Source organism: Dipteris shenzhenensis, chromosome 15, assembly GCF_047967505.1.
Source record: "Dipteris shenzhenensis isolate YYH24624 ecotype China chromosome 15, Dip_SZ_1.0, whole genome shotgun sequence".
NCBI classification, from domain to species: domain Eukaryota; kingdom Viridiplantae; phylum Streptophyta; class Polypodiopsida; order Gleicheniales; family Dipteridaceae; genus Dipteris; species Dipteris shenzhenensis.
The window spans coordinates 18,902,732-18,963,679 of record NC_141610.1 but is presented as its reverse complement, the minus strand read 5'-3'; the positions used below and the strand labels follow the sequence as shown (position 1 = coordinate 18,963,679).

The window sequence follows — 60,948 nt, the reverse complement described above, 5'->3', positions numbered from 1 at the left end:
AATCATCATGCTCGGAGACACTGGCAAAAAATAGCAAGCACGCCAAATATTCTCAGAAGCACTCTCCAACAAGCAACATGCACTCAAATAATCAACAAACCAGTAGCAGTTTACCAATCAGCTCCGGACCACATTTGGACCAACATGGAGGACCAATGGAGACTCTGAGGAACGAATCACTGCTACTACTGGTGGTCATACCATTGCAACACTTACATCGTCCTCCAAAAGAAAGGAAAAATAGAACAACTCCTCGAGTACGTACCAACAGAGAACCAATTGCTTGGACTTACCCGTTCAACGACACATCCCTCAAACCGTTTGGCATGGGTGGTGAAAATTTCACCTTGTAACCCCTCGTGTTTGTGCGTTCTTGAATGGTTTCCTTAAAGACTTGTTAATTAATCCGGGTTGTACTGTGTAGTTTAAGTTAATGAGGATGATAATTACAACGGGTTTTCTGCCACCCTCACTCAGTAGTCCTCACACTACACAGTGTACTCTCATCAAGACGCGTAGGCTATGGCGGACTGATGTCCTGCTTCCCAAGATCACCACAATCGAGGCGATGGTCATCTTTTCAGAACGCTTGGCAATAGTCATTGCAGGCAATTTCTTGGTGAAGCCTTGACGCCCGGCTTAACGACGTCGAAGACGGATTGAACGGAGAAGGAGGAGACGGCGACGGCAACGGTTACAGAGGACTGTGACGTGACCAGGTACTTGAAGGCTTGCAGCTGAGCAGAACGGAGGGCGAAGGCAAAGGATGAGGAGATTCTTCGGACTGAAGAAGAAGGAGAAACAGCCTACGGTTGAAGAGGTCGCGGAACGCGTACGTTGCTTTCTTCCTACAACAAGTTGAATTCTTCTATCGAGCTACTGCATGCATGCCTGAAGAAACGAATCAAGATTGCAAGAGTTCTCAATCTTGCGATGTATCATGTAATCGAAGGCGATTTCAGTTTCTTAGGACCTGCCCGCTACAACTTTGACTTTGGCTTCATTATGTAACTGTGCAGATAAACAGGCGAGGAGACATTGTGGATGAGAAGATAAAAAAATTTAATGCCGAACTTTTGAGCTACAGGGAGAAAATCAGGAAGACTCGACCCGGACCTGCCCAGGATGCTTTCAAAGCTCATGCCATTCGCATATTAAAGCATAAGAAAATGTAAAGCTATAATCTGTTACATGTTTTCATAGGTTTATCTGAGTCGCCTTTGAATTAGCAAGGTCACACCGTTTGGAACGATTCTATTCTTGTGATAGCAGGTATGAAGGTCAAAGGGACATGCTGTATAATCGGAGTTTCAAGTTGGAGCGGGCTACGTTTGCAACGGAAGGTATAAAGAATGCTTACATGACATGGGCTTTTGTCCCTGTTCTTCTTATCGGCAGTGTGTTTTGTATCGACCGTGTCCCAAAAGGATTACACACTGTATGCAGAGTAGAAGCAAGCTTAATTTTGCAAAACGGATTGCTAAAAAAAGTAGTCGTTGAGATCTTTTCTCGTTTGAGTCTTTCACTGTTGGAATGTGACGATTGTGGATTCCTTGTAGTCTTGTGTCGTTAGTCGTCAAATTTATATAAGTTGTGCGTTCCTCATTATCTCAAATTAAGTATGAAGCAGACTGCTCTGTTGGTTTACAGCTAAACCGTCGGAGTTTCTACTTAAAATTCCTTGGATAAGCTTTGATTTGGTATACATTTTCCTTGTACGCCTCTCAACTTTATTCTGGAATCTTTACAGACGGCAGCAATGAAAGCAGGGAACAAGGATTTACGGGGCACCTTGAAGGTTTTGAATATTGACTGTGTGGATATGAGCAATTCGGACCGCCAAACTTTTGCTCAGTTCTATATTCATGGGTTTCTCCCTGGAGAGAACAAAAAATCCATGTTCCTAATGCAGACATTACAAGATGAGTTAACACATTTTGAGGACGTTAGCAATCAGATGAAAAAGTTGTTGCTGCAAAGTTACCACTGCTTCGCCGGATGGGAGCAGCTGCTTTGAGGTAACATTACCTTCATGGGTGACAGAAAAAAGTTCCCTGTCTTGTCTTTGTGTCTGATTGTTGGAATGTCTTGATGTAAGAGCTGGAGGGAATGAGGCAGAGAGGCAGACTGATGTGCGCCAGCACCTTCAGCCTGAGAATGAAGTAGATTTGAAAAAAAGGAGTTTTCTTTTATCACCTAATGAGACACACAGCTGGTCTGAGTCTGCACCATTTATTAAAGGTCTCTCTCTCTCTCTCTCTCTCTCTCTCTCTCTCTCTCTGTCCTCCCCTTGTCATCCATCACATACCAGCACCTTGGACGTATGTTATCTATGCAAGTGCAAACCCATGGGAACTCACATGTATACATTAGAGATACACACAATTCCATGCAGACCCAGGAGGGAGAAGCTTCTTGGTTCAGCCCATTTCAGAAAAAAGGAAGGCAGGTTTTCGAATGCGTTTGGCATAGGAAGCATCCATGATGTAGTGCCCTGCGGCAACATGCTAATGATAAGAGCTGGTCCCCATGAACCGGCAACAGGGGTCTGCCGGCCAAGAAAGGTGGCGCCGGAAATAGAGGGACTGAGGCCTCATGGATACCCCCGCCTTTGACCTGCAGTTAGGTTGGCTGGTCGACGAGTAGGAGGTGGAAGGGGGCGGAGTGGCCGGGGCATGCATGAATGCATGCCCAAAAATAGTCCTGAAACCCCAGAGTGGGAGTCTCTGGGTGCTGGGGAGTGCCCTAGGCCACCCCCCGAAATGCCTAAAAATAGTCCTGAAACTCCAAAGTGGGAGTTTCTGGTTGCTTGGGGGTGCCCTTGGCCAACCCCTGAAATAGATGTGAATAGCTGCTGGGCTGGTCCTGAGAAATCTGCAGCAGGTTGCATCGGGACTCAATAAATAGTCGAGATCGTCATCGAGTGGAGTCCTCCGGTCCATGGGGACCGGCTCTAATATTATAATCCTAGAGCTGCTGTCTGTCAGACGTGCATGGCATTTGGTTGGGTCCCTCATTTCATTGTTATTAATCCTGACATTGCAACTACACATGGCCAGGCAGAATTAAGCCATATTTGGCACTGGTGCATCTTAGGCAGGAGTTTATCAGCAAAACAGCTCAATGATAGTGGATGTTGCTTTGCTGCATTTAAGGCCAAATATCTGTGAAAGTCCAAGGGCTGGTTATGATGCTGCGTGCCACAACAGCCAAGTTGCATATAAGGTAGACATCTAAAAGAGCCCTGTGCATGAGCTGTTGAAACTGCTCTTCTGCCTCCATGAGATGTATGTAATGACCTAGCTCATCCATCATGAAAGGATATTCTTGCTTTTTTGTCTTAAGCCTTAAGTGCTCTCTCTCTCTCTCTCTCTCTCTCTCTCTCTCTCTGACTGTAAGTACCTTTAGTAGCTCTCATCCTTCAGCTTATTTATTTTGTTGTTCTCTTTGATGAGACAACACTAGGAGATGTATCAACTGTTTTAGTCTCATAGGCCGTTTGGCTTTTTAGAGACGTTAATATATATCTATCTCTCTCTCTCTCTCTCTCTCTCTCTCTCTCTCTCTCTCCCCCCTCTTCTCACTCTGATCGCATTCTAGCTTGCTCAATACCTGGCTGACTTTTCCTTGCAAGGTCCGGCTGACTTTTCCTCCCTACTTTGGAAATTTAAGGTGCCTGCATTCCTGGCTGACAGCCTATTTGATGCAGCCCTGAGGCATCCACATCATCCTCAACTCACTCAAGACTCATTCCTGCTGACTGCCCTGTGCATAAAATGGATGATACGATGCAGGCTTGCGGAGATATGCATTAGAGAGTATCCTAATGGCGGGAGATGCGGTCTCCTCGATCCCTGAACCTGCTGATCTATGTCCAAAGTGACCTTTCGTCTCTGTTGGTCACTCCTAAAGAGAGGAACTTTAATCCCCATCTTATCAGCCATTCTATGAACTTTCAGAGGAGACTGCTTCCCAAGAATAAGTGTGCATGAAAGCTCTCTACAACATGGTAAGTATCTTTTGTCAAAGCAGTGGGCTTACCACATTCAAGTATTCCAATTTCTAGGAAACCATGTTTTGAAGCTTTTGACCCAAAAAAGGAGACGTGCATAGTAATTTCTTCACCTCATGCATGGCCTTCCAAGCCATGCCACTTGACATCTAGCTAGGAGTCATATTTTATGCCCTTCATGAATGCGATACTCCTACTTAGACTAAGCACATCACAATTTACAATTGACATAATGGCTATAAATATGAAAATCTCTCAAGAGACAAGCTGAATGGAAAATCAAATGTCCAACATGCTTGGTTCCATGTCAATGGAAGGTTTTGATGCCTTGATGCAGATATTCATGCATGTATCCTCTTCAGACCTCTAGTAAATTCTTCCCAGCCTATGCATTGCATTCTACCAACTCATGCTCAAGAGCAAGGGAGCTATCTTTGCATACCTTTTTCTACATGCTTTTATGCAGAGGTAGTCTTGATGATTGGATGTCACCGCCCATGGACATGTATGAAGATAATACAAAAAGTAGAAAACTTTACATCATGTTCCTTCAAGCATACAAAATTAATGAGTAGAATCTTGTGGACTACACAGAGAAATGTCAACTCTGTCCTCTACTGTTTCCAGCACGCTATCAAAGCTTCTTCAGCAAAGCACACTGTTGGGAAGTGGCTGCCATCTATTGTATGATTTTTAGTAGTACAATTTTATTCTTCATACACTCTCTCTCGTCTACAAAGATCCTGTTTCCTGTATTACACATGAAGTTGCATTTTCTTACATGTTTTATTAAAAGGGAAAAGTTGAAGAGGGGGTTTGCATGTGTGTGATTTGTATATTAAGAGGGCGATGTAAGGAGTGAGTGCAGTGGTGTGGTTGCTGCTGCATGCTTTATATCAATGCCTATCACTGTGTCAGGGTGTGGCTCCAAGAGCGATTGAGCGTGGAAGGATTTTTGACAAGGACCAAACTAGTAAATACCAGGACCAAATTAATTGGGGCAGGTCACGTTTTCTTGGAGGTACTTTGAAAACCAGGATCGAAGATGGAGGCATTTATGATTCCCGTCTTTTTGATCCTGGCTCCCAAGGTATCTTCCAAGGAAACTTGACCTGTCCAAGTAATGTGGTCCAAGTCCTTCACTTAAGAGTTTGGTCTTCTCTGTTTAGCTTCCTTGCTATTCCTCTCTTCTAGGCTGCCTTGCTTTGTTTCCAGGCCTACCTTGCTCTTTCCTAGGTTGCATCTCCGCTTGCTACGCCTCTCTTTCCTCCTACACCTCTCTTCAGGCTCTCTCTTCTAGGCTGCCAGCGTCTTTCAGGCTACCTCTCTCTTTATTACACCTCTCTTCCATGCTACGCTTATCTTCCAGGCTGAATCTCTCACTTGGCTGCCCCTCTCTTGGGATTGCTCTCTATCAAGCTGCCTCTCTTCCTGCTATATCTCTCTGCCCTACTACACCTCTCTTCCCTACCTTACTCTCTTCCAAGCTGAACATCTCAGGCTTTGCTTCCGGGATATGAATATGTCCAAGGTATAAATCGTTCCCGACAATTCTAGGCTATGAAAATCTCATGCTTGGCCTCTTCTAGGCTATGAATATGTCGAGGCCGAGTATCTCAAGCTTTGCTTCTATGGCATCAGCAAACTGAATACCTAAGGCTTTTTTTCTAGGCTACAAATATTTCTAGGCTATAAATCATACTAATGTTTTTGTCTGTAAGCCATATGCATTTTTTTGAGGGATAATGTATCGCCAAACATGCTAGACATGCCCCTCAATAGTGAAGGACTTTTTTATTTTTTTTGCAAACCACACTTTACCTTGACGGAATTACTTTGTCAAGATAAGAGTGATCCTTGACTTAGTCTTCACAAACTCACTGTGTCAAGCGTGCATGAATCAGATAGACAATGATCTATGTAGAGCTCATGTTAGAGAAATCCCTAATTTGTATCTAATCTTCATGAGCTTGGTCCATCAAGATGTCATAGCATACAATATTTTTTTTTTCCTAGAGAAAAGAAAATTCTTTTAATGCTTGAAAAACATACACCCATGCTTTAGCCTCCAAAAGAGGAGCTAAAGGCAGTGAATACAGGGCTGTCAGCAGAAAAACAGCCTATTCCCAGAGTGCCGGCTCAATGTCAAGATGGCTCTGAAACATGGGCTAACTGCCATGGTGGCGGTCTATACATCCAGCGAATACCTCTTGCGGAAAGAGTGTAAAAGATCCCTGCAGGCCAAGCCTTGCAGAAGTGTTCTCGCCTTTCGGTGGTACCTCTCGAACTCGGGGTGCTACGCTACTACGGTAGCTGCCGGAGTCGTCACCTGGCTCCCCATCACTTGGCTGCACCGAGCTACCCAGATGTTCAAGGTGGTAATTACTAATGCTGGCCACCGTCTCCCAGACATTGTCCTCTGGTGAAACAACTAGACGTGTTCTAGTAGGTGGTACTGCGTCAAAACTCTCTATCATGGAGATCTGCTGGTCATGGATCCTGTAGGCCGGTGACACTAAGTCAATGGAAAAAGCATGTCCCCCATCCGTGAGCCACGCGACCATTCCCCAAGTGAAATCCCTTTGCATTCGCTGTGTGCTGGCCATAATCGTGAATGCGGTAAGCCAAATCCTCTGAGCAACAATGCAGCCCCACAAGCAATGGGGGATCATGTCCATCACACCCTCTGCGCAACAAAGGCATTTGCCATCGACTCTCATCTGCTCCAGCCATGGACCAATAGGCAGCCCGCCATGAGCCACCAACCAAAAGAAGTAAGAAATCTTCCGTGGTCTCAAACTGGTTCAAAGGCGGGGCCAAAAGCGCCTGGCGCCCTATGCGAGTCGTCTAAGAGAAGATCGGCACCTCCTCTACTCTGTCCGTCTGCCTGACTCTCGCCGGCCAGAACCACTCCCCCGGGGTCCCACTGCAAGGCGACCCTCCTAGAGCCACAATCACCACACTGCTCCCATCGGTCCTGAAAGAACAGTGTCGGGGTCGATATGCGAAGCCTTGCCTAACCGGCCCACTATCTTGATCCTCTGCCACTGTAGGCCCCCTAGGTCTGCCAAATCCTCGTTGTCACTCTCTATCTCTGCTTGCAAGAGGTCCCCTGAGCCCACCTAAAGTAGCAACGGCGGAAAGAGAGAAGAGTGTCCTGGTAGAAACGGATCCTGAGGGGAACCGTTGTCCTCGAGAATTGACCATCCCAACAGTGCGGCGTCCAAGGAGTGTTGAGCCCCTCCACCATGAGGTGGGTATCGCTGCCTCGATCTCTGCCTCTTGGGTGCCTGCCCCTCTCAAATGAGAAAGTGCATGTGCTCTGGTTGCTGCCACCCGTGCAAGCCGTCTCTAGGCCCCAAAGGACCTCGCTGGTCCACTGTCCCACTGTGCCCACTCGATGTATGTCCACTGTCCTAGCATCCGCCCATCAGGATCTCGGACCTCTGGGTGCCCAAATAAGCGGTTGGCGCTCAAACTCCTCTCTACAAGACGGGCTGGAGAGAATGAAACCTGTTGGAGAGGGCCTGCTAGACTCTGAAGAGGCTCTGCATCAGCCGGGAGCCCTTTCCTGTCAAGGGGGCCTTTGCCAAAATCCATCTGTGTGACTGCTACCTTTGCCCTCTTGTGCGGGGGGGTCCCAAGAAGCCCTCACTGAAGGAGGAGCTTCCAAGGCTCTGCCCCTGGGGTGAGACCTCACATGACCAGCTTGCTCAAAAGGGCTCTGCTCTGCATCTCCGGATCGATGATATCCAAGCCTCCCCGTGATTGAGGCATGATCAGTGTTTGCCATGCAACTCTGGCTCTAGTGTTTCGTGTGCCGTCCGAGCCTGCCCACAAAAAATTCCGCACCAGTTATCGCAGCTGCCCCATGCATCCTCGGTGGAAGCACCAACAAGAGGCTATGAACCAGGCTGTAGCAAGAAGGACCTGTGTATGCAGATGCTTGTGGTAAGAATGGTATTGGAGCCTTCTGACACAGGATGGGCACCCTGTGGCTTATGAGAGTTGCATATTACAGCCGGTTGAAAAGCATTTACAGATTTATGAGAAGGAGATGTTGGCTGTACTTCATGCCTTATTTACTTGGAAACATTATCTTTTGGGAGCTGATTTTACAGTCCAGACGGACCATCAGTGCTTGCGCTACTTTTTGATGCAATCCAAGCTGTCCGAAAAACGCGAACTTCTTGTCTATGTTTCATTTTCATATTGTACATGTTGAAGGCAAGAAGAATGTGGTTGCAGATGCCTTGTCTCCAAAGTCACAAGCTTTAGCTGTGATAATTGTCTATCATAATGAGCATCATGTCATGAAAGATCAGTATGCAGATGATCAATTTGTTGGAATTTATGATCAGCTTGTGAATGGGTAGAGACATGAGCATTATGTGGTTAAGGATGGTTATATGATGATCTATGGCAGGCTGTGTGTTACTAAGCAGTTAAGGTAGAAGGTCACGAGTGAATGTCATGATCCACCGTATGTAGGCCATCGTGGTATTGGTGTACTACAATTAAGGTAGTAGAGCATTTCTTTTATTGACCTACGATGCGTCGTGATGTTGATGAGTATATGCGTACATGCATGACATGCCAGGAGGTGAAGTATGATCGTTGGAAGACGTCCGGATTGTTGCATCCTTTGCCCTTTCCAAATGGACATTGAAAAGCATAGCCATTGACCTCATTTTTTAATTTGCCTAGGATCCGTACAGATAATGATAGAATATGGACGATCATTGATTGATTTTAGCAAGCAAGTACATTTTACTCATGTACGTAAGAAGATTAGGACAGATCATATGGCGAAGTTGTTTATGCATAATATTTTCAACTATCATGGCATGACTAAGTCTATCATGAGTGATAGAGACTGTCGCATGACTAGCTTGTTTCGGCAGGAACTTTTTAAGAATATGGGCACTAGTCTTCAATTTTCTTCTGCTTTTCATCCTGAGACAGATGGGCAATCGGAGGAGGCTAAAACCACAGTATTGAATTTATTGAAATGTTATGTTTCGGAGCATCAGTCACAGTGGGATAAATTTTTACCGTTGGTTAAGTATGCATATAATAACATGGTACATTTTTCTACAGGTAAAGCTCCATTTAAGATAGTGGAATGCAGCCGTAAGATTCCACCCGTCTTACAGACGAAAGATAAAATTTTTGAGGTTGATAGGTGTGTGGAAAGCTTAGATATAGCCTACCAAAAGGTGAAGCAAGCACTTCAAAGGTCTCAGGATAAGCAAAAGAGAGTAGCAAACAAACACCGTCGTGAAGTTCATATAAAGAAAGTGATTACGTCTTGTTGCGTTTTCAGAAAGCGGGGTTGAAAAAGTACACGGGGTCGTACTCAACTTCTTCCTAAGTTGAGTATAAGGTATTATGGATCTTTTAAGGTACTGAGAGGATCAATGATGTAGCATTCCGGCTACAATTGCTTGATCATTGGAGGATTCACAATGCTTGAAATCCATGTGAGTCTTCTTAAGCCTTTTCAAGAAGAGGTGTCTTCGGATCTACCTTGGAAGGTACAGTCAGAGTTGGATGAAATTCTCGGCTGCAGTTGCTTGATCATTGGAGGATTCACAATGCTTTCCATGTGAGTCTTCTTAAGCCTTTTCAAGAAGAGGTGTCTTCAAAGCTGCCTTGGAAGGTACAGCCAGAGGTGAAAGAGTTGGATGAAATTCTTGTGTTCGAGCAGATTCTAGCACATAAAGAAAGAAAAGTAAAAGGTAAAGTTATCCGATGCTATTTTGTAAAATTTTATAATTAATCATTGCATGCGAAGTGGTTGGAGGAGGAGGAACTGGTAGATACTCCTCAGGTGTTGCAGCTTTACCTTGAGGCTTTCTAGTTGGAGCCAACTTTAGTTGTCACTCATTCAGGTTCAACAAAGTGACAGGTGTCTAGAGCATTGCCTGATGCTCAAGGGAGGGTAGCACCTCCACTCCCTCTGTACAGACAGGATCGAGTATCCAAAGGTCGATTGGGACCTCTATGATTGGTGTTCTAGACACTTGGTTATGATGCATCCGATGTGCAATGTAATATGTATTTGTTATCCATGGCTCTATAAATATGTATACATTGTTGGTTGATATGTTGGCGGCTGTCCTTTCAGATTTGGTTAGTTTGTTGGTTGGCTATCCTTTCAAACTTGGTTGATCTGATGGCGGCATGGTTGGTTGTTCTTTCAGATTTGGTTGAAACTTGGTCTGTTGGTTGGCTATCCTTTCAGACGGTTGATTTGTTGGCGGTATTGTTGATTGTCCTTTCAAATTTGGCTTTTTATTTTTGTTATTTATTCTTTTCTTTTATTTTCTTTGTTTTGTCTGTTGTTTTTTTTTTTTTTGCAAGCAATGAAAAAATATGAAGAGGGGAGAGGAGAAGAGTGGAGATGAGGAGAGAGGACACAGCTAGGGAGCACACTGCAAATGACTAACTGTACACTAGATTTAGTTGAAAATGTAGAATATATGCAAACCCATTTAGGGTTAGGGTTAGGGCATCTAACCCTTTCCTTAAGAGCACTCTATAAGTGTTAGTGCTATTTACATGTAATCACATGGATTGAACATTACATTTCATCATATCTTTTTAATAGGAATGTCTTTCCTTTGCGTCAAACCAAGAGCTTGTCGGTGTTTCTCAAAATTTTTTTTACCGAGTAGTTTGGTAAAGATGTTTACAACATTCTCTTTATTATCACAATGTTGCAGTGTGACGTCACCAAGTAACACTCTTTCTAAGAATCAAAGAAGGACTGAACATTACATTCCATCACATCTTTTTAATAGGAATGTCTTTCCTTTGCGTCAAACCAAGAGCTTGTCAGTGTTTTTCAAATTTTTTTTTACCGAGTGGTTTGGTAAAGATGTTTGCAACATTCTCTTTATTATCACAATGCTGCAGTGTGACGTCACTAAGTAACACTTTTTCTTTAATGAAGTGCTCTCTAACACTCTTCCTTTACGTCAAACCAAGAGCTTGTCGATGTTTCTCGAAAAGCTCTTTACCGAGTGATTTGGTAAAGATGTTTGCAACATTCTCTTTGCTATCACAATGCTGCAATGTGATGTCACCAAGTAACACTCTTTCTCTGATGAAGTGCTCTCTGACATCAATGTGCTTTGTCTTGGAGTGATACTGGATTCTTGGCCAATGCTTGAGCTGATTGATTATCACAGTATATTGGTGTTGGCTTTGATTTATCAAAGTAGTCTGTTTTTGATAATAGTCTTCTGAGCCATATAGCCTCACATGCACCTGTACTGAGTGCTTTATTTTCTACTTCAATTGAAGAGCAAGAGCTTGTCGATGTTTCTCGAAAAGCTCTTTACCGAGTGGTTTGGTAAAGATGTTTGCAACATTCTCTTTGCTATCACAATGTTGTAGTGTGATGTCACCAGGTAACACTCTTTCTCTGATGAAGTGCTCTCTGACATCAATGTGCTTTATCCTGGAGTGATACTGGATTCTTGGCCAATGCTTGAGCCGATTGATTATCACAGTATATTGGTGTTGACTTTGATTTATCAAAGTAGTTTTTTTCTGACAGTAGTCTTCTGAGCCATATAGCCTCACATGCACCTGTACTGAGTGCTTTATACTTTGCTTCAGTAAAAGACAAAGAAACAGTTGGCTATTTGTTTGATAACCATGATATAGTACCTTGACCAAGGAAAAATCCATATCCCTATGTGGATCTCTTGGTCTTATGATCTCGGGCATAGTCATTGTCACAGTATCCATGCAACCTTGGATAACTCTCTATATTCTATTCCAAATTGTCTTGTACCTCTGATGTATCTCAAGACTCTTTTGATTGCAATCCAGTGAGATTGTTTTGGATTTGTCATAAATTATGCTAGTGAACTTACTGCATAATAAATATATGGCCATGTGATAGTCCGATATATAAGAGATCCGATGAGCTGCGTGTAGTACCTATCATTGACTGTAGGCTTTTCTAAATCTTAAGTAAGTTTCAAACTCTGTTCCATGGCAGTGGCTGCAATCTTGTAGTTTGCCATATGAAACTTCTTCAGGAGACTTTCAACATACTTGAGCTGACTCATAAAGGTGCTGTTTGAATCTCTCCAGAACTCAATTTCATGAGTCCAAGATCTTTCATGTCGAACTTTGCAGATAAGTCTTGTTTTAGTTTTTTGATGAAGCTATTCTTGCTTCTTGTCACAATCAGATCATCTTCGTGTGATAGTCAGATATAGAAGAGATCCGATGAGCTGCGTGTAGTACCTATCAATGACTGTAGGCTTTTTTGAATCTTTAGTAAGTTTCAAACTCTATTCCATGGGAGTGGCTGCAATCTTGCAATTTGCCATATGAAACTTCTTCAGGACACTGTCAACATACTTGAGTTGACTCATAAAGGTGTTGTTGGAATCTCTCCAGAACTCAATTCCAAGATAATAGTGCATAAGTCCAAGATCTTTCATGTCGAACTCTGGAGATAAGTCTTATTTTAGTTTTCTGATGAAGCTATTCTTGCTTTCTGTCACAATCAGATCATCTATGTACAAAAGTGCAATAGTAATTTCTTCCCCTTGAACTTTGTAGTAGAGAGTATGATTTGCATTGGATTTCATGTATCCCAGATCGGCAAAATACTTGTTAATTCTACTATACCAACTTCTGGATGCTTGCTTTATCAACTTCTGGGTGCTTTCTTTAAGCCGTAGAGATTTTTTTTTAGATGGTAAACCTGATTCTCCTTTCCTAGTTCAACATAACTTGCAAGTTGTTGCATGTAGACTTCCTCGTCTAGATAACCATTGAGAAATGCATTCTTGACATCGAGCTGGTACACATTTCATCTTTTGAGTGTCGCTAGTGATATCAAGAACCGTATGGAATCCATCTTTGCTATTAGAGCATAAGTCTCATCATAATCTTGACCATATTGCTGTGCAAGTCCTTTTGCAACTAGTCTGGCTTTGTATCTTTGAATGCTTCCATCTGGATTGTACTTTACTTCGTATACCAATTTGTTTGCTATTGCCTTCTTTCTTGGTGGAAGGTCACATAATTCTCAAGTATTATTCTTGTACAAAGCATCAATTTCTTCATTCATAGCAGTTTGCTATTTTGGCTTGTCTATCACATCTTCGAAGTACAGTGGTTCTTCTGTAGTCATGATGATAGTCATAAGAGCATAGTTGGTGGTTTCAACCTGAATTGCTTTGCCTTTTTGAGCATATGTCACTCTGACTGGAGGCTACTTTCCCTAGTAGACCATCTAAGTTGCTGTGATTCTTTTCGGGGTGTTTCTGGCAATTCTTGCTCTTCTTCATCAATCTTTTCTGTACATGACTAAGTAATCGGTGCGTCTATCTCCTGTGTATTTGAGGTTTTTCATTCTGATTTCTCATCGAAGATTACATCTCTGGATATAATGACCTTTTGGTTGATGGAATCATACAACTTATATGTTATGCTTTCTTCACTGCAGCCAACCATGATGCATATGCGTGACTTCACATCCAATTTTCTACGATGATCGTTATGTATGTGGGCATATGCTATGCAATCAAATATGCGGAGATGTCCAATGCGTGGCTTGTGTCCAGTGAATGCTTCATAAGATGTCATACCCTGAATCGGTTCAGTAGGAAGCTAATTAAGCCCAATGATCGTTATGTATGTGGGCATATGCTATGGCATCCAATTTTTTGCGATGATCGTTATGTATGTGGGTATATGCTATGCAATCAAATATGCGGAGATGCCCAATGCGTAGCTTGCGTCCAGTGAATGCTTCATAAGGTGTCATACCCTGAATCGGTTCGGTAGGAAGCTGATTAAGCAAGTAGTTTGCAGTGGCTATTGCTTCTATTTAATATTAATTCGAAAGATGCTTCTCACAAGCATTGCTCTAGCACTGTGTGCTAAAGTACGCAAAAGTTTATGAATATTGAAGACATGTATTTACCTCCTGTATTTGATCTCATGACTTTGATCTCTCTGTCTGTCTAGTTTTTTATCATGGCTTTGAATTCTTGAAATCTGAAAAAAACCTCAGATTTCTCTTTCAGAAAGTAGACCCAACAATATCTATTGTAGTCGTCAATGAAAGTCAAGTAGTAAAGTGAACCATTGATGTTGCGGGTCTGAGCAAGAATACCTTGTGCTCGAGAGGTGCTTCTTCTAAACTTGGTTCGCTTTTGTTTGCGGAAGCAACATGCTCTTCTTAAACTTTTTCAAGAAACTGTAGCTTAGGAATCCCAATTATCATATTCTAATTCCTGAGATCTAACAAGCTCTTGAAATCGATATGACCATATCTCTTGTGCCATTTTGTAGATAGTGGCATCTGTTGCGGTTGAGTTGACATGGCATGCAAATCTGGTACTATAGCTAGCATTCTGTATAATCGTCCTTCCTTGACTCCTTTTTCTACTAGTTGAAATCTTCTGGATTTGTAACTGATAGTGCATTCATCTCCGTCAAAGATGACTCAGTAGTTGTGTTCCGTTATTTGACTTACTAACAAGAGGTTCTTGCTGAGTTTCGAAACGTAGAGTACACCTTTCACCAATCCTTTTGTACCAGTGAAATTGTCCATAGGGATGATGCATATCCCTTGAACTGGATTTGGTGTATTATCTGCCGTGTGGATGACATTTTTCTGACCTTCTAATGGTTTCATCTCTATGAACCATTCCTGATGATTTGTCGTATGAGATAATATACCGTTATTTTGATGTACCAAGGATCCTGATCTGCTTGGTTGACTTGATAGCTGAAATCCTCTTTTGTATTGAAATTAGTATCTAGATACAATGTATCAGTCTTCTGCATTTTCTTATTGACAAGAAACATATTCCCATGTTCATTTACATAATGATTGTGACTATAATGTCCACCACGATGATTTCCTCTATCGTGAAAATTTTCTCGATTGCTACTAGATTGATCGCCTTGGTCGTACTGCTTCTTGCGGCAATCTCTTTTATAGTGTCCAAACTTATGGCAGTAGTTGCATTGAATGTTGGACACATTGGTGGATGTATTCTCTCGCTCTTAGAATCTTCCTTGGTTGAAATGATTTCCTCTTTGTTGCTGATGTTGCTGAGAACTTTGCTGATGATTTTGTTGCTGATGATGACCACTTCGTTGGAATGATCTACCTTTGCCTCTGCCTCTGTCTGAAGCTGTGAATGCGTGATCATTAGAATGACCTTTGTGTACATGAATGGCTTGCGTCTTGAGTTCTTCACCAAGTAAGACTGACTGAAGTTCTTCAAGTGTTAGAATTTGCCTTTGAATGACAATACTCTGGACTAGATTCTCGTATCCCTTCTAGTCTATTATGGATGACTTGAATCATTTATGTTGGATTCATGGTCTCTCCTGCTGCTGCGAGTTGATTGTTGTAGTCTTTGATTCTGAGTACGTAAGCATGACCGGTTTCGCTACTGTTGCGAAAACTCTGGTTGATTTGGTTTCTCAGAGTGAGAATCTTGAAAGTGTTCTTGGACTCGTGGAGAGTTGCAAACATATCCTATGCTTCTTTTGATGTCTTGATGGTATTGAGTTGTCATAGCATGACATCTTGCACATTCTGCTTGATCAAATGATATCTTTCTTATCCCATTTTGCCTGTGCTCGGACAATGACAGGATCTGCTGCATGTGCGAAAGCTACTGGTGTAGCTATAGATCTCGCTGCTGGTCCTGTGACAACAGGTGGAGTAGAGCTACTGCTGGTTAGACCGTCCAATGGTCTAGGTGTAGATCCATTGACATACTTCCATTTGTCGTGAAGTACAAGAATAGTCTCCATTCGGTATTTTCATATGCCGTAATTGGAGTCGTCTAGCTTAGCAGATGCCTCCAAATTGAGGTTGTTAGTCGTAGACATGGTGCAAGAAATGTACTCAAAGTGTCGTGAAAAGAACTGTCTGAATCAACTACAAAACACTAACTGTGGTAAGTGAAATTTGAACTATCGGTGAAGGTAGAACTGCAATATATAATCCGATTTGAATTACAAGACTTGTAACAAATGATGCCGGGAATAGCCAAGAGCCTTTACAAGGCTGAAATAAAGTGCATAATGTCGTGAAATAGCCAAATAGGCTTTATTATGATGGCATGTTTGCGTGAAATCAAATCATGTGCTATCTGCCCACTGATCAATCGACAATATCTTTGAACAGTCTGAAGTTTGCTCATTGAATTGATGAACGTCAGGTTTCAAATAATGTAATGATGTGAAACCGTATGTGAGCGTAGTAAGAACTAGTCGAGAATTTTGAGCATCGCTTAGATTGGAAACTTGAAAAAATTCAAAGCATCTCCTCTATGGTGATCTAGTCTACTTTGATCTATAGTCTATACCAACCATCGATCGATGAAAGAACAGCAAATAATTTCTTTTCTTTGGTTTTTTTATATGCTAGGTCAGATGCATCGATGTAGAGGCTGATGTACGTATAGGAAGTGGATATATCGACGAGGCTCAAAAGTGAGTAATACTTGCGTCGAAATGTATGCGTGATGTGACGAGCGCGTAGAGCACGAAAAATCAAGTGATTTTTCTTTTTATGGGACGTTCTCAAATTCTTCTTGGATCAAGAGATACGATTGATCTAGGTGGAGGGACAAAAAAAGGGTGCAAAGTGCTTAATGATGATGTGGCACTTAGGGGTCACATGCAGGGGTGTGCTTGTCAAGGGATGTGCCAATGGAGCAGTGATGATGTGGCAACTGTGTGCACATGCAGTGCACAGTGTGCTTGCAAGAGATTGCGTTGATTGGACAACTGAGATGGATAGTCCACGTGGCAATTTGATTGGTTAAAGGATGATGAGGATGATGATATGGTAGACTATTGAGGTCAGTTGATGATGTGGATGACGTGTCAATCGTGATGATGTGGCAGATGACCTATATGATGATGTGGCACTTGCTGAGGTATTGTTGACACATGGCACTGATGAAATAATAGCTCTTGGGTCTGTTGATGTGATAGTCGAGATACAGTTAAATATACCCAGGGTTAGGTAATCCTAGGTGACGTGGCAGATAAGGTTACCACGTGGCAACCTTTTAACCACTCTGTGGTCAACCAGGATAACTCCCTTATCTGCCACGTGCCGCTCTTTTGGAGATCAAAATTTTGAATATGCCGACGGAATCTTTGGAGATTTTGTTCGTGCGTGGAGTCCGTTGGTGTGTCCTGTGAGTCGCTCTATCGGTGAAGGAGCTGCTGGAGCTCTATGTGTGGTGTAGCTTGGAGCTTGTCACTTGTGAAAGGCTGTTGTGTTGGACAGAGCTGTAGACTCAGGTGCTGAATGGAGCTATCGGGTTGTAGAGCCGTTCAATTGTTGTTGTCGAAGGCCGTGAGCGGTCTGTGGTTCACAGGCATACGAGGCTTCTCGTAGAAGGTGTCATGTTCCCCAAATCCCAAGCCCGAATTTTGAAACGATGCTCACAAGTAGAAGTGGAACAACGGGCAGCCTAAGTCTGTTGATGGCCGTCAGGGCAATGATCGTTTGTGGCATAGACGCTCGTTGATGACGGTTGGCAAAGGAGTTCATTGATGACGCTCGTTGATGACGGGTTGCCCGACTATCTATTAGAGTTGCATGTGAGAGCAGGAGCTTGGACATTGGAGGTGTTGCTGCTGGTCAGGTGAGCGTTGTTGGTGAGGAGGCTTGGTGTTGAAGGAGTCTTTTGCTCATCTGCATGCGGGTCTGTTGTCGGAGGGTCGCTCATGGATGGTGCTTAGCGTTCGTCGGAGGTCCGCGGCCATCTGTTGTGCGCTTGTGCACGGTGGCAGTGAGGCGGCTTAGCTTGCTTAGCTTACTTGGGAGTGCTGGTTGTGCACGGAGGCAGTGAGGCGGCTTAGCTTGCTTGGGAGTGCTGGTCGCTGGAGTATGGAGCTGCATAGAAGCCAAGATCTGTGGCGGAAGGGCTCGTTGAAGAGGCCATGGCAAAAGATCGCCCAGCTGCTCTGAGGTCGTCAGTTGTGCCCAGTCATGGGATTTGGAGAAGATGCTGTTCCGCTTGTGGATAGCGCAGCTAGAGTAGAAGCATGAGCCTTGTCTTTTGGAGCTGTTTGGAGCTGTGGTAGAAGCTAAGGCTTATATGAGGCCTTTGAGTGCTTGGTGAAGAGATCCACACCAAAAAATACTCCTCATGAACAACAACCGAGAACTACAAAAGCAGAGAACTGACAAATTTCTCTCAATCAAATGAACCTCTATCTCTCTCTCACTGGAATGAATATCTAAGCGCGCGCGCTCTCTCTCTCTCTCTCTCTCTATCTATCTATCTATCTATCTCTCAACCAAATACGTCTTTTCTCTCACTCGAACAAGGAAGAATTCTCTCACCGGAAGAGATAGAATGAACGGAATTCGCTATCACTCAATAAAAGAAAATGAATGGAAATTTTCTTTCAAGAAAGCGGAAATCCTTTACTCAATGGAAGTGAATGGAGTAAGTTTGCAATCACTCAATCTCTCGATCGGATCTCTCTCACTCTCACAAAAGATGGCACCTTAGCGGAAGGCAGAGCCATGCTCCGATACCATGACAAAATACGAAGAGATGAGAGGAGAAGAGTGGAGATGAGGAGAGAGGGCATAGCTAGAGAGCACACCACAAATGACTAACTGTACACTAGATGAAGTTGAAAATGTAGAATATATACAAATCAATTTAGGGTTAGGGTTAGGGTTAGGATATCTAACCCTTTCCTTTATAGCACTCTATAAGTGTTAGTGCTATTCACATGTAATCACATGATGTTGAGCGTGGTCTCTCAAGAGGCAATCGAGGATGTTTGCCTTCTTTCTAGAGGGGGGTATGTCACGAGGACGTAAATTTATGAAGATTTTGATTTGTGACTTCCATAATTTACATGTGACTGCGTGTGTGGGACTTGGGGGATTAAAATCCCTAGTGGGCCCTTGGAAATTATGAATATGCAGACCAATTACTAGGCAATTAATTCCTGGGACCAGTGTGTGTAACAGGGGGCTAAAAGAGTGGTGCAACTTAAATTGCTAATTTGAGCATTGAACTCTAGAAAGGGAAGAGGGCCTTGCTTTTGGGAACAGGAGGTCAAATTCAGGGGTTGAAGAGAGAGAACAAGGATTCGCCACTTGTTAGGAGCTACTGGAGCTGTCAGAGTCAAATCTAAGAGGTTTTAGAATTGCCAGAAGAAATCGCCGCTTGCCAGGAGTTGACGGGTGTTGCCAGGGACCTGTAGGAGGAATTGTGAGATGCCCAGAAGTCTGCTGGGAGATTCGATGTGGTCCATGAGCTGTCTAGGTTGTTGCGATTTGCCTTCAAGCTAACCAGGAGCTACAGCAGGTGTTGCGGGTCGTTTTTTGGCTGAGCAGGAGCTGCCACAAGAATTACGACCTATTTTCTTGTTGCTTTTTGGGTTGTTACTGTTGATTTTGGAGCTTTCCAGGCTTGAGTGTCTCCACGTGAGCTAGCTTTGGGTTGTACCAGGGAAGGATTAACTATTCTTTGTAGGATCTAGGGTTTTCCAACCTAGTGACCTGGTCTCTATGGTGGATTCTGGGTAGAGGAAGGTTGCTAGTTGGATATTGCATTTGGGGTTTGTTTCCTCGCCAAGGAAGGTTGATTTATTCTATTGGGCAGTGTGGTCCGAAAGGCTACAGATAGAGACGACTTGTTTGGAAGGGTTTTGGCTGGTTAAGTTAGTTGTCTTTGGCTTTTTTGCAATTGTTCGGTCATCTCTAGATGGGCACTTGGTCGTGTAGGTGCAGAGGGTGCACAGATAGTTCATGCTTTTGGGGTTCTGTTGCACACTTGGTCGGTGGGAAGAATGCTTGATTGCCTAGTAAGTGGATGCCTATTCGCCATATAAAGTTGAGCAGGAATTGCAGGATGTGTAGGATATTGAAAGTCTGTGGGAAGTGGGTTGCATGTGGTGCAGCTTATAGGAGACCTTGTAATCAACCTCTTGGCTTTATTTGAATATTAAAGAAATACCGCAAGGGGCTCCAGTGTTTGGGACCAATCGGTATCCTTGTCTCTTAGTAGGAGCGCTCTAGCTCCGTGTGATTTAATTTATGGTGATTGATAATTTTTGCTATTTACTATGTATGCTGTGGTTAAAGTGGATCCTACCACCCTTTAATTAGTGAAGGCTGGTTTCAGTAGAGGCAGGGTGGAGGGGAGCTGAGGAGAGTCTGTCAAGAGTTCATGAAGCACATAGATAATGATCTACTTAGGATCCATGGATTAGATAGATTGTATGAGACCAATCCTCGACTCTTTTCACTCTACGTTCATGGCCTCAGTTCGACCAAAGTCGATGAAGCACAGACAAAGCTATGCATATAGCTATGGATTAGATAGATAGAATGAGACCAATCCCTAACGTCTCTTCTCTACCTTAATGGACTCAATCCATTATGAGGTCATAGCGTAAAATGTGTCTATCAATAGCCCATGGATTACAAACAATTTGAGAGCAATCCCACACTGAAGGTTAATATATTGGGTTATGTTCTTTCAAGTTCAACAACAAATAACACGCTCCCTTGATAAAGTTGTTTCTTTTTTCTTTTTTTTTTGGCAAATAAGAGTTTGATTATATTATGATCATAAGCTTTATACACAGAAGTTCCATAAGAATAAAAGACCCCTGTTTAGAGAGGAATAACCAGTATGTAAACAAAATATTTTTTGCTAAGAGGAAAAAGGTCAAAATCTGCTTCTCATAGTAACACAACAGCTTGCTAATAACTCTTGGGTAGAAGGAAAAAGTGAACAATAAGCTTGCAGGTTCATCCTTGACAAGGAATAAAGAAGGTAAGAGATGGGGGCTTGTAGGTCCATGTTGGAGTTGGTACATCTCCCAGTATCTTTGACGTGATCATCCAATTCAACCTGTAATTGAGATATCTGCTCATTAAAGTTATGAATTTTTTGATCCAGCAAAAAATTTGGCCTGGACCACAAAAGGTAGTAATCAGTTAGTAGGAATAGCAGCATTCTTTCCATGTCAATTCAAAAATAACTATTCAACACAAACGAACTCATCATTAAATTGATATGCATTCCTGGCAATCCATATAAACCACAGTGCATGTACTCTGATGTTGATCCATGTGGCATAAGGTAGCTTGAGTGCATCTCCCAGAAGAAGTGATTTTCAGTTGATTGGTTCTCCTAGCATTAGCTGAATCACCTTCCAAACTTTTCTTGCCCTGGGGTTGAATATGTCTTCTTTCATTCCCTAAACATGCCAATCCTCAAGCTTCTGCAGTTGGTCCAGACAGCTTTATAAAGAATTGGCCACATAAGAGGGCATATTTTTGGGTATCTTTCTGTCCTAAATCAATGAGAACCTAATATCCCATTTCCTTTTAGTATCAGATAGTTTCCAACTAGCATTGAGGATGAAAACCACCTCTTTTATGCCCTCAGAAGGAGGAGGTGTGAGTAAAGAAGATGAGTTGCCAACCCAACTAAATTCTTTGGTAATGTTTAAGACCCTGCCACCTTTCCAAGTAATGTCTCCCTCCCACAATTGTATTCTACTCATGACCAACTCTTGATCTACATTATTGAGTCTAAATTCTCTTCTGATATCCAATTATGTCTTTCATTTAAAATTGGTCTTCTCACAAATCTCCCCAAGTGACTAGCCCTTTCTTTGATAGTTGCCAGGCTTTTACGAACATCACTTAGCTGTTGTTTAGTAAAGAGAACAGATACTCAAATTGAGTCCAAAGTCCTGAAACTCCCTTTATCAGAGAGGACAATGTGGCTCTTGATTTGTTCAAAAGCTCCCAATAGAGTTTTCCATAGTTGACTCCTCTTAGTCATATAGGGCTCAAGGTTGCCAATAGCAGAGAGGAGAGAAAAATCTTTTCATTTAGGAGCCCTGTAAGGTTTGACAAATTTAAAATTCTAACCAAAAGGTTGGCCAAGTCATTGTAATAGCTTTTATAATCTAAGTGGCAGCAAGTTTGTAGGCAGCCAACTGGATATTGACTACTGCAAAGGGACCATTTAATCTTTGAAATTCTCCTTTTTGTATCACTTCCCCCCATAAGAAAGATTTACAGATTTTGATGAATTTTTTCAAGCTTGTTTTAGAGGGGCACCAACAAGAGAGAGAAAAAATAGCATATAGGTAAATGCAATGGTTTAAGACAACTCTTCTCCCTGCAAGATTGGCATGTAGCCCTTTGAGTCTATCTAGCAACTACTCTCCTCTGTCCTTCATTTTAACATTAAAGCCTATAGGAGTACCCAACAGCCTGAAAATTTGACCATGTGGTATTTTTTTGCATCCCATCTGATCCAGAAGCATTTGAGAGCCACCTGAGAGCAGAGCATGCCCTGTTTCAGTGTGGTTTATCTTATATTCTGATGCCATACAAAAAATATTCATACATTTTATTGCCCCTTGAATGTCTGCATCTATATTTCTGATAGTGAGTGTTGTGTCATCTGCAAATTGTTGATTTACTAAATGCTTTCCTGACGGGAGCTCAATACCTCTAATTGCACTCATGGACACTTGGTTTTTATTAACCACCCCAAAGCATCAGCAACTATAACAAATAATAGAGGGGCCAAAGGACGCCCTTGTCTTATTGATCTCTTCAAAAAGAAACTTTGAGACATTTCTCCATTTACACATACCTTTGCTGATGCATTGGAAAGTAGTAAAGCAACAAATGATGTGAACTTTGTCCCTAGTCCCAGACTCTCGAGGGATTGTAAAAGAAAATCCCAATTAAGTCTCTCATAAGCTTTATCAAAAGTTTTTTTTTATAAAGAAAATAAAATGGGAGTATATTCATGGAGCAACCATTAGTGTACAAGAATTTACCTAATTCTTGTTTCCTTTGTGGGTTATTTACCCATATTGTAAAACACTGTCTCTTGAAAAGAAATAAACCCAAGATCCCATAGGAACATCCTCGGCAACATGCTAACCAACCCTCCAAACCCAAGTGGACTGTAAAGGACAAACAAAAACAAAAGAAAAAACCCAAGGAATTTCAGATAAAAGAATTAGCAATGCACCAATCAAAGAGGCAAAAGGTGTGAAGAATACTGAGGTACACTTAGGGGAGGATTGTCACTTTTCCTTTGGCTACTAACAATGCTTATAAAGCCTTGATAGAGCATGAAACTGAGCAATGGATCCAGGAAGCCAAAATAGAAGAGGATGAGGTCAAGCCTAGATGGTCAAAGAAATTTGAAGATGATGTCAACCAGTAGGATGCAAGTATGAGTGAGTCTGAGTTAGATGACTCAGAGGAGGAACTTCCTTTGGTTCAAAAGCAGGAAAAAGTATTGTGGTGCCAGCTAAACCTAAAGCCACAGTTCAGAATAAGAGAAGGAATTCTCAGGCCAAAGGTCAAAGTGTCCCTCCTTAAAGCCCTATCCCCAAGGCAAAAAAGGAAAAGAACAAGAATGGTAAGTAGCCCTTTTTCATTCCTCACATTAAATGTGTATGGATTGACAGACCCTTTGAGGAGTGAGAAATTAGCCAATTGGTTGAGAGGGAACTCTCTTTCCCCAACCTTTCTTGCAGTGCAAGGACCCAAAGTTATCAATGATGTCTTCTTAAATAGACTCAAAAGCATTGATAGCAGAAGAGTTTGGTTTCTTACCTTTCATGAAGAGAGTAAAGATGGGACTGCATAAGGGTCTTATCTCACTATTGTAACTTTCAGCAAGATGTAAATCACAGATGAATTTTCATCAAGTGCAAGTTGAAAAGGATAGCTTTTACTATGGTTTCAGTCTATGCCCCAATTGGAACTATGACTAGAAGAGCCACATGGGATATATATTGATGGACATTTGTAGTGATTGTGTGATATTAGGGAACTTTAATATGGTTGAGGGGCCAAATCTTTGGAAGTCAAACAAAAGACCTCCTCCTCCCTCATATAATCAAACCATAAACCTGTCTTTGTTTGGCTAGATATGGGGAATGGTAGGAAAGGCAACTCCTGGTTTAAAGCTAACTCCTCCTCATTCAAACTTAAGACTGTATAGAAACAGGTGATTGAAAAATGAAACATTGCCTTCTCCTCTGCAAATTCTTGCTCTTAAGGATGGTGAAATGCTGTGCTAAGTGTTAAAATAATTTTAAAAGAAGCCTGGAAAAAGCAGAGTTGCCATCAAGGCTAGGAGATTGGATAAGTTGAAGGAGGAATTGAAACTAGAGAAAAAAGCAAGGTTATAGGACAATAATGCCCAAAAATAACTTCTAGACAGAAAGAAATTCAAAATTCCAAGAACAAATCAAAATACAGAATGCTAAGATTTACTTCAGAGATTGGTAGGCTGAAAAAGTGGACAGGCCAACTAAAGAAAATTTTAAGAGGATTAGAAAAAAGAGAAACTAGGAAGAAATCCCTCTTTTGCAAAAGGAGAATGGCTCTTTTATCAAAACAGAGGAAGAGAATATGGAAGCCATTGTTGGTCATTTCAAGGAAGTGCTCAGTACAGTAGACTCAAATGATGAACATGTTAAAGATGCCAGCACAGGCATTGTATGGTGTCTAATTTGGATAGGTTACACCGAGAAAATGATTTTTCCATTCAAAAACTTAAAAAGGTTGCTTTCTCTTTGGCTGCCGGTAAAACTCAAGGGGAGAATGGGCTTCCAATAGAGTTTTACAAGTCTTTCTGGGATACAATTGGCCCTATGCTAATGGCAATGTGGAAAGAGAGCTCTAACCAGGGCTTCTTACCCCAACACTTAAATGGAGGGGCTATCAAACTCATCCCAAAAGAAGAGGATAGGACAGTGTTAAAGAATTGGAGGGTTAAAAGATTTTTGCCAAAGCCTTGGCTTTAAGGATGAGGAACAAGATGGACAATTGGATTCTTCAGGAACAAAAAGGGTTTATCAAGGGCAGACATCTGTTAGAGGCAATTATAAATCTTTGGCAGGGGTGTACACATGCAAAAGAAACCCAGCAAGATGTATGCTTTATAAAAATTAATTTTGATAAGGCTTATGACAAGTCGAACTGGGATATTCTTCTGCAATCCCTCAAGAATTTGGGTCTAGGTGAAAAGTTTACCTCTATTTGAAGAGATCAATAACACAAGTGTGCCCTTTGATCCCTTTGTTATTTGCTATTGCACAGCTGATGCTTTGGGGTGGCTGATAAAAGACCAAGTATCCGTGAACTTAGCTAGAGGAATTGAGCTCCCCTCAGGACAATTGTAAGTTAATCAACAATTTGGACATGACACAACATTAACTATTAGAAACACAAATGTGGACATTCAAGGAGCAATGGAGTATATAGATCAATTTTGCTTGGCCTCAGGATCTAAGATAAATCATACTAAAATAGGTTTTGTCCTGCTCTAAGGTGGCTCTCATATACTTTTGGACCAGTTGGGATGCAAAAAAATCCAACATGGACAAATTTTCAGATTGCTAGGCATTCCTATGGGATTCAAAGTTAAAATGAAGGACAGATAGAAGCAGTCTTTAGAAAGGTTCAGGAAGGGAATAGAAAGACTTAGAGGTCTCCAAGACAACCTAGCAGGAAGAAGAGTTGGCTTAAATCATTGTATCTATCTAATTTAAATTTTCTACCTCTCTTGTTGGTGCCTTCTAAAACAGGTTTAGGAAGCTCATCAGGATTTGCAATCTTTCCTTTGGGAGGGAAGTGACATAAAAAAGGAGAATTTCCAAGGTCAGATAGTCTTTTTGTACTAGGCTAAGAAAGGAAGTGGGATTGGGAGTGGTCAATATTCAATTGGTTGCTTATAGGCTTGCTGCCATTAAAAGCTATCACTTCTCCAGACAGTAACTGGGCCAACCTTTTTCTTAGAAATTTTAAATTTGTTAGGCCTTACAGAGCCCCCAGGTGGAAGAAATTCCCTCTTCTCTCTGCTATTGGCAATCTTGAGCCTTGTATGACTAAGAAAAGTCAGCTTTGGAAAACTTTATGGGGTGCTTTTGAATAGATCAAGAGCCACATAGTTCGTTCTGGCAAAGGGAGCTTCATGGCTTTGGATTTAATCTTGGTGTCAATATTTTTCACTAAGCATTAGTTATGTGATGAGGATTTCCTAAGAGTCTGGCAATTACCAAAGAAAGGATTAAACAATTGAGGGGATATGTGGGACAAGAACAACTTTAAATGACTCCATATGATGGCATAAAAGAGGTGGTATCCATTCTCAATTTCAGATGGAAGATCTCTGGTAATGAGAGAAAATGGGATGTCATATTCTCTTTGATCTGGGAAAAAAATATTTCAGAAAAAATGTCTACTCTCTTGTGGTTAATTCTCCATAAAGCTGTCTAGACCAATTGTAGGAGCTTGAGTATTGGTTAGGGAGATGGAACTTGCAAAGCTTGTCTTGGGATAAAAGAATATATTTTTCACTTATTCATTACATGCCCCCGAGCTAGGAAGGTTTGGAAGGTGATCCAGTTAGTTCTAGGGGAACCAATCAATTGGAAATCACTTTTATTGGGAGATGCACTAACGATATCTTATGCCATATGGGTCAACATCAGAGCAAATGCACTTTGGTTCATTTGGATTGCCAGAAATGCCTTTCAGTTTAATGAATGAGTACTTAAGTGCTGAACAGTTATTCATAAATTGGTATGGAAAGAATGCAATTGTACTTGCTAACTAATGCTCATCTTCTGTGGACCAAGCTAAATACTTGTTGGATCAAGACATCCATAACTTTAATGACCAGATTTCTCGGTTACATGTTGAATTGGAAGAGCACATCAGAGCTATTGAAAGTTGCACCAACTCTAGCCAGGACCTGCAAACCCAGATCATTCCTTCTCTTTTTCCAGTTAAGGAGGAACCAGAAAGTTGACTGCAGTACACTGAGCTTTTCTCTCTCTATCCAAGTGATGCAAGAAACTTTTCTTGCCAACAAGTGGAGCAGAGCCTATCAAAGCACGACTGATCTGATCAAATCAGTGAATTTGAGATTTTATTTCTTGCCTCTAAGTAATGGAAGTTTTGTCTTCAGGCTAGATCTTCCTCCTTAGAGAAGAATATTTTCTTCAGCTGGGACTTCATTGTACAAATCATATGATTATAATGTAATCAAATATTTCTTTGAAAAAAAAAAACATTCCTTGTCCAGTTATCTTTAACCTTAGAAGCAAAATCCATGGGGCTTTATTTATGTCCACTCCATCAAAGAAATCAATTTTTGATGATGTGATACAAGAACTTTCAACCCATATATGAAGAATCCAATTTTGATAAAAAAAGCACACTAATGGAAATTGTTATAAGGAAACCATGGTTGCCCAAACGAGAGGTGAAGTAATCGTTATGACAAGCCACCTTGGCTTGAATGAAGATAATTTTAGCAAAAATCATGCAAGAGATCATATCAAATTCCATATTGGTAGGATTGAAAGAGAAAAGGTATTGATGAAAAGAGTCAATCGAAATGTAATTATAGAATATGTAGTGGAATTGCCATTGAGTCTATGTGAAGTTTTTGTCCTTGTAAATTTATACGCTTATTGTATTGATGCAACATCCTTCTATTGAGTCTATGTGATGTTATTTTCTTATTGCATTGATACAAGAATTTGTCCATTTCATTCGGCGTTGTAATATGATCATTTTAAAGTTGGCTTTCAATATTTTCTTGATACCTATTATGCAAGTTTCAATGAATTTACTAATTGAAAAGATGTGCAAATATCCCAACAACATTTCTCATTTTGAAATAAGGCGTGTAAAGGGAAAACAATGCACATCACTTGTTCATCTAGCAATGAAATGGAAGAGAGATTTTGTATATCTTTAAATCTATAAGCGACACGATTGGAATACCAATAAAAACAAGACATTTAATGTTTCCTCCAGCCTCTTAAATCACTATTTAATAATCATGCATTTTCTTGTGTGTAAAGCAATAAGTGGGACAAATAATTCAAAACCACCTACTTTTGTGTCTTTTGATTAGATTGAACAAAATTAAGACTTGCACAAGTCTCAAACTAACTAAACATGTCTTGGTCTCTATTCATTCCTTGTGAGCTATGTCGACCATTCTATTGCTTTTGATTTAGGACACCTCTTTAGTCTCATTAGGCTCTACTAGTCTTCGTAAATACTCCTCTTTGCAAGCTATACCATTGGTTTTGGTTTACTTGTAGTTCACTCCATAACATTCATCTTCATGGATTCCACGTCCATGGTTGGCCACTTTGTAAGGGGTAGTTTTCTTTGTGTACTCAATCCATGTGTCATCACATGGTTATAGTTGTAGATAGTAGTGGATTCCTCTTTCCAAGGGGGTAATTGTACTAATGATCACGACCAATTTTAGTATATACAAAAAATGTGATCTTCATTGGTCTGACAAGGTGGAGACTTATCAATGAAAGTAACTTCCATGGTTTTTTTGAAGTCTTCATCACATTGACTACGTACTTTGCTCTATCAAAGACCCAACATCCACTTGCATGTGCTTCCACTCTTTGCAAGGTAAGTCAAGATGTCTTGGCCTTCTTTATCTATGCTCAATTGAAATGAATGTGCCTCAAGTTGAAGCTACTTCTCTCTAGGCTGGTGGTTGATCAAGGGATACTTCCTCACCTTGAGGAATATATTACATCACGATTCTAAGCTCATCATGTCACGCCCATAACTCTATTTCTTGCATTGGTCATCTAACAAGTCACTAGTAGGATCCCTAAAATGCGGATTGCTCCTTTGTTTGACACATAGAATTTGATACTACTCATTATCCCTTGTTGGGCACATAGATTTTGATACTATGCATTGCTCTTCAACAGACACAAATACTTCTATTCCTCTCATCAATTTGACATAGAAAGTGAATCGCAAGAGCTCACACCAAAGTTCAAAGTTTTGGAATGTGCTCATTCCTTGGTTTAACATGGAAAAAAATCATAAACATGCATTCAGAGTGGAATCAAATAAAAGCAAGAAATATATCCAAAGTTCATTCATTTGATATCTCCAAGAAGGCTTCGGTTTCTCATATGCTCCATGTAGTTGTGACACCCAGTTTATAACAATTTGGATCCATAGATGAGAATGACACGACAATTGTGTACCCAGTAAACATACTACATAACAACGGTGGTATAATAATGACAAGTGGCAGAGATAGTAGAAAATGAACTGCTAAATTGATACTTTCACATACAAAGGGTGTAACTAAGAATGCATTAGCATGAAGTCAATGTGCCACCAATGTAAGACTCCATCAACATGAAAGCAACATAACAATGATGAGTGGGAGGGGGACTCTATAGCCTACACTTTTGAACCTATAGAACCACCATATATATCATAATACAACATCCACCCTCACTCATCATAGTTTATATATTAATGTCCCATGATGTCAGATATTGTGCAACACACTACCAAATTCTAAGTATGCTTCCATTGCTGTTGCTTACATGTATTTATTATATTCAAAAGAATCTTACCTTCAACCCAACATGAAATAATATTTTCTTTTCACTTATTTCATGGTTGGATTTATGAGGTACCATGCCAAATTTATAATGAGAATATAGCCTTGGATCATCCCCAATATTCAGTGTTTCATAGAACTATAGGAATTAATCCTTTGGTAAGTTTCTTAGGGTGCTCTTCCTCTCAAAGTCATCCTTGCTGTTGCTTGTTTTTGCCAATGAAGTTGTCCATGACCTATTCAAATGTGTCCTCTTTGAATTGATACATTTTACATGATTGTGTTGATCGTATGACCCCAATGAACTATACTTTTTATACTACAAAAAAAAAAGCAAATAGCGTATTCATTAAATTTGGAATTTGTCAAAGTCCATGTTTTTGCCCTTTCTAAAGTCCAAATTTCACAAATATGTTGAGAACAATATGGCATTTCACTTTTGAACTTACATTTGATTTTCCTCATACTAAAATCAATTTTAGAGATTTAGAACTCCAATTACATGTACTAAGGATGCACGATTCGCATTGACATAAATTTTAATTAGATTATACATTTACAATTGCTAAATTATTCATAAAAAATTACTATTCACCATTCTAAAATATTTCAAATCATTCACATATCTAAGTAACTATTTAGCATTCTAAAAAATTTTGGATCATTCACAACAACAAAATTGTCTTCCATTCTACAAGATTTTTAATTGTTCACAATTATAAGAAAATATCTAGCATTATTAAAGATCTTTAATCGTTCGCAATTATAAAAATTATGTACTATTCATAAAGATTTTCAATGATTCACAACAATAAACTATTCACCATTCATAAAAATCATTCACAATGATTCACAACAATAAATTATGTACCATTCATAAAGATTATTTATAATTCACAATCATAAGAAACTATCTACCATTCTTAAGGACCTTTAATCATTCACAAAATAAATCTATTTAGCATTTAATGTTACTTCAAAAATGGGTTGTGGCCGATAAACAAGGCAAGCATAGTGTCTTTCAGTGTGATTAGCTGACTAGATTCAATTTCATCATTAATGATTCCCTTCCAACAAAAAAAGAAAATTTGAATCTTTTCATTAAAGATCTCTACCCTTTCTTTGATATAGGGCTTCCACATCCCAACCCACATCTCATGAGCCTTCTTTGATAGCTCAAATAAACAACACTCCTTGTTTTGCATAGGCTCATGATGAAGCCTCTCAGAGTCCAAAATGTAGTGGTTTTCATTCCTTTGATATCCAAATATTTGCATGTACTTCTAAAAAATGTCCAATTCCAAAATACACTCTCCAACCTCTATGCTATGTGCTCTACAATAATTAATTGATAAGCATGGCTAAAAGGTGCAAGTATGGAAAATTTATACTTCTTGCCCTCATCGTCTAGATATCTCTAGGAGTAAATTGTTCCATTTTCTACCATGCTCTTTCCATTAAATATTTAGAATGTATCTAAAACTACTTAGGTGTACAAAACACTATTGGCTCTACATCACATTGCAAAAAAAGAAATTATTTGCAGTGTGATGCTAGCAGACAAGGGTGCCCAAAATTGACATCCCAAATTTCTTTGATTTTGTCCATAAAGAATTAAATCAATGTCACATGTGTAGACAACATACTTGTCAACTCCCCATACATATGCATCAATATTCTTTGAGGAGTGCATTAGTAAATTCAAAGTTAAATGTTTTGGCATGTCTAGAATTGTTCGCCAACTTCAAGGATAGAAATGTTTTGAAATTGAGCCTAGGCTTGGCGCTTCTTTTGGCTAACTCTTCCAACTACTTTTGCCACCATTTTACTAGCTTCAACTAGTCTCACTTTTACAATGATTATAGTTGTTTCAAGTTTCTTTAATGAAGTATCCAATGTTGCATAGTACTCTTTCAAGTGGCTCAAACTATCAACCAACTCCTCAAAATTCTCAACTTCTTTTTTGGGTGCTCGACTAAACAATTAATGCTTTCACACATACATACATACATTCTCTCTCTCTCTCTATATATATATATATATACATATATATATATATATATATATACACACACACACACACACACACACACACACGTACGTACGTATGCATGCATGCATCCATGCATGTACATATGTACGTACGTACATATGTATGCATGTATTTATGAATGTATGTATGCATGCATGCATGCATATATATATATATATATATATATTTATATTTCTCACCTCCATATCTCTTTCTCTCTTTCTCTTACTTGTCTAAAAATAATATTTAATTATTAATTTTTCCTTTTCATTCCTTATGTAGTTCTTTTTAGTTATGTAACCTTTGTTTACACACACACACACACAAACAGAGTTTTGTTTTTATTTTTTGAATTTGTATTTCCTCTTGCAAGCAACTTATGGTTGCAATTTATTTAATTAACTCTAATGTTTCTTCTCTTCGACCATCTCTCTCTCTCTCTCTCTCTCTCTCTCTCTCTCTCTCTCTCTCTCCATCTCAGTCCATCTCTCCGAGCCCGTCTCTCTAAACAGTCCATCTTCCCTAGGTCGCTTTGCTTTGCTGCCATCAAGTTTCTGCCAAAGGTTTTCTTTTTCTTTTTTTATCACCACAAAGTCTCCTCCAAAGTTCCTCCAAAGTCCAAAGTTCACAGCCGTGATTTAACGAGTTGAGTTCCAGTTCAATTGAGCTCAGTTCAGCCTGGTCTAGTCAGTTCAGTTCAGTTCACTTTGACTAGAAGTTCCACACTCCAGTTCATAGACTCTAGGTTTTGCTGAACCCTTGGCCCAACGTTGAGGGTTAGCTTGAGCAGGGGGTACATACACAAGTGTAGTCACAATGGAATTCCCTAAGGTCAAAGTTTTTGCAACCCTAGCCCCCTCTTTCAAGCCTTTGTATTCGACCATTGCGAAGACACCTTCCCCCTAGGCAAAAACACATCAAAGGTGGATGGTTAATACTGACCCGCAGGAGCAAATCTATTACCTACAACAAGAGATTAGAGAGCTCAAGCTTCAGCTTGCAGCCCTTGGGAGAAAAGTGCAAGATATGGAGAGTAGTGGAAAGGAGGAAATTATTGCAGAGGCAGTACACAAATGTAATGTATCTCCACCAGCACCGATACTTGTCTTCACAGTTAAAGACATGCTCACCACTCATGTGCACTCAATCAAGTAAGAAATAGCTACTAACACCAGTAACAAAGTCAATAGAGCTGACCTTTATGTGGAAGTAAAAGAGCAGGAAGCTATAACACGAAAGAAGATGATCTTACGCATTGGGGGACTGAAAGAAGGCTGCCTTCATGATGATGAGGAGAAAAGCATTGAGGACATAATCATATGCCTTAAGAAGGAAGTACCGCAAATCGAATGGGATGATAATGATATCCCCAATGTCTATCAAACTAGCACACAAGCACAGATCTACTGCAAAGGGAAGGTAGCAAGACTCAAAATTCTTAGACAAACACATAAGTTAAGTGGGTATAAAGATTTGGATATTTGAGGAGCTCACTCTGCTCCAGCTCAAACAAAGAACAGTGAACTCACCAAGGTAAAGGAAGCATGCAAGGAAGGCAAATGAGTGGTTTATCGAGATGGGCAAGCATTGATTAGGGACTTCAAATCCAAACCCAAAGACTCCCAGTCTTAAATTGATGTTATACAGACCACTTTATGATAGTGTTAGAATGCAGCTACGCTCTATAATAATCAAGAGAAATTGGCCTTCTCCACCCCCTCGATCATCTAGCTATCCACATGTAGTAAGTCACTTTTTAGTGCTGGTACTTTGTCTCATAGACCCGTGAGGTCTTCTATAGGTGTTAATAGATCTCTCTCTCTCTCTCTCTCTCTCTCTCTCTCTCTCTCTCTCTCTCTCTCTCTCTCTTTATCTATCTATCTATCTAACTATCTATAACAAAAAGAACCTTTTATACTCTTCCCTAATATAAAACAATCTTAATTTTCTTTTGTGACTAAAGTAATGCTTTAATCTCTAACTCCTACACATCCTTTGTCTTTAACCCCTTAATTTTTTGATTTAATGTTTACATAATTAACCTTATTATTGCTTTATTCTTTTATGCACGTTTTTTATTATTTGGTTTCATTTAACTTTTATTCTTCATCTCTGCGCTATCAATTATTATACCTCCTTTTTCAAGAATTTTTGCATAGACGGTCTATGTTTTTCAGTATCTTGTTTACTTTAGAATCCAGATGAATGTCTTGTTCCTAGGTAAAGAAATAACAAGACGGGAAAAACAAGCATTACTTATCTACCCAAATGAAACTATGATGTTCTAACACCTAGTTTTGTTTGGATGGTGGTAGGTAAGTGGACCCTAACATTGGAGCTTGTGCCACATGACGGATTCGATGTTTCCTCTTACCAATATTTTTCTTAATCCTTGTAAATTCAATAAAAAAATTTTCCAAACCTTTTTTGAACCTCAAGTGCCGTGTTGTTAAGGGCTTTAGGGTTTATTTAAACACACACACACACACGCACACACACACACACTCTCTCTCTCTCCCTCTCTCTCTCTCTCTCTCTCTCTCTCTCTCTCTCTCTCTCTCTCTCTCTCTCTCTCTCTCTCTCTCTCTCTCTCTCTCTCTCTCTCTCTCTCTCTCTCTGCCCTTCCATTTTCTTTGACACACTCACACTTATATGCCAGAAATTTCTGCTCCCCTGTAGGACTTACTCAAATTTTCCCTAACAATACTTTTGCTTTGCTTGTAGACTAGATTTATTTTCTATTGGATTAAATTTCCCTTGTATATTTATTTTGTCTCTTTAAAATTGACATATATAATTATATTGGCTCTTTTTTAATGCTTTCTCTCTCTCTCTTCTCTCTCTCTCTCTCTCTCTCTCTCTCTCTCAAACCTCTTTCCTTTGACTATCTAAACTAACCTTCCCCCTTTTTTTTCTACACTTACTACTTGTATAACCCAAAACCCCATTTCCCCCCCTTTTTTTCTACTTACTACTTGTACACACACACACACACATCTCTAAAGTTTTGGGAAGCTAACACACACACACACACACACACACACACACATGCACACACACACACACACACACACACACACACACACTTATCTCTCACATATTAATTACCTTTTAGCTAACATGTCGCGTGCGCGTGCACACACACACACACACACACACACACCTTCTTGGTCTATGACCCTTTTACACTTATAAAGGATTCTCCCATTTTCCCTTTTAGATTTCTCGCCACCTCCTAATTATTGATTGGTGATGTTCGTAAGAAACACCCCCTTTCCCTATGTCTTTCCTTCCAGTAAAATTTGCGAGTTAAATTTCTCCCATTCTTCCACTAATATTGGTCCATGGAGCTTGTAATGTTGTTTTGGAGGCATCCTTTAATGAAATAATTATATGCTATAACATGTGATAATTGTTATGTTCTAATATATTGTAATAGTTAGATGTGATCTTTCTTGTATTCAATCCATGAGATTGAAAGAGCATTATTAATCCTAGTGTTCTAGAAGGGTAAGGTATTTTTATAAAGAAGTGCATGTGATTATGAGTTGGATGGTGGTGGAACTTAAAGCACGCCATGCCCTGAGCTTCATCCTTGGCTCAGCTCTCCTCTACGCATCATCTTCCCCACACCTTAGCGTCTTGTGCCATGCAATCAAGAACTTTTGTTAAGCTCCTCATTTCCTTCTTCCACATATTTCCTCCCACCGCCCAGTGAGCTCGTTCATGGATACTCCTCTCAAGTCCTCGCCTTTTACTCCCTACTCCCAATTACTTTAATCAATCGCTTTTCTCATATTTGTTATCCAAAATTTGCCATGACACTTGTACTTCTTACACATTTCTTCTACTTGTTGTTAATCTGGAGGGTAGTTTGGCTCTTTGGTAAAAGCGATAACAAGCTGGGGTAAGCAGGCATTACCTGTCTACCCACTTGAAGCTATGATGTTCAAACACTTAGTTTCTCTTGGATGGTGGCAGAGGTAAGTGGACCCTAACCTTGGAGCTTGTACTACTTGATGAATTTGACACTTGTATACGTATTTTTGAAACCCTACTGGGGTTTGGCCATTTGATATCAAATTCAATTTGAATGCTTTAAGTGCTTATTCTCCATGTGAAATATTTCTATTAATGTCTTTAAGCTATGCTAGGATTGAATCAATTGTATGGTTCATTTATTGATGGGATTATTAAATCTAAACACACACACAAACACACAATTGCTTTGTTGCATATTTTGTTTGATTTTGATCTATCTTTTGATGTTTTGTACCTTGACTCTTTACTAACAGATTTATAACAACACCTATTTCATTAATTTTGGACTTTTTGTGTTGTTTTTGGATGAAGCCCAAAAATCCTTCCCAAATGAAAACTTTACTTTGTGAAAATATCCTTCCCAAATCAAAATTTTACTTTCTGAAAATATTCTTCCCAAATCAAAAGTTCACTTTGTGGCACTATCATATTCACATAAAAATATTATTTTTTCAATCTATACTTTTGCACCAACATGCAAGAATTTGAAATAATCCTATATTAGAAATTCTAGCTATATCTAAGTTATTTGTTAATTTAATTATTTTTAATATTTTTCCTTGACGTTTTTCCTTCCCAAATCAAAAGTTCACTTTGTGGCACTATCATATTCACATAAAAATATTGTTTTTTCAATCTATACTTTTGCACCAACATGCAAGAATTTGAAATAATCCTATATTAGAAATTCTAGCTATATCTAAGTTATTTGTTAATTTAATTATTTTTAATATTTTTTCTTGACGTTTTTCGTTGACGTGATAAATTTATAAATCCATGAAAGGAGACTTAAATATTTCATGAAAATAACATTGTCACTCGCAATATGCACAAAATTTTTAAAACTTTTAATAAATAGAAAGAAGACATGATGCCATAAGACCCAAGTTTTGTATTGAACCAAAGAGGTATAATAGCAATTATAGCTATTATTATATGATTACATTGAGAGATGTTGCTCTCAGCAAGAGTCTTTATATCCAAAATGATATAGATTGAACATATGTTTACAATTTAAATTGTTGCTCTTAAAGAGCCTCAATTCGTGCCATTTGCATAATTTGACTCCCCATTGTCTTATTGCTCAATGTCACGACAGTCCCTTGCCAGGTGCCATCTGCATAATTTGACTCCCACTTATCTTGCCAAGCCTTGCCCCTTGGGTGCATTGACTCCCCATTGTCTTATTGCTCAATGCGATAGTCCCTTGTTAGGTGCCATCTGCATTAACTCCCTATTGTCTTGCCAAGCCTTGACCCTTGGGTGACATCCAGTGCAAAATACAGGTGCCATCTGCATTAACTCCCACAAGTTATCTTGCCAAGCCTTGCCCCTTGGGTGCATTGACTCCCCATTGTCTTATTGCTCAATGTGATAGTACCTTGCCAGGTGCCATCTGCATTAACTCCCTATTGTCTTGGCAAGCCTTGACCCTTGGGTGACATCCAGTGCTTATTTTGACTCTCATTTGACATAGGAGGTGATGACTCTGATTATAATTGTCTTGGATTGGCTCCTTGCCTAGTACCCAAATAAAATCCTTCAATGGACTTCAATACAAAGCTTTAATCATGGACATTCTTCATTTGCGCTGTCTCCTTCTACTTCCTCCATAGCGAGCATCCTTAAAAATTCGTGTATATGCAAAATAGTTTGCTGTGGTATTTTTATTTTTCCTTCTACCTCATATCCCATGTGCTTCTTTGATTTCTTTGCCCTTGAATGCCAAGACACTATGATTGCCTCCGTCGAAACTTGAGAGACCGCTTCATCATTTGGGACCCACTCCTTCATTATACAATTAGTATATAATGTGTTGTTATCCATATTCTCCTTCCTGCCCTTTGGCTCATACCATACCGCTGTAAATGTTGTAGCTCTCCCTTGGTCATCTCTTTGCACATCAACAACTTTTGCAACCCAAAACTTCACATTCTCATATTCATCATTCGATGGCCGAACCACAACAAAACAATCGACCTCTTTATCTACTTGTGGCGAGCTTGTGGCATAAACTCTCTCTTCTTCGGTCCACAATATGGACGTGGGAGTAATGATACAAATTCATTTTCAAAGACTGGAGCTGGGGCGCAAATCGTTATGAACATTTGGCCAAGGTCCTTTATTAAATTTCGTGTCTTGTTAATTACAGTGGTAGTGTGTTCTCTCCAAGTAGGCTTCGAATCAGGATATCTCCGGAGCATTTCCTCTTTGTATGTAATAAATGCTTTTAGTCCTTCTATTTCACAATTAGACCTCTCATTGAATTCTTGTATAGGAGCCCATGTTGGATACCTTTCCTTGCTGGGAATTGAAGTTAAGAGACTATAAGGTTCTTCAGGTTCCCATTTTGTATCATGAGAATACTGTTGCCATTGCATTACGGGTTTTTCATCTTTAAAAAAAAACGAAGGGGGCCGCGAAGGGGGGTGGGGAAGAGGGGGGGGGCTACAGCCACGAAGGGGGGGTGGGGAAGAGGGGTGCGAGAGGGGGGGGCTGGCGGCTGCGGCCGCCAGCCCGGGGGCCGCGAAGGGAGGGTGGGGAAGAGGGGGGGGAGGGCCGCGAAGGGGGGTGGGGAAGAGGGGTGTGAGAGGGGGGGGCTGGCGGCCGCGAAGGGGGGTGGGGAAGAGGGGGGCAGGGAGGGCTGAGAGGGGGGGGGCTACGGCCGTGAAGGGGGGGTGGGGAAGAGGGGTGCGAGAGGGGGGGCTGGCGGCCACGAAGGGAGGGTGGGGAAGGGGGGGGGAGGGCTGAGAGGGGGGGGCTGGCGGCCGCGGCCGCCAGCCCAGGGGAAGGGGGGAGGGGGGGGGAGAGGGGGCAGGGAAGGGGGGTGGCGGGGGTGAAGGGGGGGAGGGGGGCTGGGGGGCTGCGAAGGGGCGGTGGGGAAGAGGGGTGCAAGAGGGGGGGGCTGGCGGCCGCGGCCGCCAGCCCGGGGGCCACGAGGGGGGGTGGGGAAGAGGGGGGGGAGGGCTGAAAGGGGGTGGCGGCCCATGGGCCGTGAAAGGGGGGTGGGGAAGAGGGGGGGGGAGGGCTGAAAGGGGGTAGGGGAGGAAAGGGGGTAGGGGAGGAAGGGGGTAGGGGGGGGCTGGCAGCCGCAGCCGCCAACGCTGGGGAAGGGGGGAAGGGGGTGTGGAGGGGTAAGGGGTTGGGGGAAAGGGGGTGGGACGGGGCCGGGGGAAAGGGGGTGGGACGGGGGCGGGGAAAGGGGGGGGCAGAGGGGGAAGGGGAGGGGGGGAGCAAGAGGGAAGGGGTCGACGGGGGGAGGGGTTTTGGCAGCGAAGGGAGGGGAGGGGAGGGGAGGGGAGGAGGGGAGGGCAGGGGGTCGAGGGAGGGAGGAGTTTTGGCGGCGGAGGGAGGGGAGGGAAGGGGAAGGGAGGGGAGGGGAAGGGGGGAGGGCGGGGGTTGAGGGAGGGAGGGGAGAGGAAGGAGAGAGAGGAGAGAGAGAGAGAGAGAGAGAGAGAGGGAGAGGAGAGGAGGGAGCAGAAGGAGAGAGAGGGGAGAGGAGGATTTGACTTACTATCACGAGCAAGAGCGACAAATAAGATTTGACTTACGAGAAGAATGAAAAGGACTTATGAGAAGAATGTTGAAGAAAGTATCAAGAAGAATGTTGAACACAAATTTGAATTCAAAAGGAACGTACGAGAAGAAAGTATGAGAAGAATGTTGAACACAAATTTGAATTCAAATTTCCCTCTCTTTTTTGAAAATTCAAATTTATGCGTAGGAGGAGTGGGCTAGTTTTTCTTATATATACTTTTCTTTCCATTCATTCATTTTAACTCTCTTCTCATTTCATTGAAGCAACCAAGAGCGAAAGAGAAAGGATAAGTGGAGCCTTACTTTTTTCACTTTTTCCAGGTACTTGCATTCTTTTTCATTAGTCTTGTAATTCTTTTTCTTTACTTACAATTCTTTTTCAATTAGTTTCTTGTTAAAGTTTTTGAGTTCTATTTCTTAAAATTCGTCTTGTAATTCTTTTTCTTTACTTATAATTCTTTTTCAATTAGTTTATTGTTAAAGTTTTTGAGGAGGGGGGTCTTTTAGAAGGCATTACAATTCTTTTTAAATTAGTTTCTTATTTGAATTTTTGAGTTCTATTTTAATTAGTTTTTTATTTATATTTGAGTTTGTAAATTTGAGAAATGAGAGAATAGGGAGGGAGAGAAAGAGAGAGGAGAGAGGGAAAGAGAGAAATTAAGAGAGAGAAGAGGGGCTCTTGGCGGCTGTGGCCGCCAAGAGAGAGGGAGAGAGGGAGAGAGAGAGAGAGATTCACAGAGAGAAGAGGGGCTCCTTAAATGAGAGAGAAGAGTAGGGAGGGAAAGAAAGAGAGAGGAGAGAGGGGGAGAGAGATTAAGAGAGAGAAGAGGGTCTCTTGGGGGCCATGGCTGCTTGAGGGAGGGAGAGAGTAGGGAGAGAGAGAGAAAGAGAGAGAGAGGGAGAGAGAGAAAGAGAGAGGGAGGGAAAGAGAGAGAGGGAGAGAGAGAGAAAGAGAGAGAGGGAGAGAGAGGGATTAAATTAGTTTCTTATTTGAGTTTTTGAGTTCTATTTTAATTAGTTTTTTATTTATATTTGAGTTTGTAAATTTGAGAAATGAGAGAATAGGGAGGGAAGAAAGAGAGAGGAGAGAGGAGAGAGGGAAAGAGAGAAATTAAGAGAGAGAAGAGGGGCTCTTGGCAGCTCTGGCCGCCAAGAGAGAGGGAGAGAGGGAGAGAGAGAGAGAGATTCACAGAGAGAAGAGGGGCTCCTTAAATGAGAGAGAAGAGTAGGGAGGGAAAGAAAGAGAGAGGAGAGAGGGGGAGAGAGATTAAGAGAGAGAAGAGGGTCTCCTGGGGGCCGTGGCTACTTGAGGGAGGGAGAGAGTAGGGAGAGAGAGGGAGAGAGAGAGAAAGAGAGAGAGGGAGAGAGAGAAAGAGAGAGAGAGGGAAAGAGAGAGAGGGAGAGAGAGAGAAAGAGAGAGAGGGAGAGAGAGGGAGAGAGAGAGATGTTTATCAGAATGAAACGTGGCGAGAGGAGAGAGGGAAAGAGAGAGAGAGAGAGAAGAGAAGAGGGAGACTTAGGGAGAGAGAAAGAGAGAGAGAGAGAGAGAGAGAGAGAGAGAGAGAAAGAGAGAGAGAGAGAGAGAAAGAGAGAGAGGGAGAGAGAGGGAGGAATGAAACTTCTGTGCTAGAGGGAGGGAGAGGGAGAGAGAGAATAAGTGGGATGAGGATAGAGGGGAAAACACATAAGAGTTGTCACAGAGAGAGAGAGAGATTAAGAGAAAAGGTGTCTTGACTATGGCTACAGAGAGATTTAGGAGTCGAGAGAGAGAGAGAGAAAGTAAAGAGAGTTTTATATATTTACATGTTTTATATTATACTTTTAAAAAATTATAAAAGAGTGAATTTATGGTTTGTTTTGAAGGTGAGATAATATTTTTATATATATCCATCTTTTAAATTGAAAAATGTTAACTTTTCTTTAGATACTTGTTCTTCATTTATCTCACATGCAGGTTTAGCCTCTACATCACAACCCCTTCTTTTGCATATTTAAGCCTCTTAAACCCCAGCACATTAAAATGAACACAGAAAAAGAAATTATTTATTGCTTTTCTTCGCTTCGACGGTTGGTTTAGCATAGTTTAGCATAGATTAGATTGCCTTAGAGGAGAAACAATTCTCCAAGTTGCCAATCGAAGCCATGCTCAAATTTTTCTAACTAGTTCCTAATCGTTGTCAGTCCCTTCGCTCACATGCGGTTTAACACTCATAACATGCTATTAAATAAGACCTTTTACCATTTACCAAGAAGTTTATCAGTGGGCAGATTGCATGAGCAAATATCAGTGGTGGACAGATTACATATATCAGTGGACAGATTACATGTCATGGGACATATTGGAGCTTGATGATTATTAGTTATTTTTATTGCATTTGAGTTGCATTTGTATAAATATTTAAGCTCCTTTATTGTCATAAAAACCCTTGTAAAGCCTTCTATGCTATTTTTTACATTTATTGTCATATGAAGTGTCTTGTAATAAACCCGACCATCCCGACCATTCACTATTTAACGAGTATCAGTGGGATGCATAAGTGGATATCATGTGGGCTGCATAAGTGGATATCAGTGGAACAGTTTTTAGTGGATAGATTGCATCAGTTGGGTATTAGTGCACAGATATCAATGGATGGACAGATTACATGTCATCACGAAGATTGAAGCTTTATGACTAGAGGGCAAATCAATGGATGGACAGATTACATGTCTTCACGAAGATTGAAGCTTTATCACTAGACAACATTTTATATTACTTGTAAAGCTTTATTGGCTAATTTTTTTACATTTGTACAAATATTTAAGCCTTGTAAATCCTTTTAGGCTATTTCCCACATTTATTGCCATATGAAGCCTTGTAAAGCCTTTTGGGCTATTTCCCACATTTATTGTATCAAGGGTTGTATATTGTACTTTACTTGTATGTATCTAAATTCTTCATTATCTTTTCTTGTAGGATTATGGAGCAATCAGCTAATGTGATGGCTATCCTAAATGACTCTGAGATCAGAGAATGGGTTTCTGATGTCACTTTGAATTTCAAAGGAAAGGAATATAGCCCCAATGGCTTTTGTAGGTGGACTCGATATCACATGGGCAGAAGAGCTTGGTTTCTTCATCAAAAGGAAAAAAGACTCTTTCTACTTATGTCAAAAAGGGAGTTCAATGGTTTTGAAGATCCATGGGATGCTACTTTCTTCAAAAAAGATATGACTTTAAGCCTTGTGGTAGGCATAATAATACAGCGAAAAGACACCTTTGTGGATATTTTAACAAAGAGTTCAGATCCTGAAGTTGGCGGTATTCATTTTATTGTGTCAAGGAGAGACTTAAAGACCTTTGTGATGCCTCCTCCTCAACCATCAAAGTTTCTAGAGCTGCAAAGTGCATTGGATACTCTTTCATATACTTGGGAGCAATTTCCTAGTGTGGTGGCAAAAAGGATGCATGCAAAGATAATGTTTGAATACTTTCAGGATGCAGAATATGCTCCTCATATTCAAGGATCTTCACATGAAGGAGATCAAAAAGCTCAGACTTCGATGCAGGGACAAGAAGAACAGGCACACTGTCACAAACATGTAGAACATGAGCGCAAACTTCTAGAGCAAGAAATGGTGGATGTAACTAAGGATGATGAAAAACAAGCCTTGAGTGCACGGGAATTTAAAAAATTTGAAGAAGATCAAGGTCGATCCACTGCAGTTATGCGAGAAGCTCTTGCTAGCAAACCACGACGTGAAATGCAAAAGGCTAGTACTGCAAGAGCCACGGTTCCAAGTAGTAAAAAAAGACATCGTCCAACTGTAGAGAAAGATAATGTGGATGAAAAACGGTTAAAAAAAGAGAAATATGAAGAAGACTCAGAACCCGAGGCTGAAGATGATCAGGATGAACTCACATCAATAAAAAATCTTAATCTGCGTCTTAATGAAGCAGTTACAGATGATGATGTGGGATATATCTAAGGTCAAAGGACGTGGTTTGTGAATGCCAAAGATGTGGAAGCTGCAGCTCTCTTTACTAATAGCCGAAGCCTTGATATATCCTATGCAATGCAAATATACGAGGCTTTGAGAGATGGTAAGAAACCTGTGGCAAGCAATGTGGTCTTGCGCCCAATAATGTTTTGTCCAACCAAAAATAGTTTTCTGGATCAAATAACATTTACAGGGCCTACACATTTCGAGGAAACCTTCAGTCAATTCTTTAAAGACACTCTTAAAAATATTCCACATGAACAAGGCGAAGAGGCACAAGGTGAGAATATGCTAAAGGAAGTAAAGAAGGAATTCCTCCTTCATTGCAGATTCCAGCCCATTGATGGTCAACATTGGGCTTATGCTTGTAATCAGATCGCAAGGGAAGCGAAGGAGGGCAAAAGACTCACTCCAGAACAATTTGCAAAGATAAGTTCATTCCATTATTATCTTGCAACAATCTGTATGTTCAAGCATGAGATCAAGTATTTGATTGAGTCCGAAAGACTTAATCATTATGTCCATGGAAAGCGTAAGATATCCTCAACATCAGAGGTCTTACAGAAGGCAAGGGTTATATGGACAACATTTGGTTCTCCAAATCCTGATTTGAAGCGAAAGGTCACAAAAGCAGATGCCGACACACTCACGAACTTCTATACTTCTTTGAGTGCAGTTGTGCCTAGGGGAACTCAAGAGTGAGAAGAAAGTATGACAAGCCTCAAGGTGGTGAGGGACAGATATGCCGACTACACTTCTATCATATTTCGTCATGTTGAAGTGTTCAATGAGATGCTTGAAACGTGCATTGCTTGTGAGCATGGACAGCTGACCTATGAAGCTCCTTTGTTTATCTCCGGCAAGTCAAAGGTAATGGATAAGAAGGAGTTGACGGCAAGGATGTGGAGGCCTATAAAGTACTTACCTGATAAGTATGCATCCATGGCAGCACAAAAAATTTTAAAGAAAGAATGGTTTTTTGGAAAAAAAGACAAAGACCACTGCATGGAAGAATGCATCAATGTACAGGTGAGGCGTGATGCAGTGCATAGTGCCATTAAGTATTTGCTATCAGAGAAACAAATTCCACTTACTCATTGTAACATTGACTATAATGTGGTGAAGCATATAGCTTCTTTGTCAACACCCAAGGTAAAGCTATGGGCAAACAGGTGGATTAAAAAGGATGAAGATGGGTTGGAAATAGTAACCTCTTATATGAGAAAAGAAATCCCACAACAGGTGGTTGCATATGTGGAAAGATCAATCAACGAGATAAGGATGCCGACAGATGTGCACCAAAGCTTTCAATTCAATGTAGAGGTTACGGCAGAGTCTGGAAAGCTTGTGAACTTCAGGGGAGTCTCAGAAGATGACTTCTTCAAGAATGAGTCAGCATGGGATAAGCCACAACTATTCTTTATCAATGAAGTTTCTAGCGATGATATCCATAACTTCATTGATAGAATAGTATATACCACCATTAGCAAAGTGGCGATTTGCAACATTGTCATTTTTGTTGATAAAAAAGACAAAGAAGCCATGCAGGTTACTCTAGAGCGAGCATATTCATCAGATTTGAAGATCTATAGTGGTGTTTATGCAGCAAAGAGAGGCAAGAGAGAATGTGGCATAGCGATTCAATCTCTTGAATCATTCTTTTTGTGTATGCGGAGTCCCAACCCTGATCACTCCTTACAAAAGAACATAAGAGGGAATTCAAATAATTTGAGATTGATGCTAGAAGAGCAAGATATTCCCAGGTCCATACATTATCAAAAAAACAACTATGGAAGTCCTGCAAAAAGTGGGAGTCTCTTGCTTACCATGATGGAGAATTTGCTACCGGCAGGTTGGGAGGTCACCTTGTGCAAGATGGGATATTTATTTGAGGATCTCCTCAGAAAAGGCAACTCCACAAATATTATTGAAAATAAGCATTTCATGGCTTATTTCCAGCTTCAAGCAGATCTAACCACAGGCTATGAAAAAGAGATAGACCACAAGGACATCGATGACATGGATGATTACCTTGAAGATCATAATGTCCCAGTTGATGATGGTGAAAAGATGACATGGATGATTACCTTGAAGATCATAATGTCCCAATTGATGATGGTGAAAAGATGGACTTACATGACCCGTTCACAGAGAGGTTGGTGGATGAAGACAAACATGATGATGCCTTCTTTGATAATTATGGCTCGCAGGGTTATGAAAAAAGGCCACTACGACAATACTTAGCGGTATGAACTCTCTATTTTTCAACTAAATACAATTTTTTAAATAAGATTTAAATTTAAAGATAATGAATCTAATCTCTCATATTTGTTTACAGGCAATAGAGGGAGAAGAAATGGATGAAGTCAATACGGAGGCACTCCCTTCTACTTCAACAATGCAACCACCTCTAAATTTTATTGAAGAATCAAATTTAGCTGCATTGGATAAAATGGAGAGCTCATTTGAAGTTAGGATCGTTTTGAAACGAGAACCTCAGTATTTAAGCTTTGGTAGAGAGGAGGTTTCAATCCTCTCCAATCCTTTAAAAGAGGTTAATGACAATGTTATCTTGGCCATTCTCACGTAACGTTTGTTTATTTGTTGCTACTTCAATGAGCTAACATTTGTTTATTTATTCACGGTGTAGTTATATATCAGTTTCCTAGTGCAGAATGCAAATCAATTTTATGAGCTAATGTTTGTTTATTTCTTGGTGCAGTGTAGTTATTTCTCAGCTTCCTAGTGCAGTGCAGCATCGTGTCTACATGCTCGATGCTCTCCTTTCTTCTATTCTTAGCTCTCCTCAAAAGACTATAGAAGATGTTTGTACCTGGTTAAGCCCTTTGAATTTAGATGGGGTGCGAGTCATCTTAATGCCTTATCATGAGGCGTAAGTATCAACTCTAACCTTATTTTTCCTATTTCTTTGGCAAGTTTGTGTAAAACAATAATCATTTTTATTCTGGTTGTGTAGCTCACATTGGAGTCTGATCTTCTGGGACCTTGAACTCAACCGTTTATGGTTTGTGAATTCAATAGAATGCTATCATGCCAACTCCCCAAGGTAATTATTCTCTTAATATTTTTGATACTTTCTTATTTTGTATCTTATGATCATGACATATTAATATATTTAATATGTCATGATGGACAGTGCTGCATATCGGCTAGTATCTACTATCAGAACAACCACGGAGCAACAAGATCAAGTAGAATTCAAAAGATGTCTGCCAGTGGAGCAAAAAGATGGACACAGCTGTGGGTGGAGAGTTGCCTACAACTGCATGTTGTTTCTTAGAGAGATTTTTGATTTGGAGTTACCAGTCAAAATGGAATCATATACAGAAGCCGATCTGCTAGCATTTCGGGCTGAGAGTATTCAGTGTCTAATTACTACCATTGGGAAACAACCTGAAAGCTTGACTACATTGCAGCATGTATAAAACCTTATCTTTATACTTGTATGCTTGTTCAAGCCTTTAATTGGGATGTGTAAATCTCATAACTTTTTTATATTTTCCTCCAAGAGGAGAAGAGACCGAGTCTAATGAAAGCATGCTATCTTTATACTTCTATGATTATTTAAACCATTATTTTTATTTGGGATGTGTAAATCTCATAACTTTTTAAAATTTTCCTCCAAGAGGAGGAGAGATTCACTCTAATGAAAGCATGTATGAAACCTTTTTAAATTTTTGCTCCAAGCGGAGGAGAGACTCACTCTAATGAAAGCATGTATGAAACCTTATCTGCTTGTTTAAGCCTTTATTTGGGATGTGTACATCGCATAATTTTTTTATATTTTTATGGCAGAAGGAGGATGTGGAGGACATAGCAAGTGAAGAAGAATACGATGTAGACTACTCTCTCAATAAGATGAGTCATGAAAATATGAATCTATTGGAGCAGATTGGAAGTTCATTCACCGTTATGTTGTTAATTCGACAACAACCTCATTTTTTTGAATTTGGTGAAGAAGAGATTTCAATCCTCTTGAATCCTAAGAATGAGGTTAATGTCAAAGTCATTACAACCATCCTCAGGTTTGATGCAGCCTTTTCCTTAGCTTTATACTTTGCTTGTTTTGATTAAACCCAAGAAGCTAATACTTTTTTTTTAAATATAGTAATGTTATAGCAAATTTTTCACAAAATATACAAAGGGTTTCATATATGCTCGATCCTCGTATTTCAGAAGTGCTTAGCAACAAAGAAGAAACCATAGAGGATGTTTGCAAGTGGTTGAAGCACGTTCCTATGAATGATGCACGAGTTATTTTTACAGCATATTATGAGAAGTAAGCATCAAACCCTACTTGTTTTTTCTATTGCATTGCTAGAATTGTCTCAAACACAGTTATTATTCTTTATTAATAATGCAGCTCACATTGGAGTCTGGTAGTCGTGGACATCCTTGCGAAGAAGTGCTTCTTTGCCAACTCAATGACATCCGTCCATGGCAATGTGTTAGAGTAAGTATAGACTACACTTGTTGTCACTTCTTGACATGTAGATTGATATGCAATGCACATATTCACTGTTGTTATATGTTTTGATGTGCAGATCATCTCGAAAGTTAGTAGGTGCTATCGACATAGTAATGCGGCAATGTGACTTGGCACAACAAATAGAGTATATAACATGTCAGGTATCACATCAAGAGAATAGCCACATCTATAATTGTGGATGGAGGGTGGGCTACAATTGCTTTTTGGTACTTGGTCAAATTTTTGAGATACAAAATGACACCACACTGTCAACATATACGGATTTGCATCTCTATGCATTTATAACATGTACCATTCGAGCAATCATTGATTGCGAAATGAATGCCGTCAAAGAGTCAAAGAGGATAGAAGACCTCAACTCTACAAACATGGCTTCATTGGAAGAATTGGGAAGCTCTTTTAATGTTAGGGTTATGATTCAACATAGACCTCAGTATCTTGAATTTGGGGGAGAGGAGATTTCAATTCTCTCTAGAGCTTCAAATGAGGTCAATAACAACGTTATGATGGCCATTCTCAGGTTTGATACAAACTTTTTCTCTGCTTGATAATTCAATATTTTGATTAAATCTAATAAGCTAATATTCATTTATTTGTTGGTGCAGTATAGTTATCTCACGATTTGGTAGAGTCGTACAAAACCGTGTGTATATGTTGGATTCCCTCCTTTCTCCTATACTTAGCGATAGCAGAAAGACAATAGCCGATGTTTGTAAATTGTTACAGCCTTTACATTTACATGGCGTGCGAGTCCTATTTATGGCATATCATGAGATGTAAGTATCATGGCAACCTTTATTTTCATCTTATACTGGCAACATTGTGTTAAATAATAATGGTTCTTAATTATTCGTGTAGGGAACATTGGAGTCTGGTGGTTTGGGACCTTGAAGACAACTATTGTTGGTTTGTTAACTCGATTGCAAGCTTTCATGGCTCAGTGCAAACGTAAGTATTCTATTAATCTGTTGTTACTTCTATATTATGTACCTTATGTAATAGACACACTAAATTTTTTTAATATGTCATGATGAGCAGGTCGATTGAGAAGTTGGTATCTGCTATCAGAGAAACAGGACAGTACAAAGACTCGGTAGACTTCCAAAAGCATTTAGTAGTAGAGCAGGAAGATAGGCATAGTTGTGGGTGGAGAGTTGCCTACAACTGCATGTTGATTTTCAAAGAAATTTTCTCACTTAAGCCACAGATCTCATCGGAAGACTCTTTGGAGCTAAAATATTCAAAGGAGGATATACAATTGTTTAGGGCTAAAATCATTCGAGACCTAATTGCTGCCATTAGAATACAACGTGCAACTGAAGCAATATCAGAGCTTGCATTTAAGGAAGAGGATACTGAGTCTACTATGAAAGCACTGCACATTACAGAAGAAGTAGAGACCCAGTGTACACCTACAACACCACAGCCTCCACTGGAAGCATCAGAAGAGTTGCCACAGCCTCCGCTTGCATTTAAGGAAGAGGATACTGAGTCTACTCCAAAAGCACTACATACTACAGAAGAAGTAGAGACTGAGTGTACATCTAGAGCACCACAGCCTCCATTGGAAGCATCAGAAGAGTTGCCACAGTCTCCACTAGAAGCATCAGAAGAGTTGTGATGCATGTATGATGTTGTGTTTGTAGTTTTTGTTGATTATACACCAATTTGTGACTTATTACTTAAGTGGCATTTACTGATGATATTTATATAATTATTTCATGCACACAATTTTATGATATGAATGTGTGATGATGTGATTATTTGGAAATAAATCCTTGTGTGATGAGAATTTTGATACGAATATGTGATGATGTAATATTTGTAATATATTTCTTCATGCACACAATTTTATGATATGAATGTGTGATGATGTGATTATTTGGAAATAAATCCTTGTGTGATGAGAATTTTGATACGAATATGTGATGATGTAATATATTTCTTCATGCACACAATTTTATGATATGAATGTGTGATGACGTGATTATTTGGAAATAAATCCTTGTGTGATGAGAATTTTGATATGAATATGTGATGATGTAATATTTGTAATATATTTCTTCATGCACACAATTTTATGATATGAATGTGTGATGATGTGATTATTTGGATATAAATCCTTGTGTGATGAGAATTTTGATATGAATATGTGATGATGTAATATTTGTAATATATTTCTTCATGCACACAATTTTATGATATGAATCTGTGATGATGTGATTATTTGGAAATAAATCCTTGTGTGATGAGAATTTTATTCAGTTGGACAGTCTCCACTCACTTAAAGTAGAGCATTCCCAATGCTTCTCTCACTTTATTCCAACCCTTATCCTTATCATCTCCACTCACTTAAAGTAGAGCATTCCCAATGCTTCTCTCACTTTATTCCAACCCTTATCCTTATCATATCACTCTCTCTCTCTCTCACTTGTAATATATTTGACTCGCAAGTATCAATTCCCAATGCTCCACTCACTTAAAGTATAGCATTCCCAATGCTCCGCAAAATTTTATTCAGTTGGACAATCTCCACTCACTTTATTCCAACCCTTATCCTTATCATAGTGAACACATCATGCCTCTCACTTTATTCCAACCCTTATCCTTATCATAGTGAACACATCGTGCCTTAGTGCACTTGTATTCTTCCATCCTAGTCCTTCCACAAACACTCTCTTATTTCTTACATCCTAGTCCTTCTGAGTAACTTGTATTCTTCTATCCTAGTCCTTCCACAAACACTCTCTTCTTTCATCCATCCTGATAACTTGTATTCTTCTATCCTAGTTCTTCCACAAACACTCTCTTCTTTCATCCATCCTAGTGCTTCTCATTAACTTGTATTCTTCCATCCTAGTCCTTCCACAGACACTCTCTTCTTTCTTGCATCGTAGTCCATCTCCCTTTCTTTATCATCTCCCCACCCATGGATGTCCTTGGCATTGTCGAAGACGTGGAGTTCGGAATTAACAATCTCAAAGAATGGATTGCTGACCAAGGAGCACAGAGAGAGGCCAGAATTCGACAAGGTTCTCCTTTGACACACATGGAGAGAGGAATTTGATGCACAAAGGCACGCAGAGAGGGAGGAGACTCTCAAGATAGCAGAGAGTGAAAGACTTTTAAGACGTATGATAAAAGCATGACAAGATCTCTTAGACTTCTTAAGTAACTTGCGTTATCGCAGCTCTCGTCATGGGCGATTTGATGCAGATGCTGAGAGAACAATAAGAGCCTCTCAGAGAAATTATAAAGAAACAATTTGTGATTGCTTAAATTTCTTCTTCGCATGTAATTATGTTGAGGATACAGCTGTGGAGGCAGTGAAAGATTGGGTTGTTGAGAAGATAAGAGAGACCAATGATGAGATCTTCTAGACTTTGGGTGATTAAGAAGATAAGAGAGACTGTATTAAGGTGTTTTTTGACACCATATGGCTTTGAGTTATATGATCTACTTCTTGTACAAATGTGATGTGCTCTTTTTGAAATGTACTCTAGTTTTCATAACATGTCACGCCATTTTTTCTGATTTGATTTTTTAAAATCTTACTTTTTGTCTCTTTTAACAATGTGATGTCCTCTATTTTTAATGTACTCTAGTTTTAATAACATCTCACGTCATTTTTTCTAATTTGATTTTTTAAAATCTTCCTTTTTGACTCAATGTTTTGTTTTATAAGAGCCTCTTTTTTTTAAATGTTTTATCCAAAATTATCTCACAAAATGAATTTGGATAGTGCACGAGTCCAAAATTAATGAAATAGGTGTTTAACATTTGGATACCTCTGCATAGGACTCAAATGGGTGGCATAACAAAACCCTTAGATTGTGTTATTATGAGAGACTTCTAGCACCTCTAATGGTGGTACAAGGCTTATTAGTGTTCATTTCCCATTCTAAGTTTCACCATATTGTCATCAACCATGATTGGTTAACACTTGATACGAAAAAAGGTACAGATGCTCTGCTACTCATGTAATTTGAAGAGGGTCAAAAGTGCCACTAAATTTGAAAGGAGAAATAATTTCTTAAAATGCTAGTCAAGAGGCCAAAATGGGATTGAAGATATCTATTCCAAAAGTGGTCTGAATATTTAATACAAACTAGGTACATAAAAGACTACAAAATCTATTTACAAGCTCCACAAACTTAGTCATTTCCCCATCCTTAGTCAATCCTAAGGCACAAGAATACAAAATTTTTGGGGACATAAAATAATCCTGCCATGTACATTCCACCTTCATGATACCTGGGCAACAAGAAATCATGAATCTCACATCATGAATTTGTTTTCCACTTGAAGATCCTTATGTTGTACATCAAGTATCACCTCCATGTTTGCTAACCCGCACTAAGCTCTCAAGGATCTAGACAATGAGGAATCTACTTTGAACCACTCACCCTTTTGAGCCCCTAACCCATCAATTGCATACACAATAATACTCAAGAATCTCTAGCAAGTCCACCCATACGTTTCATTATCCCTTTCCACGAGTCTTGCAATCCATCCATGTTGCTTACATATCAATCCATGGTGTATTTATTTTTATTTTTATTTTTATTTTTTTTGGGGGGGGGCATAACCCTAACTAGGTTCAAGAAAAAGGCTATAGAGGAAACGAATAGGATGCTAGGAGGAGATGTCCAAACCCATTGGCTTGTTAGCATTATGAATTGGGAGTCTAATGCATTGCTTTGGGCCAAATTCCTCATTGGCAATGTCTAAACATGGTTTGGGAAATCTTGTGCTACAAGACCAAAATTTCCCAATGGTGTCAGTGGATTGAAGATGGAATGATGGGATATAATATGAGCTTTTCATAAAACTAAAGTCTTATGCCTTGAAAAGAAGAACCTCTTGATTGAGAGTTTGGAGAAGAAGGCAATATTAATGTTTTGGATGGAAGAGGAGTGAATTGATCAAGATAAGGAAGGAGGCACTGCAGTCTTGAAAGGGAATGTGCTTGTAGGTGACACACTAAAGCTACAATAGTGACCTAGTCACATAAGAAATGTTAATTTTGTGACATTTCTCACAAACTTGATAGAGATCTTATGAGGTAAAAATATCAAATTCGAAACTTATAGGACTATCCATCGAGTCCATGTAAAAGGCTATTCTGGTATATTATAGCACAAGTCATATGCTGACAAATCAGTACAAGGGCATTCTTGGCACTCGTAGATGAGAAGCACAAAGACGGGTGATGAGTCTCCCTCCTCAAGGGACTCCAGAGACCTAACCTCAAGAGTAGTCCCATCTAGTCCCACCACCTTGTGGACATAGGGACCAAGAATCGTTCCCTTAGCTAGGCCCTAGGTGGGGCATGGGAGAAGAGAGAAAATTACCTCTCAACTCCAAAGAAGTGAAACTGGCCCAGTAGGTTGCTTATGTAGGTGCAACGACACTCATTGCCAATGGTAACGGCTATATTGTCAATAGTAAAGGTGAGTAAAGGTAATGATATCAGTGGTAGTAGACCATGTGTTGCTAATATGAATGATGCTATTGGTAGTTCTTTTTCCCACCACTTTTACCATCAATAGTATTGTTTTGATCGATGGTAATAGCCAATCTACTATTGGGATTGTGTGCAATTCTATATCTATGCAATTTTGCCTAGTGCCATTTATTATCATAGCTGCCATCAACCAAATTTGTGTCATTGTTGCTTGCACCTCCAATCAATTAAAACCAAACTAATGACAATCAAGGCTGAACTGATGCCAACCTCGATCTTCAAATTGATCAAGAAATTTGATCAATAGATGACATGGCACTCCGAATTGACTGCAACAACATCACTACTAAAGTTCCTACAAAATACATTATGAACAGGAATTCAACATAATGGAGAGAAACAATGCAAAAAACTAAAAGTACGTTCAACAAATACAATGAAAAAAATGGGACATAATACAACCCATGTGGCTTGCACTTTATGCTTCCTTGCACCACTAATAGCCGCTAAACACTCCATTGGTCGGATAGCCCTACACCTCTGCTTGGTTTGAACTTAAATGCCTCAATTTGTTGCCTTTGTAACTCTACTTCCTTAGACAAATCATGGTTGTCATTGTGGCCTGTGGATGGATGCCAACTTGCTTTCCGCTTTATTGCTGAACTCGCAACCTTATCATCATCACTCGAGGTCTTAACCCTTTTCCCCCTAGTGTTAGGTAATTGTGCATTTGTAGGACTCACCTCCTCTTCAAAGTTTTGTGTACCATGGCACTTTGACTGTTCCTTTAACCACTTTCCAACAGTCTGTCCCTTGGGACTAGTCTCTTCGATGGTTACAATATCGACTATACAATGACTACATCTATGTAAGACTGATCATGGACCATTACCTCTACCTCAACCATCTCTGATTCATCTTCCACATGAATTACTATCTCTTCTAAAGGTTGGAGTGTAGGACCATTCACATTGTGTGCTGTCCAACACCAAAGCATCAATATACGTATGTGCAGGTTCACATTTTCCAAGCTTGTCTGATGACCCCACATACAAATTATCGCCAAAGTTTGCATCTGATCCAAAAAGCCCATGCCATGGGCTTAGCTTGTCATTCTTCATGTGTTCCGTGCTACAAGAGGTGTAGGCTCAACAATAAATGTGTACGTAGTTTTGCATCTTCTAGGCTTGTTCGATGACCCAACCTACAAATTGTCAACAAGACTACATTTAAAGAAAGAACATGTAAATTTTCAAACCAAATGTAGACAACCAAAGCACAAGCTTGCTGCATAAAAGAACTTAACTATTCTGACACACAATTTATTGTTGAGATGCCACGCAGGTTAATCATACACAAAATGCTCGAGATAAATGAGCTCCCACATAGAAATCCCTAACTATCTCCACGGCCTCTCAGAAATAAGCTACTCCACTTCTACTTATAAAGACGCTATGATTCCACCAACAGACAGAGTCCATGAGCTAGCTTGCCAACACGCAATACCCTCAGCTATCTTCATCGAGTCAAAGTGTAGCCAAATATCACTCATTGGTTCCAAAAAATAGGACCTATGTTTTCCTTGGTTTAAAACTAAAAAAGCTCCAATAATAATATCCTTGGATACACTGTTAGTGTAAAGCCAGTAATCTTAGGCCATACCATTTGTTGGGCTCCCATAATTTCTCTCCTGTAGTATATAAGGGGCTAGGCATTTGCTGGAACAACTTAGAGTACTATTTTATAAAGATATTAAAATTCCTCATACAATTATGCGAATGGTTACCCTATAAACATCTCGTAGGTCCAAATAAAAGAAGAATATATCCATGTAAGCATAGGTACTATTTTCATCACCTAAAGATTATAGACTTTGCATGCAAGTTCTAATTCAAGGGGTTTTGTAACTTCAATTAGGCACTTGGAACCTGTAGATAGGCTACAGGCCAAGAGGTTTGATCCCCTTCATTTTTACAGTGTTCAAGTAATTTATACTATAGAGTGGGCGTTTTTACTTATGTAGGGATATTTGTGGTTCATGCTATCTATGGGACTTGGGTTGGATATCCCATAGATAGCCACACACACACACGGATTCCTCCCCTGGACATGCATTTACCCTTGTAAAATGAGCGAAATGGAACCTAAGATAGAGGAGAAGCAGTGCCACTAATATGGCACCCTTAGCTAATTAGGAATATATTCACCCCCATTGGAAAACTGAAGAGAGGCAAAGACCCTTATAGGCATGGGGTGCCTTATGAGGACCTTAGGCTCAGTATTGACCCCATGAAGATTGATTACTTAGTTAATTAATTAAGTGCAAACTCTACCCTCACATGCCCATGAAGATTGACACAAGGTCTGGTAGCTAAAAACTAAGAGATTATACAACACTAGAGAATGTTGAAACACTAGACCTTTGTTTGAGTGCTTGCTAAGTACAAGGAGGATGGGGAAAAGGTAGCCCGTCAATGAAGTAGCTGGGGAGAGTGTTGAATGTAGCACTAGGAAGCATTCGTACAATTGTTTATGAGCAAGGCAACTATGTTAATGCAAGAGCCCTCATTGTCTTCTATCTAGCATCGGATATTGTAACTCACCAAGAACCCCTTACATAACCGCACTTTCATTCAAAGACGTTTTTCTCGCAAGGCTCCTCACCCTTGTAGTCTATTGCTAAGGGCAAACAAGAGGAGCTGCATGTGACTTGGTAGCCCATTCATCCACGTCATTATCACCTATGATAGGGGCTTATGGAGGGGCTCTACATTGTGCACCTCCTAGCTAACTGCCATTCTTGGGTGCCTCATAGCACAGTAGTACATTTTTTCAACTTATTTGCAACGAAAAGCAAAGAAAAACAAATTGTGAGCTAATACAAGAAGGAGCTAGCTAGGGACTCATCACAAGAGGTTGTTGGGTATCACACCGGACATCCATCCTATAGTTCACAAGCCTTGCAATGCCTCTCAGGTGCACCAGTCCTGAGTGTCCTGAGCTAGACATGATTATGATGTTTCTCAAGCTAAGTGGGTCCATGCATTTCAATTGGACTCTATGTTTTTTAGCCTACTACTAATGAAAATAGATCCAAATCATCATGGAGCATTGAGTCGATGCCTGTGGCCATCTCCGATGTGGAGCACCGAGCCCGCCGGCCACCTCCAACATAGATGCGACATATACCTACTGATGACAGTGAGCCACATTTGATTTTTGACTACACAAAAGGAAGGTTATGTAAGGGGTTCTTGGTGAGTTACAATATCCGATGCTAGATAGAAGACAATGAGGGCTCCTACATTAACATAGTTGCCTTGCTCATAAACAATTGTACGAATGCTTCCTAATGCTACATTCAACACTCTCCCTAGCTACTTCATTGACGGGCTACCTTTTCCCCATCCTCCTTGTACTTAGCAAGCACTCAGACAAAGGTCTAGTGTTTCAAGTAGGGGGCACAAGAACAGAGCAGTGCATTGGCTTGATAGGGACGACATAATAAAAGGGCATGAAAGCAATAGTGTTGAAGGGAGACAGGTGACTTGAGTGTTCTCCATAGCTACCCTTTCTCTAGGTCATGTCTCAAAGGCATGGGGATTTGTGCGTCTTGAGGTTTCAATAGGCTTTGGTAGAATTTTACTCCAATTTGGCCATGGGCAAGACTTTGGGGAGAACAAAGAATTGGATGCTTCTTGAGAGTTCTTTGAATCAGTTTGGAGGAGCTGGCAAGAATCATCCACTATATGGACGAATTTAATTTCCACACCATAGTAGTGGCTTTGTTTGTGGGCTCAAGGTTTGTGGCTTTCAGGTGCCTCCATATCCCATCCAGAGTGTGTGGGGATATATTCATTACCCAAGAGGTCCTTTGTACCTTCCAAAATCCACTTCATTCCAGTAATCGAGCCCATGTATTTATAATGCCAATTTTTGGGGTATCCCTCTTTTCATGGCATTGTTCCTACCTTTTAAATAATTTAAGTTAAAACATTACATACATATAGGCCCATAATTTGTCTTGTGATTGGTCATTATATGTGTCGGTATATTTCCCCTTATATATGCTCTTGGTGGTATTTTCGACATTCTCTAGTGTTGTATAATCTCTTAGTTTTTAGCTACCACACCTTTTGTCAATCTTCATGGGCATGTGAGGGTAGAGTTTGCACTTAATTAATTAACTAAATAATCAATCTTCATGGGGTCAATACTAAGCCTAAGGTCCTCATAAGGCACCCCATGCCTATAAGGGTCTTTGCCTCTCTTTAGTTTTCCAATGGGGGTGAATATATTCCCAATTAGCTAAGGGTGCCATATCAGTGGCACTGCTTCTCCTCGATCTTAGGTTCCATTTTGCTCATTTTACAAGGGTAAACGCATGTCCAGGGGAGGAATCCATGTGTGTGTGTGTGTGTGTGTGTGTGTGTGTGTGTGTGTGTGTGTGTGTGTGTGTGTGTGTGTGTGTGTGTGTGTGTGTGTGTGTGTGTGTGTGTGTGTGTGTGTGTGTGTGTGTATGTGTGTGTGTGTGTGTGTAGCCAACCAAATCACATTTCGGTAGCCAATCTGTACACCACAATCTTTATGTGGGCAGCTATCGGCCCATCACTATAGATTAGGTCGGATCGTTGCCCCAATAAAGGTTAAGAAAACTTTAAATACATATCTTCCAAAGAGGGGACTTACCCATTCATCATGCTATCTATTGGGTGTCCAAGGAGCTGTAGGGAGATCCCCCTCCAAGAACTTCTAGATGATTCCCTTGCTCCTCTTTCTTTTGAAGCCATTGCTCTCAAATTTTTCCATGAGCTTCAATATTTGAATAAAGGCATTGAAGTTTATATCCTCCGTGTACAACATAGGCATAATTTGGGAGAGGATGACTTTTTTGAGAATGATTTTGGTCGATTCCCATCTACCCAAATATATTGGCATACTTTGTATTCAAGATCTTACAATTTATTGAATCTATTGGTTATCGCTATGTCATTTTTTTGATATACCACCAGAACGGTCAAGTTAAGGAATGATAACTTTATGCCAAGGGGTTCCTCACAAGTTTTTGTTGAATAGGCTTTGGTTGTGTCCTTTTCCTCCAAAAAGTCTAAGGGGTAAATCAAATAAGGATTACTGGGTACTTTTGGTGAGGTTGGACCATCTTGGGTTTCGTACATTTGATAAGAGGATGTCATCCATGTATTGTACTACGTGCTTAAAGCCCCTCAGTGCCTCCTTGTCTCCTAGGTTCCCCTATTTGATGGTGAAATTATATTCAAACCAAAAAAGGTAAAGATTGCACCAGAGAGGGGAACATGCAAACCCCTATGGGCATTCCAAATACATACCACCAAAGGATAGGTGCATGTTAGAGAGGAGCCACGTATTAATCTCTATGAGCTCCTCCTTTGATAATTAAAGGGTTACAAGATACCAAGAAAGGTGGTTGGACTCACCTACATCAATTAAGGTAAAGCAAAAGTTAGAGCTGTTTTTTTACATTTGTAATCATAGGCTTCAGTGCCCAACCACGGTTGTCATCCTATCTATCTTAATAAATCAACATTAAGAAGATGGAGGGAGGAGGTTCAAAAGATGTGCAAATATATCCTGCACGTTTTAGTCCATATACATTGCTTAGATTTGTTCAAGCCTTCAATGATAACTGCTAAAACTTTCCTTATAGAGTGAGGAAATAATGTACTAAGGGTTTCCAAAAGCAAAATATATATATAGCCCAGATGTTGAAAAAACATTTAAAAAATATAAAAAAATCCTCCTGTTAGTCCCTTCTTACAAAGTACTTTGATTTATTTGGGCCTTGGATAGCAATCCCTCTAAGGCTTTTCCTATTAGAGAGAAAGAAAAGAGTGGCAATGACTTTCAATATCAAGAAAAAAGTTAATACAGTAAATTCGATTATCCATCTTTTAGGTGCTTAATAGATGGGGGCCTAGCTAGAGTGCTCATTTTTCTACCTTTGTCTCACTTTTTAAGGAATGCCATCATATAGTATAGGAAATCATATGGTGGGGAGAAGGAATCATTAGGAAAATCCCCCCAAAAGCATGTATTTCTCTATTCTCTAGTGATTTTGCAGTAGGCTTATTTAGTCACCCTGCATCGTTGCATATACTATTAGTGCAAAGCGAGTAGTCTGATGCCATATCATTTGCTAGGCTCCCATAATTTTCATCCTATAGTATACAATGGGTGGGGCATTTGCTTGAACATCTCAGAGTACTCAGAGTACTATTTTATAAAGATCTTAAAATTCCTCATATAATTATGCAAAGGGTTGGGAAGTAGCAACCTAAGGGTGTCCAATTTTCGTTCACTCCCCAATCCTTAGGAGGTGGAAAAACAAGCTTTTTAGCACACAAAAATGCAAATCTCACCTACATCCCTATGGATCTAGTCTTTAGAGTCTTCAGACACAACATCACACATACTATTGTGCACACAATGGTATAGTCTGATCAAAAATTCGATGCACACACAAAAAATTTCTTTGTGTCACACGGCATGGTTCCAGGGCGGTCACACCTTTGTCATGAACAGAGAGTGTCATATTAAATTCTAAATTTCTCACTCATTTTAGATTAAATGTTATTGAAACTTTGTAGGTGGTCTCTTTGCATTATGTAGAGCTTAACTTGATTTATTGGTGATTATTTGAATGATTTATCTAATTATAAAATAATTATTTATAATAAATAAGGTCATAAAATACATGCATTTTAGTAGCACACCACATTTTTTTAGTATTTTGAATAATTAAGCAAATCCAATTTGGTGGAAGGTTAGTAGGCATAAGGGTGTGTGGTTCAATCATCAAATCCCAAATCCAACGCTTAGATTTAGGAAGATTGAAGTTTAATTTTTACTTTTACTCCTTAGAGCATTAACAAAGAATATTAAAAATAAATCTAGTAATTCTTAAACATGACCAAACATTTCAAAAATGTCAATATTTTTACTCCTCCGCATGATGAATAAGAGGAAAAAAAATTGGTTAAATTTGAGTAAGGGAAACGTACAATATGGCCTCCAAGAGTGAAATCTCCCTTTTGTGGAGGAAAAAGGGCCACCCAAGCCTAATACCAAGACAAGGTAGCTTGTTGAGGTAGGCTAGGAGCATCACCGACCCTATTGGCAAGCCTTTGGAGTGTGCGTGCTGCCGATGTGAAAGGCTGTCATCTATTTTTGCCTTGCCACCATGCCACGTTGTTAGACCGCATGGTGCCATGTCATCAAGGAGATGTGACATCACTCATTGCCATGTCACCTTAGATTGCCACACGTGCTACCACATCAGCCACATGTGCCACCTCATCATTCCACATCATAGGAACTCTTGGAGCCATGTCATCACACCTTGCCACCTTGGCATACCTCGTCAACATTGCCACATCACCAATCCCTCCACCTCAATTTGCCATGTCAATCTACCACCTCATGAATGCCAACTCATCATGCCACATCACATTTCCATGTCATGGAAGAGCCTCATATATTCCACACCATATTGCCACATCATCACCATGCATGGTGCCACATCAGCCACATGTATACACATCATGATGATGGCGAGCCACATCATCAACATGCATGTGATTTGAGTGCGTGAGGCATAGAATACCACGATCGAGGTTTATGACCACGATCTGCATGTAAGTTATACATGCATGTGATTTGAGTGGGTGAGGCATAGAATACCACGATCGAGGTTTATGACCACGATCGAGGCATTTGGAAGTCGCAAAATAATCAAATTGTCATGGTTTATGACCACGATCGAGGTATTTGGAGGTATCCAAAAGTGGCAAAATAATCAAATTGTCATGGTTTATGACCACGATCGAGGTATTAGGAGATATTTGGAAGTGGCAAAATAATC

The 60,948-nt window shown here is 40.1% G+C and overlaps 1 protein-coding gene across 2 annotated transcripts; it reads left to right on the top strand.

Moving 5' to 3' along the window:
* The first annotated feature begins 536 nt into the window (after positions 1-536).
* Positions 537-15,990, top strand: LOC147893494 (vacuolar protein sorting-associated protein 60.1-like). Of its 2 annotated transcripts, XR_015542262.1 has the most exons (5): positions 537-832; positions 1,020-1,171; positions 1,273-1,343; positions 1,751-2,018; positions 15,664-15,990. XR_015542262.1 is itself a non-coding variant. In XM_087386537.1 (4 exons), the coding sequence occupies exons 1-4, from the start codon at positions 767-769 to the stop codon at positions 1,810-1,812; spliced, it is 351 nt and encodes a 116-aa protein (XP_087242663.1). In that variant the 5' UTR covers positions 537-766; the 3' UTR covers positions 1,813-2,125. The 2 variants fall into 2 exon arrangements, 1 of the variants encoding a protein (XP_087242663.1); XM_087386537.1 differs by lacking the exon at positions 15,664-15,990 and having other exon boundaries at positions 1,751-2,125.
* The last annotated feature ends 44,958 nt before the right edge of the window (positions 15,991-60,948 follow it).

Coding starts and splice junctions, on each gene's coding strand:
- LOC147893494 (XM_087386537.1), top strand. CDS start 767: ATGAGGAGATTCTTCGGACTGAAGAAGAAGGAGAAACAGCCTACGGTT. Junction 833..1,019: donor TTGAAGAGGTCGCGGAACGC/GTACGTTGCTTT, acceptor GTAACTGTGCAG/ATAAACAGGCGAGGAGACAT. Junction 1,172..1,272: donor ATATTAAAGCATAAGAAAAT/GTAAAGCTATAA, acceptor TTGTGATAGCAG/GTATGAAGGTCAAAGGGACA.